At 36.2% G+C, this 60,948-nt stretch overlaps 4 protein-coding genes across 4 annotated transcripts in view; 1 reads left to right on the forward strand and 3 right to left on the reverse strand.

Annotated features, from left to right (window-relative positions):
- LOC133184539 (uncharacterized) overlaps nucleotides 1-13,463 on the reverse strand; it is a 14,414-nt gene extending 951 nt beyond the window's left edge. Inside the window, exons 1-16 of the mRNA XM_061319628.1 lie at nucleotides 13,388-13,463; nucleotides 12,828-13,159; nucleotides 11,976-12,207; nucleotides 11,640-11,879; nucleotides 11,287-11,390; nucleotides 11,059-11,194; nucleotides 10,805-10,913; nucleotides 10,469-10,654; nucleotides 10,195-10,274; nucleotides 3,239-3,621; nucleotides 2,781-3,012; nucleotides 2,348-2,587; nucleotides 1,607-1,710; nucleotides 1,388-1,523; nucleotides 1,070-1,178; nucleotides 163-351 (exon numbers count right to left, since the gene is read on the reverse strand). Of these exons, the coding sequence (XP_061175612.1) occupies nucleotides 163-351; nucleotides 1,070-1,178; nucleotides 1,388-1,523; nucleotides 1,607-1,710; nucleotides 2,348-2,587; nucleotides 2,781-3,012; nucleotides 3,239-3,621; nucleotides 10,195-10,274; nucleotides 10,469-10,654; nucleotides 10,805-10,913; nucleotides 11,059-11,194; nucleotides 11,287-11,390; nucleotides 11,640-11,879; nucleotides 11,976-12,207; nucleotides 12,828-13,159; nucleotides 13,388-13,424 (2,849 nt within the window). The 5' untranslated portion in view covers nucleotides 13,425-13,463. The remainder of the gene's footprint in view (nucleotides 1-162; nucleotides 352-1,069; nucleotides 1,179-1,387; nucleotides 1,524-1,606; nucleotides 1,711-2,347; nucleotides 2,588-2,780; nucleotides 3,013-3,238; nucleotides 3,622-10,194; nucleotides 10,275-10,468; nucleotides 10,655-10,804; nucleotides 10,914-11,058; nucleotides 11,195-11,286; nucleotides 11,391-11,639; nucleotides 11,880-11,975; nucleotides 12,208-12,827; nucleotides 13,160-13,387) is intronic.
- A 14,218-nt stretch (nucleotides 13,464-27,681) lies between these two features.
- On the forward strand, nucleotides 27,682-48,285 carry LOC133184364 (SCO-spondin-like). Its single transcript, XM_061319412.1, has 33 exons — nucleotides 27,682-28,041; nucleotides 31,600-31,738; nucleotides 31,889-32,068; nucleotides 32,206-32,373; nucleotides 32,520-32,678; nucleotides 32,799-32,939; nucleotides 33,484-33,654; nucleotides 34,644-34,808; nucleotides 34,893-35,057; nucleotides 35,149-35,313; nucleotides 35,411-35,575; nucleotides 35,657-35,821; nucleotides 35,906-36,070; nucleotides 36,433-36,597; nucleotides 36,681-36,845; nucleotides 36,936-37,100; nucleotides 37,471-37,635; nucleotides 40,328-40,492; nucleotides 40,575-40,739; nucleotides 40,828-40,992; nucleotides 41,115-41,279; nucleotides 41,367-41,531; nucleotides 41,892-42,056; nucleotides 42,168-42,332; nucleotides 42,512-42,676; nucleotides 42,764-42,928; nucleotides 43,040-43,204; nucleotides 43,679-43,843; nucleotides 44,755-44,919; nucleotides 45,268-45,444; nucleotides 45,706-45,867; nucleotides 46,001-46,426; nucleotides 47,555-48,285. The coding sequence occupies exons 1-33, from the start codon at nucleotides 27,682-27,684 to the stop codon at nucleotides 47,617-47,619; spliced, it is 5,778 nt and encodes a 1,925-aa protein (XP_061175396.1). The 3' UTR covers nucleotides 47,620-48,285.
- A 352-nt stretch (nucleotides 48,286-48,637) lies between these two features.
- Nucleotides 48,638-53,913, reverse strand: LOC133184717 (pancreatic lipase-related protein 2-like). Its single transcript, XM_061319792.1, has 11 exons — nucleotides 53,759-53,913; nucleotides 53,292-53,557; nucleotides 53,050-53,196; nucleotides 52,836-52,944; nucleotides 52,620-52,739; nucleotides 52,426-52,545; nucleotides 52,070-52,185; nucleotides 51,595-51,733; nucleotides 49,405-49,528; nucleotides 49,015-49,215; nucleotides 48,638-48,725 (listed from the first exon to the last, which is right to left on the reverse strand). The coding sequence occupies exons 1-11, from the start codon at nucleotides 53,859-53,861 to the stop codon at nucleotides 48,659-48,661; spliced, it is 1,512 nt and encodes a 503-aa protein (XP_061175776.1). The 5' UTR covers nucleotides 53,862-53,913; the 3' UTR covers nucleotides 48,638-48,658.
- A 499-nt stretch (nucleotides 53,914-54,412) lies between these two features.
- Nucleotides 54,413-58,353, reverse strand: LOC133184718 (uncharacterized). Its single transcript, XM_061319793.1, has 6 exons — nucleotides 57,934-58,353; nucleotides 57,588-57,624; nucleotides 56,171-56,299; nucleotides 55,532-55,618; nucleotides 54,966-55,110; nucleotides 54,413-54,688 (listed from the first exon to the last, which is right to left on the reverse strand). Exons 1-6 carry the CDS (start codon nucleotides 58,219-58,221, stop codon nucleotides 54,604-54,606), a joined length of 771 nt encoding a protein of 256 aa, XP_061175777.1. The 5' UTR covers nucleotides 58,222-58,353; the 3' UTR covers nucleotides 54,413-54,603.
- Nucleotides 58,354-60,948: the final 2,595 nt, after the last annotated feature.

Here is a 60,948-nt window from a genome sequence, read left to right on the forward strand (position 1 = left end):
CCTTTGATGAAGAATTATGGCTTTATAAGTGACTGATCTAGCACATATATTTTTTTTTAAATATTCAGGCTCTGAATTTAAATAAAAAGAAATTAAAGTACTTCCACTAAGAACATATAACCAAAAAAGGTACTATATAGCATTTGAAATAACATATCATACCTGATGCCCAGTTCTCCTGACATAACAGACACGGACAAAACATTAATATCATCAGCGCCAGCTCCCCAACCAAACCAGCCTCCTTTCTTTTTCTTATAGAGTACGTCTACAGACATCACTTCTCCGACCTCGGAAGGCACCGCCACAACTTTTGTGGATACACCATTCGTCTTCAGGTGAGCATCTTTCCTACGGAATAATAAAATGATATTAAATTAAGGGACAACATCATCAACAAGGCAGAAATCTTGTATGAGACTATAGCTCTGCTACTTTATACTTGTAATAGTGGGGGGGGGGGGGATGGACATGGACTTGAATTACTCTTTTTTTTTATAGGTAGTTTAACGTTCACAAGTAATGTAGCCTTGTGTTTTCTAAACTTGTACCAAGTTTTACTGAAATCAAACTAAAACTGTAAGAGGAGTAGAATTTTGAATGATTTTCTCGAATTATTCTTGTAGTTACCATAGCAAAACCGTTTATTGAAATTAAAAAAAGAATCATCTGCCTTGATGTAGTCTACTTGGGTACCAAGTCTTACTACTGTAGGAGGTGTAATGATTTGAATGTTTTTCACAGAAATTTCTTTTTTTAGTAACTTTGCAACACCATTTATTGAAATCAAAACGACGAAAGAAGAATGGGTTATGTGTAGATGTATGCCAAGTTTAATTGAAATTGGACTAAAACTACTCAGTATATAGGAGGATGGTAGTTTTGAAAATTGTCCACAGACAGACAGAGGACGGACACCTTATTATCGCCTTTAGGCTTAAAAGTATCTAACCTTCAACATGTCAAGTAAAATCAAAAAGGACAATAAATAGATAGAGAAATAAAAGTTATTTCGTATGACTGTCCTTGAATTTGAAAAAAAAGTTAAATTAGAAGCTACAGAACCTACTCCGTAAGGGCGATGGAATGACTGCTACCAAATGCCCCGTTCAGTGTGATAGAGAGAGTACCATACGTGTCTGTTGTCCCAAGATCATATTTAATTACATAGTGAAAACCTGGTAAAATTAAGAAAGTAAATTGTAAAGGAAATAAAGGACTAAGACTGGGGCATAATGTGCATATATATCTGGTACATTGATATTATTGTTAAATCAAGCAAAAAATATATTAATGAGCTTTTTTTAATTGTTTTTAATATGCCAAGTTGAAGTTTGAAAAAAAGTATGGCTGAAACACATTTCACAGCCTATTCGTTGTACTTAACCACAGAATGGCCCATGATTTCTATCCACAGTCATGAGGTACATTTTGCCCCTCGCTGAATACTGATCCGCATAATAACCTAACTCCGAGCAGCCCCTGGCCCCGCACGTCATACACTCGCCATGAGTAAAATTTTCCTAAACATCAGATTCATCTTAATCTGCAGGTAAATCATAAAAAAAACTCATAGGAAAGGAGATTGCAAATGGTTGTAACCTACGTAATTGTCACATGGATAAGCTGTAAATGGACAATCCGTCAAAATGGACTCTGTGAAGTACACATGAGAACGACCATGGCTACAAGCAATAGCCTCTCCAATGGCTGAAAAAAGAGAAAGAAAGGAAAAAAGAAATTTAAACTTAGCATTAAAAGTGAAAAATCAATTTTTCCACGGAGAATGATTTAATGATTTAAAAGAAAAAAAAACATAAATAACTCAGACGAGTTGAAATTTTTTTCGCAACTTCGAGTTACATTTCAAAGACCGAAAAACTACAGCTAAGGAACTGGACAATCATTAAGGATTCCGCTAAAAATTCACTGTCTATATAAATGGTTATTCATTTAAAAAAAAAAATAGTTAAGTAAACGTGTACTTTAAAATATAAGAAATACCGGTAATTAATTAAAGTTTCTAACAGAACTCCTAGCATTTCACACCATTTTCCACTGTGATAAATGCAATTTATAGTGTGAAAGTTTTAACAATCGTAGCCCACAACTTCCCGCGAGCTCAGTATAACTCCTGACCACCTAGTCGTACCTCAAAATAAGAAATGAACAAGTTTGTTTTCTGGCCTGTGACAAAAATGATGAATGTAAAATTTGAGGACGATGATTGAAAGCAATATCATCGGAGAAAAAAAGAAATACTTCGTATATATGCACACATGTATGTCGGAAGGGTGGACAGAGCAGTGACTGCGTAGGATTGCCCCGAACTGTTTGAATTATATACCTGAAGTATTAAAGGTAAAAATTGTGCTGAATAGTCCACCAATTTGATTTGGACATCCGGTTTGCTTTTCACCTCCATTAACGAAGAAATCCACATGACCTGAAACTTGCATAAGACCGTAACCAAGCTTGCTGAATGGCGCACCATTTGTATGAATGACGTCAACAAAGTTGGCATCGTTAGGATCCAATCGAATTCCAGCAGAGAGATGTTCAAAGTCGGGTTCTGCAGGATCCATACCTTGTATGAAATCAAGAGGTTTATTTTCCGTGTTGAAACTCGATCCACGGGTTAGTGTCGATTCTATTTCCATAAATAGTTGCAGCCTGGTTGAAGTTAATTTGTAGAAGTAGAATGGACACTAACCTATAGCTTACAAGGATGACTGAATTACACGAAGAGGATATATTTATATACAAAGTTTCTAGATTACCCGTTATCCTGCCCACTCTGCCATGCAGAAGTCGTCCTGTGTAACCTGCTGTATGGGCGCCAAGACTGTGACCAATCAGATGCATGTCGCTCACTTTACCACCTGCTCTTACCAACATGTCAACGATAAGGCGAAGCTGAGTCCCCACCATTCGGGTATTAGACGCAGCCTGGTTGTAGTTAGGTGCTGTGGCTCCTCTTCCCCATGCCACGACAATAACATTAAAATCTCCCTGTCAGAGAAAATTTTGTAAAATATCAAACCTTCCAATGGAAACCTTTGGCAACTTTGAATAATACCTTGAATAAACGTTCTTAACTTTGATTTCAAATAGCTACATTTATCCCTTTTAATCAATCAAAAATATTATGCACTTACACATGTTGTACAATTTTATTCGTTTCATCTCAATTCCATTTCTATTCAATGAAAAACAACAGATAGAAAGAACGGCTCACCTTCTTGAGAAGAGCATCTTTCATTACGTACAGCCATTTTGTCTTGATGGAATTAGTGAATCCGTGAATTATAATTTTTGTTTTGAGGATACCTTTGTAAAATGAGTTTGTTACGGAGGACAGCGATGTGTAATTCAGATGCTGAGAGTTATTCCAGTTTCTTCTCGTGAAGAGTAAAAATTCTGTACCGATTTGTTCAGGAGATCGAGGCAAGTCTAAATCAGTATTATCGAACGGAGGGAAATTGTCAAAGCAACCAACATATGGAAAACATCTAGTTTTATTTGCATACGGGTTTGGCCTGTGAGTTGTTGAGTTTAAAGATGTAGGGGTGGTTGTCATGAGATCATGAGTTGTGTTTTTGCTGAGGGTGACATCTCCCGCTGTAAGTAAATGTAAATGGCATGTTGTTAAATGAGAAAACGTCAGTTAATTTTCTTAATTATATCGTAAAAAATAATGTAGTAATTATGTCCACTGTGTATTTTTTTTATCAGAAAGTATGTATGTGAGATACGGTGCCAGGGGTCATAAACTGGTATAGATATCGAGAAGTGTAACTGTTTCACTAGGTTACATTATCAAAACCTCGAGTTAATGCCTTCGGTCTCAAATAGGTTCTGTGATTTAGTCACATATCACACCTCCTTGTAAGATGGCCCTGGAAATACTTCAGTAACAGAGTGACAGTGGCAGAAGGCGAGTCTTCGGCGCCTCCAAAAAAACCTAACCAATGATTAGGAAAGGAAAGCCTCATCAGAAAACCACCGGTCCCTTGGATTTATGAGGTTATGAACAGGGTCAGTGAGCATCCCTGTCATGTAAAAATAGATACACTACAAAAAAACTTAATTAGAGAACAAGCTGCGGGTAGGAGGATATATGCATTACAGGAGGATGGTTGTCAGTCAAACCCAACAGGAAACTGTTAACTCGATAGCAGACATCCTCCATCCTAAATCAACACATTGAGTGGGCCGTTGGAATTTGCCAATCCACTATCAGAGTGGAAAAATTGTACAGGTGACAGTAACACTTAGCTAATTTGGAGTCAATTTCTCTGGAAATTCAAAAATCGAATGACCCTAAAATCAAAAGAACATTCCAATTAGAAATCTGGAACAGATTTACTTTTCTTATAGAAAATGATGACGTACAGATAGAATATTTGAATGAGGATCTCCTAAAGACAGACAAGAATTTGAACAAGAGGCCCATGGGCCACAACGCTCACCTGAGTAACTTTGGACTTGCTGTTTTTCATTTGATTTCCCCCCTTGTAGTACTTATTGTGGCCCCGCCCTACTCCCAGGGGTCATGATTTAAACAACTAGAATCTACACTACCCAAGGATGCTTCCACTTAAGTTTCAGCTTTTCTAGCCCAGTGGTTCTTGAGAAGAAGATTTTTAAAGATTTTCCTATATATTTTAATGTAAAAATTGGATTACCTATTGTAGCGCCGCCCTACCCCCAGAGGCCATGACTTGAACAATTTAGAATCTACACTACACTGGGATGCTTCCACGTGGTTCTTGAGAAGAAGATTTTTTAATAACCCCACCCCATTTTTGTCTTTCTTGATTATCTCCCCTTGTAAGGGGACTTGACCCTTCATTTTAACAATTTAAACTCCCCTTTACCCAAGGATGCTTTGTACTAAGATTGGTTAAAATTGGCCCAGTGGTTCTTGATAAGAAGTTGAATATGTGAAAAGTTTACAGACGGACGGACAGACAGACAGACGACGGACAACAGGTGATCAGAAAAACTCACTTGAGCTTTCAGCTCAGGTGAGCTAACAAAAAAGGATATAACAGAGGCAAAAGAAATGGAATTTGCATTAAGAAAATCTGATAGACTTAAAAAGAAAATAAAAGAAGAGAACAGACAGACAAAGAAGTCCAGAAATGTGCACGATCAGACAAAAGAGATTACATCGAGAAAAAAAAGCAAAAGAAGCAAAAACAGCCACTGCAAGACAAGATACAATTGGTTGGTGTATGTTGTTTAACGTCCCATTCCAGAATTTTTCACTCATATAGAGACGTCACCGTATGCCAGTGAAGGGCTTCAAATTAGACCTATACTCGGCACTCAGGGTCATTGAGCAGTGAGGGTTCTTTATCGTACCAACGCCTACCGTGACACGGGACCTCGATTTTTAAGGTCTTATCCGAGAGACCCGTGACTTTCATTTCTAGTGCCGGGCGCTTGGCAAAGGAACAGTCACACTACCTATCTTTACGTCTTATGTTTGACGCGGCGCGGCGAGAATCGAACCCGGACCTCCCGATCACGAAGCGAGCGCCCTACCACTAAAGTACCGTGACCGCTCACAAGACAAGATATGAGGACCAACTACAAGAACACTGGCAGGAAAATTTGAAACATAAAGTCTTTCAGTCAAAGACATACAAGCAAACCAAAGATGAGTACATTTGAAGTGCCAAAAGGAACACTTTTAATGAGTTCTCAACATAATGACCCAGAGTTGAAGACAAACGTTATACCAGCAGAAGACATTACCAAACAGCTGGGGACTACAAACACTATATGAAGCCAAAAAGCAATCAGTAACTTCAAAAATCGAAATGCCTCTGGATTGGATCAGATTAACACAGAACTACTTAAGGCAACGCGTTACATCTAACACCGGAGTTACTTACAAAGATATTGGAAAGATTGGACGTAAGAAGAGTGTCCATCATGTTGGCTGACTGAAATTACTGCAAAGCTACAAATAATAGTGATTTAATTGACTGCAACAAATGGAGGAGCATTTTGTAGTAATCTGTCACCAGCAAAGTTATGAGTAGAATATTGAACAGAATCTCGACCATACAAAATCCCATATTAAGGAAAGAGCAAGGGCTTAAAAAATTTAAAAAAAAATTAGGAAAAGCTCTGTTCTGGTCAACTTCTTAGTATTTACTTTAAACAAATCGCAGAGAAGAGCAACTAATGAAACTTCGCATTAATTGATTGATTGATTGTATGTTGTTTTACGTCCCATTCGAGAATTTTTCACTCATATAGAGACATCACCATATACTGGTAAAGGGCTTCAAATTTTGACCTTTACTCGGCACACAGGGCCATTGAGCAGTGAGGGATCTTTAGCGTGCCAACGCCTGCCGTGACATGGGGCCTCGGTTTTTAAGATCTCATCCGAAGGACCCGCAACTTTCACTTCAAAGTGCCGAGCGCATGGCGAAAGAACAGTTGCTAGCCATTTTTTATCGACTTAGGTCAGTCGCGGCCGAGATTCGAACTCACGACCTGCCGATCACGGAGTGAGCGCTCTACCGACTGAGCTACCGTAAACGGTAACTTCGCACTGAATGAAATGTGAAGATAACGAACAGTGATTATTAAAAAAAGTTCATTTAAACAATATGAATTATGAGCACAGCCAACGCGGAGCCTTGGAAACTGAAGTGTGATAGTTGCTATGGAAGACTAAGCATCTTCTCTCGACCGGTCAAACCTGCCGTGTGTTCCTTGTCATGATCGGTTAAAAGGAAAAACCCGACAATTCAGTTTGCAAATATTGGCCTAACAATTTTTATGAAAGACGTCAGTCAACAATCGACTTTACAGATCGTATTTGCAAACAAGGCCATTGTGTCGAACAGAGAATTTGCAGAATTCTGACTTTAAACGAGATTGTTGATATTCTTGTTTCATCAACTTAATTATCTGGCTCGTTTTATAAATTGATCGTACATAAAACATATGCTCTTGCGTAACGAACCAACTCGGAGACATAAAATCCATTTGCAGATGATAATGATTTATAGCTACATAAATAGGGGAATTTAGCGATAGAAAAGTTGAAGTCATCACGTTTATCATAAATTTGTTGTCAGTTTGCCATCAGTGTTTTTCTCTAAAAAACATCCAAATATAAAACAGATGTGTGGTGTCTCTTATTTCGTGTTCAAATGGATACTTGTATAGGGAATCAACGTAGGAATGAATCTGAATATTGTTAATTGATAAAACGTCGTCAATATATCTATATGTTGAATTGAAGGCCACAGCAAGAGAATTCTTCATTTCTGTAGCAGTTTTTGAATGAATTCTGCTTCATATGAATATTAAATAGGTCTGCTACTAGTATTAACAGGGTGCAGTTAGTATCAATTGGAATTTCAACAGATTGTTGGAAGACCTGATCTCTGTGACATTACTCAGGTGTTAGATAGTATCAACCGACCAGCTCTATGGAAGATCCTGAACCACTGTGGAATACCTAACAAGAGTGTCGCTATCATAGGGATGCCTTAAGTGGAATTTTCTGCCCAGGTCGACTGTGATATGTCTTTCAGAATTCTACATTCATATCGGTGTACAAACACAAAATGAGGTGTCAGTTGGACCCTGGTAAATATATTGGGATGCCTAGACTTTGCAAATGACCTTGTACTTGTGTCACATCACTAAAGGAAATAAGAATAAAACAAATGACCTAGTTGAAAAGTAAAGCCAAAGTGAGTTAATCATCAACAATAGAAGGGCCAAAGTCATGAAGATCAATACGAAAGCAGCAGAACCTATAACAATTGTAACACTATACAACATAGATATAGAGGAAGTGCAAGATCGAGTTCATCCTTCTGGAAAGCAAAATCACCGCAGACAAATAGACCTTCTGACCCGCATATAAAAACCGTGGGAGCTTTTGCATCACTGAGGAGCTCCTGGAAATCCTCTTAGGTAATCATCAACAAAATTAAGGATCTTCAAGAACAGCATTCTAGAGGTCCTTCTGTTTATTGTAAAGTCATGGAATAATCAACAGCAGAGATATCCTCCAAAGCAGATGTTTTCGAAGGATATTGCATATCTTATGGCCAAAGGTCTTCCGCAACAAACAACTCATCAATGTAGGAAGACAAACACCAAGCCACTGCCCCTGGAGATCAAGAGGAGGAGATGGGGAGGATAAGACCATGATTTAAGTATGTACCTAGATTTATTCATGGGGTAGTAATAAGGTGGACTCTAGCACGAAAGAGAAATAAAGGAAGATCTAGAGAAACGTGGTGATGATCCACCGAAAAAGAATTGAAAGAGAGAGGATGGACATTAAGACAGATCTTACATTGACCCTCAGTACAGGCAGCAGTGGAAGGCTCTGGTAATGGCTCTTGAACAAACCAGCACACAGAAGATCAAGAAATAAGTACTTTGTGTTGACAGTGCAGAAAACCTTCCTGCCTTCCTGGCAGTTGAAAGTGTTTTGGATTTAAACAAACGAATATCATACTGTTTAGGAGTCCAAAATAGTGACACGAAAAGTAATATTATAAGTAGTATCTATTTGATATGTAGCAAATACATTGAGATGTGAAATCCCTTGATCGTTTGTTAGTCTTCACACCGCTCTCAATCTTTTGTCGTACCGGGCCTCTGATCATCAATTGTATCAACAAAAACGAGGATGAATTCTCAAGATGGGCAATACATATCTCTCTTTTTTTTAAAGAATTATCTACCTAATTCATGATAGTTATTTGGTAAAACTTTATATGGTTTCGAAAAAAAGTTGCCAGCAAAACCATTTTAATGAATTAAGCGTTTTGTATCGTTTAAAGTTTGGTCTGCATTTTGAGTTCAACCCCCTTCTTTATAGTATTAAGAATGACCTTAGCCCTTGTGTTGGTGAGATGTCTTTTCGAACACCTTGTAAATTCAACTTTTCCTACACCTGGCTTGAAGGACTGTTTGTCCACAGCTTGATTGAATCAACGGTTGCAGATTTGTTACTGTACATTGTCTCTGTCTCTAGTACTTGGTATTCATTCATTGTTACTGGTTTTTACTCCGAATTGCGCATAACATCTTGATGTCTCTGTCACATGGGGTCACACATACTTGTTTTAATTGTAGGAAAGAATAATATGAATGGCAAGTCCATATTATCAATATAATTTTAAGTATTTTCCCCAGATGATGGTCGTTTAAATCTGGAGTGATTAGTTACCTACCGCAAATCTTGAAACACAACCCCGTAAGGATTATCCACAACGTGGCCATGCTTAACGCTGTTTGGCGGAGATAAGAAACGCACCAGGTTGCCCCCGGAAAGACAAACCAAAAAAAAAAATTGTTGACCAAAATCGAGGGAAGGCCGAGTCATATTTAGATTCAATTCAGTTCTAAAGTCCTTAGAATGCTATTGCGTCACTGAAGATCACTATGTAACCCAGCTGTTTAGATGAAATATTAAACGTATGTTTTCAGTCATTGTTTGCGAAACGATAAGATGTCTTTGAGATTTTCTTGCCGTTTTTGGTAAAAAAAAAACCAAAACCACAAGTATCGTCTCTTGCAGAACGAATATTTTTGACTGTTTTAATTCACTTCCTTTGGATAATTTACATGTTCAACAAACTATCAAATAGCTTTAGGTACTATCAATTTGATACGATCAAATGATACATTGCAACACTGAATGGCTGAATATATATAAGTACATGTATCTGAGACTTCTGAGACTGTATTTTTAGTCCTAGCCATACAAGGAATACTGTTGAAAAGAATATAATATAAGCTTTTAAACGGGTTTCGTACCTTGTCATAGATATAGTGTCTCAAGAAATAAATTTATTAATTTTTTTCAAATAACTAGCTATACAGTCCAACAAGTGCACTTTCACCCCATTTTTGACATAGCAAATGAAAGTTTTGAAGTAAATAAATGATTTCTCATTTCCAAACCATGTTTAGTCATATTAGATACATATACAATTGGTAAAAAACCAGTATGAGACGATTTTCTAAGTCTACACAATATTACGATATTGTTGTCAAGCACACCCTCGGTTGACAAAGGTTTTTTGGGGTAAAAATTATCAATGTTTCCCTCGACTACATGCAGTACCACAGCTTTTAAAGAAGCAGACCTTTATTGCATTTTTTCAGAGTTTGATCAACATTTTGTCTAACACGTAGACGTAGAGGATAGGTGCATGCTACTGACAGATACCCCGTCTGGTAGGTTAATTCCTCTCATACAGAAAGTGTACCTTTGAAATTAAAAAAAACATAATTCAGTGAATACACAGTACGTTTATATTCATACTTATTGACTAAATTATACTTATAAAACACATACACAATTTGAAATTCTCAAGATATCTCAACATCAATGGCGATATATTACGTTGTGTTCCAGAACTTTTACTATATTCCATGATTAAGTCACAGGGAGGAAACGTACCTATTTCTAGTCTGAATTTCCTCGACAGACACTGACGTTAATGTTATTTGGCTCTTCCCTCCCCTTCCAAACAGGAAGCCGATCTTCTTATGATAGAGTACATCTATCGATGTTATGTCTGTGAATCTACTTGCTAGAACAACAACCTGAGTGTGAGGCATCCCAGCTCTCAAGTGTGCTCCAGGACTATATTGTAACAGCATTAATATCAATTTACATTTTTGCAGTAAATTTGAAATATCACTATTACACTGTATGTGATTAACAGAATTATTCATTCGTTTAGACATTCAGATATAATCATTATAATTTATAAAAATGTCTTGCCCCATTTACTTTGTAATGGCAATTTGTTGTGTGTGTCCAGTTGCATCATGCATCGTGACCATTATCTGACCAATGGAATCCTCTGTTCCATAAACCGTTTTGATAAGATAATGGTAGCCTAAAATTAAAAAAAAAGATTTTATTTGCGTAATTCGTATTAGATAATATATTCTTAGTATATGTATGAAATTTTATGGCGCTTTTACTTAAGAATTTTTTGAAAAATGTTACAGTTTAAAAAGAACATGCAAAAGCAAATATACCACAGAATGGTGCGGTGGTTTTGATTTGAGTGTTGAGATACATTTTCCCGCGCCCTGTATTTTTCTCTGCGCTTAAACCAAGCTGAGAGCATCCACTGGAACCACAAGTCATACATCCGCCAGCAGTAAACTTCTCCTATGTTATACAAGTTCTGTTATTTCTAGTATTTGTTATGCTTCTTTTTCAAATGCATGTACAGCCTTTGTTCAGATATAACTTAAACTTACGTAGCTTTCACATGGGTATGCCGTAAAGGGACAGTTCGTTAATATGGATTCCGTAAAATATTCGTGAGCACGTCCATGACTGCAAGATGCAGCTAGAACAGCACCTACATAACACACAAAAACAGTATGTTCCAAAAATTGAAAAGGGCTCTGTGTATCTTGCCTAACTTTCTGCAACCATAATAAAAATACTAGCACAAAAGAGCAAAATAAAGTCCTTGTAATCTCATTTTCCCATATTTTTAAAAACTGCTGAGTAACACAACGAAGGATACATGTAAAAATAAAACTAGATGTCTCTTCCTTTTTCTAGACGTGACATTTACACTTAGAGAAGGAATCTACCTACTTACCAGAGACATTGTGATTGAAAAGTTGTTGAAAAGCCCCTGCTACCAAGTTTGGACATCCTGGTTGGGATTTTCCTCCATTTACATAGAAATCCACATGCCCTGAAACCTGCATTAACCCAGCCCCACCTCTTCTTATGGGTGCGCCATTTGTGTGAATGATGTCGACGAACTTTGCGTCAGTTGGATCCAGTCTGACACCAGCTGGGTGGTTTTCAAAATCTGGCTCAGCTGGATCAAGCCCTGAGGGTCATTATCAATATCTCATTATTTCATTACATCCTCATCTATCGAAATGTGCATGAAATAGTATCCGTTATGAACACTAAAAAGCCTTACCAGTGATTCTGCCAACTTTGCCGTGCAATTGCCTGCCAGCTGAGCCCGCAGTGTGAGCCCCTAAGCTGTGGCCTATGATGTGAATATCATCTAAACTGCCTCCTGCCTGAACCAGTTTCTTAATGATGAGCCTAGTTTGAGTTCCCACCATTCTGGTATTGGAGACTGCCTGGTTATAATGTGGTGGGACAGCTCCTTTACCCCATGCTACAATGATGATGTTGAAATCCCCCTACAAGTAAAATTGTTTGTGGTGTTTCATGTATTTTCGGCTTGGAAAACCATAGTGTGGGGGAAATATTTTTTCTCTTACTAATTCTACATTACCCACTGATGCATACCTCTAAGAAACAAATTTCCTTTAGGGACCCTCTACACAATGCAAACTAAAGAGTTCCAATCCCATGGTACTTTTTTGCAGTTAGAGTTATCTGCCTTCTAATTTAAAATTGAAATCTACAATGTATTACACGGTTGATAGTCAATTCGAGTATTCTTAACATTGTAATATTAATTGGACTATGATGAAGTTATTGAAGTAGCATTTTCCCCATATAAATAAACAACTGTGATTTCTATTCTTCAGTACTTTCTTGTCTCTGAACATTTTTTTCTTGGGGCAGAATTGCAGGTGCCATAGTTGAAAATAAAATATATCAACTCAATATTTTCATTCGATATAATTTTCTCGAAGTCCAGAAACATGAAATCATACTTGTATAGAGAATCCTTAATGGTTTATATCGTTCAACAACTAACGCTCATCCATGTTTAATGATAAACGTTTTGCCAGAAGTCTTTTCAGAAATCTTTTTTTTTTTTTTAATTTTGAAATCGTTGGGCTGTACTCACCTTTGTAAGAAAAGCATCTTTCATAGCATATAACCATACGGTTTTAACTGAATTAGCAAATCCATGGATTATGAACTTCGTCTTCTGAGTGCTCATGTAATGAGAATTATGCACAGAGGTCTGGGATACATAGTCCAGTGTATCTGCATTGTTTTTATTTCTTCGAGTAAATAGCAAAAACTGTGTCCCTATCTGATTTGGAGATAGTGGCAAGTCAAAGGCAGCGTTGTCAAATGGAGGGAGGTTGTTGAAACAGCCGACATGATCATAGCACACTGTTTTATTCGCAAGTGGATTTACTGTGGTAGTGGTCGTTGTTGACTGGACACCAACTTTAAAGTAAATTTTAGCAACGTTTCAATATCTTAATGAAATCACAGCGTGTTTTTGAAGGCAGATAATCTTTGGTCACAATGTTTTTGCAATTATGTCTACTGTAATTTTGAAATGACTGAAAAAGATGTATTTTCTCCTTATTAAGATAATGAAATGAAATTGTTCGCATAAATTTTATGTGACGTTTTGAACATTTATCGGTATTCAATTAAGGTACCTCTTACCTACAAAAGTCAACGCTATTACTGCCTGTGACAGCATTGTGTCATTTGTGTCTTATCAGTAGGACAGTCACCTTAACCAAACCTTCATGAAATCCAAAAAACCTATGATATTGAGTACTAACTCTGTACACTATTCTTTCTGAACCAATTTCCCCCACGATTGCGTTGTTTCAGTTCCTGCCTTTCTGATTGATTGATTGATTGTATGTTGTTTTACGTCCCATTCGAGAATTTTTCACTCATATAGAGACATCACCATATACCGGTGAAGGGCTTCAAATTATGACCTTTACTCGGCACTCAGGGCCATTGAGCAGTGAGGGATCTTTATCGTGCCAACGCCTGCCGTGACACGGGGCCTCGGTTTTTAAGGTCTCATCCGAAGGACCCGCAACTTTCACTTCAAAGTGCCGAGCGCATGGCGAAAGAACAGTTGCTACCTATTTTTATCGACTTAGGTCTGTCGCGGCCGAGATTCGAACTCACGACCTTCCGATCACGGAGCGAGCGCTTCCTGCCTTTCTGGTGTTTGAGATAGCTTGGTTAAAATCTGGCACGATCGCTCCTTTTCCTCGCCTTTAATGATGACGTTATAGATATTAAAAAAAAGTTAGTATTTTTGTTAGGGATGTCAATTTCATTTGGATACCCTAGTTGAATAGCTGGGGGCTTTAGTCAAATGATAATCAAATACTCGCTAAAATGATTTTTTCTTATGTTTTTTCTTATCTTTTATATGCTCTTAAGACTGCTTCTATACTCAAGACTTAAATCAAACCATTGGCACATACAACCTAATATAGGGGTGTAGCGATACAGCTTTATCGTGATACACTGGAATTGTTTTTGTTATTTTTATGCCCCCGTATCGAAGATTCGGGGGTATATAGTTTTTGCCCTGTCCATCCGTCCGTCTGTCTGTCTGTTTGTCCGCAAAAACTTTAACATTGCTCATAACTTTTGAATGGTTGAAGCTTTGGCTTTCATATTTCACATGTGTATTCCTTGTGACAAGACCTTTCTTTGGGTACCATCATATTTGACCTTTTGACCTTTACCTTGAAGTTTGACCCAGTTTTACAAAATTTTCCCCAACTTTAACCTTGGCCATAACTTTTGAACGGTTGATGCTAGGGCGTTAATACTTCACATGTGTAATTCTTGTGACAAGACCTTCTTTTGGATACCAACAACTTTGACCCTTTGACCTTGACCTTGGAGTTTGACCTACTTTTGAAAAACTTTAACATTGGCTATAACTTTTGAACGGTTGACTCTAGGGCTCTCATATTTCACGTGTGTAATCCTTGTGACAAGACCTTTCTTTGGATACCAACAACTTTGACCCTTTTACAAGTATATTTCTCGGTACAAGACCTTACTTTGGGTACCAACATATTTGATTTGCATTTGAGAAAATTTAACCTGCGCTATAAGTTGCCATACGGGGGCTTCAGTGTTTCACAAACACATCTTGTTTTTTTGGGGGAGGGGGTGTTTTGGTATAGCGACACGGTTCATTTTCTGGTACAGCGACGTTGTACATTTTACTGTAGTAAAAAAGTCCAGAATAGCTGGATTGAGTCCATTTTCCATGTAAAAGGCAGAAATTTCGTCCTTATGTTACTTGGAGATCCTGGCAGCGTTGTCAAAAGGGGGAAGGTTGTTCAAACACTCGACATAGTCGTAATATCCCAGATTATTTCAATACATTTTATGATTGATTGATTAATTGTTTTACGTCCCGTTCGAGAAAATTATCACTCATATAGAGACGTCACCATATACCGGTGAAGGGCTTCAAATTTAGACCTTTACTCGGCCCTCGGGGCCGTTGAGCAGTGAGGGTTCTTTATCGTGCCAACGCCTACCGTGACACCGGGCCTCGGTTTCTAAGGTCCTGCAACTTTCACTTTAAAGTGCCGAGCGCTTGGCGAAGGAACAGTTGCTACCTATTTTTTATCGACTTAGGTCAGTCGCGGCCGTGATTCGAACACACGACCTTCCGATCACGGAGCGAGCGCTCTACCGACTGAGCTACCGTGACATGTATTTTATGTTGAAGTGACTTTTGTTGCAGCTTTGATTGAAATCATTCAGAATACATGTAATTCAGTGAAATTCAAAACGAGTTACATACTCTTAAAGATAGAAGCTATATCAGTTTATTTATAGTTTTAGTTTGCTTTTAATAAGTAAGCAACACTTCAGAAAAAACTCTTGACTGGATCAAAGTAGTACAATCATCTATATTTATCTTTTGGTTAACTCCTTGAAAAGAAACGTTTATAAATACTAGAAGCAACAAAAGGCCCATGAGCCACCTCGCTTACCTGAGGACTTTGGCTAGAGAAAAGCAGAAATCAGTATTGAAAACTTGAAATATATAAGTGTTCTCCCTACCTCCACCTCCCCCGGAGGGGCAGGTAAGGGGGGCAGGTTTTAACAATCTTTAATCTATACTACCTGAGGATGCTTCCATATAAACATGGCTGGTATTGCCGTTCTTGAGAAGATTTTTTTTCTGTGTATTTTTATGTATAACTTTGATCGCCCATTGTGGTCCCACGCTATCTAAGGGGTCATGATTTGAACAAACTTGAATCTTCTCTACCTGAGAATGCTTCCATATAAATATGACTAATCATGGTTTTCCTGTTCTTGAGAAGATTTTTAGACTCTTCCTATACATTCCTATGTAAAACTTTAATTGCACATTGTGGCCCTGCCCTACCCCCAGGGTTCATGACCTGATAAACTTGAATATACACTAGCTGAGGATGCTGCCATATAAATATGACTAATCGTAGCTTTGCTGTTCTTCTTTAGAAAATTTTAAAGATTTTTCCAATATATTTCCACGTAAAACTTTGATCGCCCATTTAGGCCCCTCCCAACCCCCAGGTGTCAGGACTGGCGAAGGAAATATGTACATGTATACTTTCATATATCACTCCATGTCAACACTCTCTGAAGTCCAGTCTTCCATCTAGTTCAATTTCCTTGGCTTTCCATCTTCACTGCCTAGATGAATCTTGCCTTTTCTTCCTGTTGCCGTATGTCCTGCTAGACTAGTTTCCTTCCAATGTCTGGCCAATACTCCTGCCCATCTTGTTCTTCATTCAGGATCTTGTCTCCCTTTACAGATGATTCCCACAATGTCTTTATGGCGAAATCTTAATTCTGCTTCTGACACTGCATCATTTACTTTCTACTGGTGTCCTGATCATATAGGCTCCAGCTTTTACTTTTGTATCATTGGAGTCCATGAGGGTCATTTTGAGATGAGCCTTCTGTTTTGAATTTGTCCACCACTGATGTTAGAGGTAAACGCAACTTGATGGTCATGCTGTGAAATCCAACTGAGTAAAGCTTTGTTGTACTCCTAATATCGGTTCACTTTCCTCTTAGTGTCTGCATTTGTTATGCCGATGTCATAAAGCATGAGTGGCCAAATCAGTCTGGGTCGATCCACACCTTAAATTTCACAAGCAAGCCTGTCTTGTCGATTCACTCATTCCATCTTTCATTCCATCTTTATTTCCTCTTTTCAGAGATTTTACAACACTTATAATTTACATGTTATATCATGTTATGTTAGGAACATGAAATTGTAAATTGACAAAAAAAAAAAAAAAAAAAAAAAAAAAAAAAAGGAAAGATGTACATACAAACGTATTTACAAGAAGATCAGTAGTATACTGAATAAAAAAATGTTCGAGTGGAAGCCCAGCTAAAAAGGCAGAGGCTTCGCAGATAAACTTTGCACAACAACAAATAAATTCTTCTTGATCATATTTGTCTTTCGACGTTAACGTTGGAAGGTCACCTAATGATGATAAATACAAGTCATAATCACACATGTGAGTTAATTCTACACATAAATGAACATCAAATTTGTTCACTAAGCAATCAAAAAATGAGTTTCTGATATGCTCTGTGGCGGAGCATGCTGGAAGGGATCCCTGCATATTTTTTTCACAGGGAGAACCTGTTTGTTGGCATAACTGAGGCGTTACAGTCCATAATTTTGAGACAAATTTTATCAGTCTGATTTCATCAAAAGAAAAGTTGAATTTGTATATCCTTGTTGGAGTTATGCTTCGATGTAAATCTTGAAACAATACGAAGTCTCTGTCCATTTCGGTTCTGGCTGTCCAGGATAAGTTTCGATAGTGATGGATTGATTGGCGCACGATGTTTTTCCAGTCATATTTTTCAGGAAACCTTGCTTCATTTAGAAATATCTGTAGATAAATTAAAAGATTGTATTTCAACAAATTTTGCCAAATGTCTCGCACAAAGCCAGTGACCTGTTTTCCTTTATTTGTTATAAAGTCATATAATCTGAACAAGAAAATATGTTTTGATAATACGTCCAATTTAAGATTACACAGTTATCCAAAAAATAAGAGTTTGAGTTTATCAATTTCTGCAGATATGGGATAGATTCCAAGCATGCTTTCACACATATCAGAACGGGTGTTAGTTCTAGAGTTTTTAATGTCTTTTACAGCAAAGTGTTGAAATTGGTTCAATAGTTGTAGATCTGCTGATTTAAATTGTTCCAAAGTTCACATCCGTATAACAAAGCTGGAAGTACTACTTTTCTTGTAAAGGCTGGCAAGAGTTAGTGGGTTTGAGTTGTTTGACAGATCACTTCGAATAGCAAAATATGATTTTCTACCCTTGTTACAGCTTGCTAATGTCCTCTCTATAGATTTAAATCGAGTTTGTTGAGTAATTCCGAAGTGCTTGTAATTGTCATCCAAGGGAATAATTTCATTTCCTAATAACCAGGCTTTCTGTGCTGTGGAGATCTGTTTACCAAATATGACGATACTGGATTTTTGAGCATTAAAAGCCTTAAATTTCACAAGCAAGCCTGTCTTGTCGATGTTAACCATCCTCTCTGTTGTCTCCTATTCTAGCCGTCTGCGATTGTTGACGTCCTTCAATGTATCGTCCAACAATTTTCCTAGGCATTTGATTTGGTTGTCAATAATCGATGATATCTGTTTATCTTAAAGGGGGAGTTTCGATAAGGCCGTTTTTCGGCCCCTCACGAAAATTTATGAAATTTTGATATTTTGTAGAAAAACTCCTTATCTTCCTAAAAATATGACAATAATTTATGTTACGCATTTTCCGGTCACGTGATAATTGAAAATTCGAGTATACCGCCTTTCGTATATTTTTGGAGTAGACATTTTTATAGGGGGAAAGTGGATTTGTTTAACCGTCAAAATCGTAAATGAAATAGGATTAATATGAATAAAGACAAAAATTAACCAATTTCAACATTTTTTTTTATACGGAAAATGGTAATTCTCTTATGCGAATGTTTTTTAAGGTGCGATATTTTTCTGATGTGTTAAATGTTACTTTTCTTTAAAGGAGGATGAATTTAACATATAAAACGTAAACATATATAGAAAGTTTTAACATCATAATTAATCGACAGTTTATACATAAACTTTATAATCAATATTTAACATTTTCCCATACTAAAAATGCAAATAAAAGATATGTAGACATGAGATAGGTAAATGTAAAAACGTCATATACAGGTATATGCAATACATTTTCATCAATGAGGTTATACAACTACATGTTTTCTGAAAATATACCTTAATATCATAAAATTGAAATTAAATAAAATCTTTTGAAATAGAAAGATTAAACAATGAATGCAACTTTAAACACATACACAAATAAATTTTAATTTATTTAAAAGCATCATATTGCTACGTAAGCTGGTACATTGTAGGTGAAAGGTAAGAAAATATTTTATCTGGCGGCCGCCACATAATTATATGGCAGCCGCTAGAAAAATATATCTGGCGGCTGCCAAATAGTTTTCCTGCGGCCACAACATAAATAACTGGCGGCGACCAGAAACTTATCTGGCGACCGCCACATAAATAACTAGAAGCCGACAAATAAGTTTCTTGTGGTGTAGACATGTAATCTAATAAAAAAAAATAAATTCAAAGTTATGAGGTGAAGACCTTATGAAGTGAATTTTTGTATAAAGTGTAGATTTGATCTTTGCTAATAAGGCTTGAAACTTCCAGATTTGACTAAGTTGTTGATGTCGTTAAAGGCCGAGATTTTAAGCACCGCCTTCAAAAATACTTGGTCTGTGTACCTCTGTCAATCAAGAGCATTAAGGTATATCACTGGGTGCTACAACTTGATTGGCAAAAACACTACAATTTTATCTGGCGGTCGCTAGTTATTTCAATGGCAGGCGCTAGAAACTTATCTGACGACCGTCAGTTAATACATTTTTTTACCTAGCACCTACCGGCTTCAGTATATTGCAATGTATTTGATAATTATGAAATGATTATATAATGATTATGAAACTTAGAAGTATTTGCCCACATAGATCAGCATTATATGTTTTCAGCATAACTGAGAGAATCCCAGCCATGACTAATTTCCTCTCGCTTCCAAATTCTCCATAGATACTTAAGTTGCTTCACATTGATTTAGAGTTTTAGAATTCGTTATTTATGATTTGCTATACCAGAGCGCAGTTCAAAATACATGTGTAAACGCCAAAGATATGTGTTTAATCCTTAATCAGGCAGATCTAGACATATGCGCCTAGACACCCAGACTTAAAACAACCCACGTTCCCTATATCAACCACATGGAAATATATGGGCACTTCTCTAGCATGTTGGAGCGTGGATTTCTATTTACAAGGAAATATATATTTGTTCAGTCAGTCGGAAAATGTAAGAAAGATCCAGCATCTGAACCATGCTTGGTAGTGAGCAATCCTAGATGCATCATCAGTGCAAGTTTGGTCACGATAGGGCTTATAGTTATGTAAGACCGATACCCGCTTCAAAATCTTTAACCTGCTCACTCATTAAGGAAATGTAGGTCATATCCAGCATGAAATATATGGCGATAACGAACAGTATTCAAGCTCAAAAGTCCATTAATCAATACAAAATAGGAGCAGAGCAAACACGGACCTCCAAACATCAGAGGTGGGATCAGGTGCCATGGAGGAGTGAGCATCCCCTGCCGACCGGTCACACCCGCCGTGTGCTCCTTGTCATGATCGGGAAATAATGGAAAAATCCGTCGACAATTCAGTGTGTAAATAATGGCCTAACAATTAGTGTGAAAAACGTCAGTCAGCATTTGACTCAATGATAAATTGTATTTGCTGACAAGGTCACTGTATCGACCATAGAACTTACGAAATGATGACTCTAAACGAGACTGCTGATATTCTTGTTTCATCAACTTATTTGTCAATAATTTACCTCGTTTTAGAAATTGTACATACGTAGAGCATGCTCTTGCGTATCGAATCAACTGAGAGATATATACCCCGTATGCAGGTGATGAAGGTATATTGCTGCATAAGTAAGGGAAGTTGACGATTGAAAAGTTAAAGTCATCACGTTTATCATAAAGCTTGGTTGTAAGATTACCATTAACGTCTTTTTTAAGCAAAATATCCAAATATGAAACAGATGTGTCAGACTCTGTGGTATCTTTTATCTCAAGTTCACAAGGATATATCGTATCGACATAAGAACGGAAATAGCCATTGTTAATTGACAATACGTCGTCGATATATCTAAATGTCGAGTTGAAGGCCACAGCAAGTGTTTTCTTCTTTTCACGTACAAGATTTTGGACAAATTCTGCTTCATATGAATACAAAAAAAGGTCTGCTAATAACGGGGCGCAATTGGTACCCATGGGAATTCCAATAGATTGTTGGAAGACCTGGTCTCCAAAAACCACATAGATATTGTCAATCAGAAACTCAAGCATCTTTTTAATGTCAACTTCAGAGTACTTGTGTGAACAATCAAAATGTTTTTTAACAAAATAATTTTGCAAATGACCAATGACAAGGTAAGTATATTTACGAGTTCCATTTTTATTGAAAAAGCAGCTGTCAATGATATCAAAAAGCCTGGACTTTAATTTATCGTGGGGAATGGTTGTGTACAAAGTTGAAAAGTCGTAAGTTTTTAAGCTGTTGATTTTGGTAAAATCTTGTGATTTCAAATTTTCCAAAAGTTCCTTGCATCTGAAGCAATCTAGTACTGTGCATCCGAAGATGCATCATGAAGCAAGTCTGGTCAACAAGTGCTTACAGATGCTCTCTCCGAAAATTTAAACCTGCTTTTAAAACATTTACCTGGACATTCTTTGGCTGAAAATCCAGCATCTGAAACCTGACTGATGACAAGGAAACACGCTGGATCAGGTGACTCTGATTAATATCTATTAGGGCATACATATATTTGAAAAAAAAATCTTCTTCAAAAACTTTAACCTGGAACACGGATGCCGACGGAATTACAAAAGTTCCCCCAACTTCGAGGAGGTGAGCTAAAAATGTGACGTTAACGTTATACGTTGGAGACAAAAGAGTATCGAAATGAAGATAGGATACGATAATGTTTTCTACTGTTAAATAATCGAGAATCTTCTTTGATTTAAACAAATATGCTACTTCTGGCTTGGTATTTTAATACAGAGTCAGATCAAGAAACCAGGAGGTTCTAATTTTAGATATGCAAATTTTATGCAATTTTCGATTTTTGGATATGAAGTGCACACGCGACACTCATCATATTTCAAGAAATTAGTGTGCAGAGTATATCTAATTACTGAACAAATTTAGGTGAGTGTCCCTCATGCACTTCATATTCTAAACATCGATTTAAAAATGCCACCCTCTTACATTTTCCCATAAGCCTAATGTTAACGGATTTGAGGGTTCATCTAAGTATGTATCAGCTACGGTGTGAATTCATCTCATATTAACTTTTGAAATAATATAACAAAAGTTAACATATTTATCTTGAATTCTAAACTAGTTTTGAAACAAGAGGCCCAAGGGCCTTAACGGTCACCTGAGTACAATACAACAATTTAGAGGATCCATAAACTGAAAAATGAAGCTTTGTTGCCCAGAAGCAAGAAAAATAGTATGATTAGCATTAACAAAATAATTGGTCTAGTATCTATCTGCCTATCTGACTTTCCAAGTCATTAAATCTATGAAAGTACTTTTTCATTATACAGTAAATTATTTTGCATAATTCTCTTATTCTATTAAGCTTTCAAATACATTATTTACATTGATTAATTATCAAAGGTGAATGGCAAAGGGGAATAACTTTGCTCAGCAGAATACAAGTTAATAGAGCCCTGGCCAGGACTAGAACACTTGACTAAATGGTCCAGGTGTTCAAAATTCTGGTAAAAATACCCTTGCATATTAAAACTTTTACTCTGTTTGCCTTGAACATCCCCAGAAGCATAGAAGATTTTCAAAGAAATGCATTTTCACCATATTATTATATATATAAAGCCCCATCCTTACCCAGAACATCTGACCCATTGGCCACGAACTCACAATTCTGAAAGAAGCACCCTTTCTCATTATAACTATACACTTGTTTCTTTACTTTATAACCAGTGGTAGAAAAAATATTTTGAAAGAAATTATGCATTTTCACTATATATAAATCAATAGAGCTCTTCCCCCCTCACCAGAACCCCTGACCCAAAGGCCATGAGGCATTCTTCCTTATCATAACCATGCACTTCCTTTGTTTGAAAAATACCCAGGCGCACAGAAGATTTTGAAAGAATTCATGCCTATTCCCTATATAATCAATAGAGCCCCGCCCTAACACCAGAACCCCTGACCCAGAGGCCATTAAATTCATAATTTCTGAGGCAGCCATGCTCATCATAACTATGTACTTAGTTTATTTAATATCCAGGAGCAGAGAAGATTTTCAAAGAATTAATGCAATTTTACTATATAATCAATGGAGCCCATCCCTAACACCAGAACCCCTGACCCAAGGGCCATGAAACAATTTCTGAAAAGGCAGTCATGCTCACCATAACTATGTTCTTAGTTAGTTTATTTAATACCCAGGAGCAGAGAAAAAGATTTTCAAAGAATTAATGCCTTTTCACTATATAATCAATAGAGCCCCGCCCTAACACCAGAACCCCTGACCCTGGGGCCATGAAATTCATAATTTCAGAAGAGGCACTCTTGCTCATCATAACTATGTACTAACTTAGTTCATTTTAATATCCAGGAGCAGAGAAGAATATTTTCAAAGAATTAATAACATTTTCACTATATAATCAATAGAACCCCTCCCTAACACCAGAACCCCTGATCCTGGGGCCATGAAATTCACAATTTTGGAAGAGGCACTCTTGCTCATCATAACTAAGTACTAAGTTACTTTATTTAATACCCAGGAGCAGAGAAGAAGATTTTCAAAGAATTAATACATTTTCACTATATAATCAATAGAGCCCCGCCCTAACACCAGAATCCCTGACCCTGGGGCCATGAATTTCACAATTTTGAAAGAGGCACTCTTGTTCTTCATAACTATATACTTAGTTAATTTATTTGATACCCAGGAGCAGAGAAGAAGATTTTCAAAGAATTAATGCATTTTCTCTATATAATCAATACAGCCCCGCCCTAACACCAGAACCCCTGACCCTGGGGCCATGAATTTCACAATTTTGAAAGAGGCACTCTTGTTCTTCATAACTATGTACTTAGTTACTTTATTTAATACCCAGGAGCAGAGAAGAAGATTTTCAAAGAAATAATGCACTTTCACTATATGATCTATATAGCCCCACCCTAGCACCAGAACCCCTGACCCTGGGGCCATGAATTTCACAATTTTGGTAGAGGACTCAATGCTTATTACAATGATGCCAACAGTTTGACTGCTTGATGTCCAGGAGTAAAGAAGAAGATTTTTAAAGATTGCATTATTTTTGGTGGTTTTAGCCCCACCCCTCAGGCCCCAGGGGGGCAGGGACTATGGAATTCACAATTTTTGTTCCCCTTCACCCATAGATGCTATATGCCAAATTTGGTTGAAATTGGTTAAGCGGTTTCAGAGAAGAAGCTAAAAATGTTCAAATGTTAACACACGACGCACGACGCACGCCGACGGACGAGAACGGATAGCAATAGGTCACCTGAGTGACTCAGGTGACCTAAAAAGAAATTGAAATTTATTTTTATGAAAAAAAGTGGGCCGCTGAGCGGCCTTATCGAAACTCCCCCTTTTCAATATGAATTTTGGGGTAAGCTGTCATTTCTTTTTAACCATACATCTCAATTTTGCAGGCTTGAGCTTCATTCAGGTTCACGTGGCTGTTTCCTCCTTGGATCTCAGTACCCATCTCACATGTATGTGTGTTGCCGTGGTGATGGTTAAATCGTTCATACTCTTGTCTATCTTCTCTTCCCATCTTCAAGAGATTCATTGACATTGCTAAAAAGACTACATTGTACATGTACATATATAGTACATGATAACTGGTGGAAGGCTATAAACAGATAAATAACTACTTTGATATTCAATTTTGTGCTGAGCTATGTATCCTATCTTTTGCAAAGTTTCAGCTACGGTCCGGAGTCCGCTCTTAGCTCTCTCCTATGGGAGAGGATCGTACATTTTGGCTGTGGTTTGCGACGATGATGCCTACCTTGAAAATGGAAAGCAAAAAGGGCTCCGACTTTCATTGCGTAGAATTTGAACGTCAGTGATTCGTGAGAGAAGTCGCACTGAAAATTGACCTTTTCGTAAGTCATTCAAATTAACACTTGTTTTCTGTTTTACTTTAAAGGCTTTTATAGTATGTAAACTTATTGATGGTTAACGGTACTGAACATTTTGAATAATATCAAATAGAAAGCAAAGACCGTTTTGCCTTCGTAATTCAAAGGGACCATTATTTGATTTAACTATTTAGTGTCCGAAGTAACGTTATGCAAATTTCAAAAACTACAACTAATCACAAATTAAAATATAGTATGTAAGAGTGGTGCAGGGTGGAAGAAAAGGAGAATGTTACATTTACTGTAAAGGGTTTGTTAACTAATGTCCCCTTGGTCAGAATAGAAACAGCAGTCATTGCTCTCTGCTTTATTGCTAGCGCTCTCGAGCGCTAGCAACTACGTTAGTCTATATTTCTGGAATACGCATGCTCGACTTCACGGTCGGGCATTCTGGGAAAACTACTGTAGATAGACTGTGCGATAACAATTTCGTTTTGTCATACAAATATAGATATGATCAGAATTTACACTAGCCTTTCCTGTCTGATATGTGCGATATACATTTCTTACGTTAGAGACAGGCAATACCAGTCTAGATCCGGATTCTGATTTTTTTTTAATTTATTGTCTAACCTACACATAAAAGTACAAGAAAAACTTAGGTCATATAATGCCAAGATTCTAGACATCTAGCTTTCCTCACAGTTATACCACCTTCCTGGATAATTTCGGCAAGCTCGGAAAAAAATCTTTTCAGAGTATGTCGGAAAGACATGTCAGTTTAGTTTTTATCATCTGAAAATACATATGATCTGAAGTTTCGTGTTTTGTTGTCTATCCTGCACGTAAATGAACAAAAAGTAACAATTACTCGGGTCTTATAAAACGAAGACTGTTATTTCTAAAATTGTAATGAATACCTAGCTTTTCTAATCTACCTTCATTGATTTTTCCGGCAAGTTCGGAAAACCGCCACAACCTCGGATATGTTTACCGAGCTTGCCGGAAAGTTCCGAGAAGATGCGATTGCTAAAAAACAGTACCACACTGGAATATTTTAAACTAGTGCTCATTGGTTCTACTGACCTTTTTTTTCACCTCCAAATTGAAATTACAGTAGAATACAGAATGCTTAAAGCACAGTTAGGAGTTATGCCATTGCCGACGTGAAGTCCACTCTTAGATTCACCATTCTGAATTATGACCCCCCGCCCCCCCGACTCAACCCCCCAGTGCTCCAATTAATGTGCCTTTTTATTAATAATTAATCGATTCAGCAAATTTAACAAATGGTTCAGGTATCTTCTGTATTTTATTATGCTACAGCGCTAGCTCACCAATCTTTTTAAAAGATAAGCTTGTATTAGACAAACGTTTAATCACCGTTAGCCATTAAACCTCCTTTAAATTCAGTTTGACTAACCAAAATATAAAATACATGTTTACGTGAGAGAAACTCACTACATAAACGCTGCTAAGTTGGACTCACTTGGGCGTTAAATTTCTGTGAACTGAAATTCGGCCTTTGTGCATGTTTAAATTAAAAATCATATGTAATAATTTTTGAGTTTCTTCTACACATTTAATTAGTACGTATAACATTTTTCTTTCATTTCGAGTTTTGTACCTCATACTATGTAATTAAAAATGTAGGCAACATCAGTATTTAATTGATTTCCCGCTCTCTCTAAGATATTGATCACTGTTCGTTATCTTCGACCTTTACACACACACACACACACACACACACACACACACTTGTCACTGCAAAAAAAAAAAAAAAAAAAAAAAAAAAAAAAAAAAAAAAAAAAATCCAGAGTTTTGGGTAACAAACTCGCCAAACAACAAGTGCTAGTCGGCAAGGATTTTTGGAAACAACAACTGCAATGTTGTTCAAAGTTAATGATAATGTTGACAGAAACTGTGATGTGAGAATTATATTTGCTGCGTTTTCACCATATACTAGGAACTGTCATTCGGTTTATGCAAATGATAACTCAACAGAGTTCACGACTACTAATGATTGCAAAATAAAAAAAATCAAGGCTGTTTAAGATCCAAATTTTAATGGTTACCTTATATCCTTTTTTATAACATTTGCTTAATAAATTATATATTACTGCCGTAAATGTTCAACAAAAAGTGATTTGGATTAACATATCTACAAGTTAAAATTATTACTTATAGTCAAGATGTTTGTGTTTGGGGTGTATTCTTTTTGATGTTTAAAAAAAATCGTTTTTTCTCGGTTCTTTTTTTCAAGATTAATGATTTTTCTTTTCTTATTCGTGTCTATGAAAATCAAGAAAATGAAACAATCTACTTCCGCTGACAAAATTATCGAATTTCAATTAAATCAGACGGTAAATAAACCCAAGGTATTGTCTGCATGTGTCTTCTTTCTTTTTTTCTGCTATTAACAGCCAGGTATCCCATCAAATATGCATGAAATTGGCCCAGGTATGAGAACACAACAGGTAGTCGAAGTCATTATTGAGCGCCACAGAACCAAATTTAATTAACCCATTCGATTTTTACAATTATTTATACCTACCCTTTATTTCTTGCTTTACCACTAATTAAATAAATAATTAAAGATGATACGTCATCAGTGATGGAAAAATCTTCCGATATATCTTAGAACGGTGTCTTTGATGAACTAAAGCAACGCCAAAAGATGAGCACTGCACCTGGGATATTATTATTTTTGTTACTTTTTACACATGCTTGTAGTCAAATCACAGAAATTCAAAGACATTCTAAAATCGTTGCTTTTAATGTGAATTCAAACCTTTCGTACAGTGGACATGAGCTTCGAAACCATCAACTTTCTAATTTCTCGACAAAGTTCCAAGCCACTCAGTGCGCCATGGAATGCCACAGAACGCCTCGATGTCAGTCGTTTAACTTTGCGTCAAAGACTCGTCAGTGTCAACTAAACGACGCTACGCATGTCGAATTTCCTCAGGATCTGACCAATGACTCTAGTACGACTGGAATTGTATATTACACGAAAGACGCAATCACAATAAGTCTGGTAAGTAATGTCACATACCGTAGTTAAAATATTTAAATAACGAATGCGACGTTTTACATAATAATATCATTTATAAATTATGGAGAATCTTCAAACGGACTTGAAAATAATGATATATTGCTACTTATAATACAAGTATATGTCCTTTTAAGATTGATATCTATTTATAGTACAGATGATAACAAAACAGTATACATTTAATATATAATTATAAGTTGATATATCTTCTGTAAAGTCTTAAAATGCATTGAGGTAATTTTCGAGAAATAAGTGAGTAGCTTTCAATAAAGAGGCTCGATGAAGGACGACTGGAAAAGAAGTCTCTCGAAGCAAACAATGTCAGGTTAATAACTGATAAATTAATAAAATACGAGCTTGAAGTGGGGGTGTCTGAAATTGAGTTAGGTACCTTGTGGAAAGAGAAAGGAGGGGTGCCTCCTTGATATATCCCCCCTCTTTTTTATTTTTATTCATTTTCTGTAATAATTTTGCATTGTAAATGTACCTCTATACAGTTTGTTTAAAATGTATATATATTATTAATGTACCGTGTGTACCAGTGTTTTAGTTTGGGTGAATAAATTGAACTTTAACTTGAAACAATATCAGATAGAAGAATTTACGCATTATATACTAAGAATTCAGGTATATAGTGTCTTCAGGGGAAAAAAACTTAGAAAATGGGGAGGTGTATGTACACTATCCATAGGTGCATGTATAATAAGAAGTTGTTTTCGAATCCTTATCGCTCTCGAGAGCTACCGATCTATTTATGGTTGTGTTAGAATTGCTCATGGAGAAATGGGACGGTTTTGGGGGGGGGGGGGGGGGGTCGGGGGGTCGATTGAATAATTCCTAATTGATAACATACATAAAAGTTATGAATAAAAGATTTTAAAATTTGCTTAATGCTTCCGTTGAAAGATTGTTATTACGTTTCAATTTGTTTTCATTTCTCATCAGATATTTATTATCATTATTTTTTATTCTATAAAAAAATGTTGCATGAACCACTCCCTACCATTGGAGCGTATGGTCGGCGGAAAGGGTAAAAAAAAAAGGACGATGCAAAAGGAACAATTAATTTTTCAAAAATGATATTGAAACACAAAACAAACAGCTTAAAATAAAATGAGCAGACTATACTGCAAAATCAGCAGACTATACGGCAAAATCAGCAGAATCCAGTTGCAAAACGTTTTGCACAGAATAATTAAAAGAATCAAGTTATCATAGAACAATTTTCAGATTACGAATTTTTAATCTATAAATTAAGCTTCATATGTGTATATTTAAGAAATTACAAAATTGAACCCTTTGACTTTCCATATTTTACAGACTCACGTGTCATCTAGCGTGAATTCAGATTATTACTGCTCTTTTTTTGCACGCCATTTAGCGTCAATTTAGTTAAATGACTGTTGGTTTTGTATCATTTTGCAAGTCTGTTGATTTTGCAATAGAGTCTGTTGATTTTATCTTAAGCTATTTGTTTTGAATTTAAGTATTTTTTTTTTTTTTTTTTTTTTTTTGCAAATTAATCATTCGTTTTGCATAAACGTCTTTTTTACCCTTCCGCCGCCCATAGGGGTACCTTATTAAGATATAAACACCAAACATAATGAGTTTCCGGATATTAATTACAGTACCAAAAATGATTAATAAAGATTGAAAAAAGTTTAAGAAGAATTAAATTTTATTTTGCATATACTACCGTTGCAAATGACAAAATGGTATTTTTTCTGCACTTAACTTTTATTATGAAACATGATTATCCAGGGTATGTGAAAAGTTTATATATGCACATCCTTTTTTGTCAGAAACCATTGACTCAATGAGACATTCATAATTAATTAATTTTAATTATTGCTTTACATTTGTCTTCTTTATCTTGAACAAAATTATTAGATGATGATAAAATTTTTTACATTCCATTATCTTCAATTTAATCCATGAATTAAATTATTTTTATTAATATTTAACAATTCACTGAAAATTAAAGAATTTAAAAATTGTACAGAAAAGTATATAAGCTTTTTTTGCAATAGATATGTATCATATACTTTGTTAGTAAGTCACTGTTTATCCTTTTATCTTAGTGAGATTTAAAAAATCATGGATATATGACAGAAGTCATAGAACACAAGTTTTGAAAGTTTATTTAATCCCTAATTATTGATTATAACAGTACCTTGCAAGAAACCTTGTTAAAATACCTAAACTTATTTTGTTTAGGAAACTAAAAGACAAGTTGCAGCAAAAACAAACTTTATCTTATGGTACTTTTACTTCGCTAGCGAAGGTATTCAGTATTGCTAATGAGCTGCTATCGTGCGCTTCGTTCCTCAGATCACGGAAAACATATCTCTGTTGCAGATAATGCATACGTTTGGAGCGATTCAGCTGCTATGAAATTACAATTTACCAAAGGCTTTTGTATGGGTGTAAAACTTTTTAAAACGTCACATTTCTTTAAGATTTTTTATATGTTTGGTTAAAAAAATTTTAATTTAAAAAAAAAGAAAAAAAAGTGATATTGCTTTTTGTAATTTTAAAATTTTAGTCCAGGAAAAAAAAATTAAATTCCAAACGTTGCATTTTTAAACCTTTACTTGATAAGTAAAATTAGGTTAACTATCTGAAATGAAATTAAATATTTTTTTTTCGGATTTATCCTAAACTTCAAAATTTTAACTTTTGAAGTGTTAAATTTTTTTTAGGTTAAGAAATTTGACTAAAAGACTAAGTAGTATTAATTGTTTAAAAGAACTATGAGTTCAACCCGTCATTCAATTCTATTTCTATTTCAAATATGTAAACATTTTTTACAAACATGAAAAGAATATGAAAAATTGGCATGTGCTCGTAAAAGTGGCTACATACTAAAAGTAGGCAAAGGGGTCGTGAATATTTTTGTCTATACGATGTGGGATGGATTTTTTTTTCTTTGTCAGTCTGGGTCCCCTTTTGAAAAAGGAAATAATATATTTGGTCAAAATTGTTGATCGTGTCCCATCGATCTTCTAAGAATTTCAAATAAAAATATTAGCGTTCTAAACTTTGCAACATTTCTTAATTTTGAAATTGATAAGTGTTACACAGACCCATTAGATTAGAAATAATCGTTTTGTCAAAGATCAGAAGAGCTTATGCAATGGTAAGGTGTCAGCCGTCCATCCGTTCTGTTTGTTTGTCTGAAGACATTTTGTTTAACCGTTACTCTTCCTACAGTTTTTGGTCTCTTGTAGATTACACCAAGATACACAATACTATGCCTCGGTTTTTTGGATTTTGATTTCGGTAAAAGATATTTCCATGGTTACTAAAAACAGAAAAATTCTCTGAAATTGTTTGCAACAAGTATTTCCCCTACCTTTCTGTTCTAATTTTAATAAAACAATTTCATGTAACGGTTTTAAGTATTAATAAACAATCTTGCAAAGATGAATAAAAATAATGTTGCATGGAATTCTACCAAAATGCTACTGCTTATTTTAATATCAGCTTGGAAAACTTAGATCTACATTGAATGGAATGTGTATGAAAAATTTGCTGTAGGATGCCATTGGGCCTTGTGGAAATCACCCGTGTAAGAACAATGGGCGTTGCTTGGATACGGTATCCGCTGTAACCGGAAACAGAACCTACTTCTGCCTGTGTCAGAATGGATGGAAAGGAGATGTCTGTGATATTGAAGGTAAAAAAGAACCTTCCATTTCTATGAAAATTTACCAAGGAAAACCGACAAAACCTGTTGCTTAGGGAAGATTCATTTTAAGTTAATTGTATATACACGCGCGATTTCTTACCCAAAGCATCGTATACTCATCATTTCTTGCTATTTTAGAGGATAGTTTGGGCTGGGCGTCATGGGCTGAGTGGTCTCAGTGCTCTACCTCTTGTGGCAACGGTTACCATGTCCGTCAGAGGAAGTGTAAAAACCTAGATAATGGAGCAGATCTGTCCTCATCTCAGTGCTATGGACGTGATATCGAATACAAAGCATGTCAATTTAGAAAGTGTCCAAGTAAGATGTTAAAAATACTTTATGAAAGCTCTAAAATGTATTTCTAAACATCTTTATATAATGGGCGTCTTTGCAATCACTTCTGTATCTTTTATTGAAATTTTGTTTTTGGAATGAATATGATCTGTATCTTTTAGTGTGGGAAGACTGGGGAACGTGGGGAGAGTGCTCTACCCTGCACACCTGTGGAATAGGCTCTCGCTCTCGCACACGGTCTTGTGGAAATGGTGGAAAACCCGGCATTGACCGTTATTGTCTTGGTCCTGTAAACGAAACAATGGCATGCGATGGAGTTCCATGCAATGGTACTGATCTTATCACTTTAACTGCCTGCATTTTATCTAAGCAGTTTAAAATAATTTAACATTAGACTTATCAAATAAGGGTTCAGAGTAAAACCAGGGAAAATTAATTCAATGTCATTAATTGATCACATTTTACTGTCCACTAGGAATGGTACGTTTGAAGAACGGTGTAAAGTTCGGAGAAGGACGTGTAGATATATTCAATAGCCATACCAAGAAATGGTTACAAGTATGTGGAGAGAAGTGGAATCAAAAGGCAGCAGACATCGCGTGCAAACAACGAGGTTTCCTTGGAGCCCATATCGGTAAAAAAGTATTTTCCATACTATTTGTTATAGAATATCTTGTTTACTCTATTTCTGTGTACTAAACGTATAATGTCCACAAAATAAAGAGTGTCTTCTTGATCTTCTGATTATTTTAAGCACTGACCAATGGAACGTATGGCAAAGCTGAGGACTTGGATATTGTGACACTGGAATGCTCAGGAGACGAATCTTTTCTTCATCAATGTCGCCGAGTGGAATCTGACCAGTGTTCTGTTATCGCTGGAGTTCAGTGCATGGGTAAACAGATGGCTTCGATTGTTTGTTTGTTTATTGTTTAACGTCCCTCTCGAGAATTTTTCACTCATATGGAGACGCCCAGATGGTTTCGTAAAAAGATACACAATTTTTTTTTTGCGATAAAGATATTGAAAAAAATGTTTGTGTGATTAAGGACATCCTATCTAAATATGATTCAATTTGCCTTGAAGTCTTAGAAACTTTTTAAGTATAAAAAAAAAACATGCATTTTTCTTAGAATGCCTGGATACCTATAGTTTTTTTTTATTCCAAGATATAACTGTTGATCAATTTTAATAAGAAAATCCATACCTGGTACTTTTATTTGCGTTTCCTGAAAAAATATTTGAGATTTGATAATTTCCCTATATAATATGATTAACTGTAATGATGAACTTTTAAAAAATACAATTGGGTAAATACTAAATACTTTGTGAAATCAGAGATATTCTTGTGAGCATTTTTATTACTTAACTGCTGATTTTCAAAACCTGAGGAATGGACAACCTTAAGTAGATAATTGTGAGGTAAATTTCTTTTGCAGTGCGTGGGGCATGGAGTTTATGGTCTTCCTGGGGAGAATGTTCCGTCACCTGTGAAAACGGAACTCGCACGCGCACTCGTGTCTGTAACCACCCTCCTCCAAATTTTGGCGGTCGTAAGTGCCCTGGTGATGACCTTGAGTTTAAACCATGCACGATGAAAATGTGTCCAGGTGTGTTGAAAATATATATTTTTTTCTCTTTACTGTTAAAGCAAATATTTCGTCATTAAAATTAACACAATTAAAACAAAGAAAATAAAAGCACAAGACAAATATTTCTTTGTATACCAGTATATTTCGTACACTATTATATCTTTCACAAAATTGTAATACACACAAGTCTATTGTACTTTATTTATTGATTTATAACATACTACGTATTATATGTGTTTTTTCACTGTTTCACTATGATATTTCATCACTTTTCTGAGCTTTCTGGAGTTCACATTTTCACAATTACGTCTTCATGTGTGAGACAAACTGTATCAATATTCTTTCATACTAGTACTATACACATGCATTAAATTTCATTACCACAACACTTTATTAAAACTCTTTCACATATTGCAAAATTTTGCTTTGAAATTTACAATACCTGTTTGATCACAGCAATTTCAAATTTTGCTTATAAGAAGGTTTGGCAGTGTTTTCAAAGGGAAACAAAAATCTTTTTCTTCTCCATTTTTCTACGTTATATAATTTTTGCATTTTCAAAGAAAACGTCCTCAGTCACTCTTTGCTCGAAAGTAAGAGATTGACTAAATGTGACGTGATTTCTGTAGGAAATGGCGTTTGGTTAACATGGGAAGCTTGGTCAGCTTGTACTGCTTCATGTGATGGCGGGACAACTTCCCGCCAAAGACAATGCGACACGTCTCGGGGGTCCTGCTTAGGCAGTGCTTATCAAAACGAGACTTGCAATAACGTCTCTTGCTATGGTAAAATAAATGTGCATATCCCTTTTCCAGCTTCAGTATTTCCCGCAAATTCTCAACCACAACTATCAAACTTCTTTACAAATCAAAAGCCTGCTACTGCTATGTCCAAACACACGGTACCTAGCATGTTATTAGCATGTTTCCTGTGCTCGGAACCCCTATATGTGTACTAACTGTCAATAACATTAACTCATAAGCTGCATGTAATATTCAATGTGACAGTGGATGGTGTTTGGGAGGACTGGTCGACTTGGTCAGATTGTTCCGTATCCTGTGCCAATGGGACCAAATATAGAACCCGTTCTTGCATTGGGCCATACCATTACGGTCAAAACTGTACAGGCGACTACAAAGAAACAACATCTTGCTTTCCAAAAGAGTGTCCAGGCAAGTTAATCTGTAATTACCGATTTAATGTTTAACTTCAAAGATTTGATGGCTTTATATTAACATTTTATTACGTTCCTTTAGTTGATGGGGTTTGGGAGAAATGGGCTCAATGGACCGATTGTACAGTTACTTGTGGTTACGGCACAAGGAATCGTTCTCGCACATGCAAAGGACCATTCTATGAAGGAAAAGAATGCGTTGGACCAGAAGATGAAATTGAGGCATGCAATGCATTCTCCTGTCCAGGTAAACATTGTCATGCAATGTAAATGCTTTTCCAGTATTGGAAAAATAATTTATCCAAAGGGTATATGCTATGTGTGATGTATTTACTTAGTGGATGGTTCGTGGAAAATGTGGAGTGAGTGGGATACTTGTTCAGTAACTTGCGGAGGTGGAATACAGAATCGGACACGAGAATGTAACATGCCAAAACATGGTGGAGATGGATGTATAGGACATTCTGAGGAATCAAGACGGTGCAACGAAGATCCTTGTCCAGGTGAATGTTAAAAGAAAACTTTTTACATTTTGGTACCTATGCATTGATGAAATATGAAGATTGATATAAAATATTGCCCAATTGTTTTTTTTTGTAGTGGATGGTGTGTGGACTGATTGGACGATTTGGTCGGATTGTTCTGTGACTTGTGCCAACGGTACACAGTGGCGAAACAGAACTTGTGTGGGTCCTTTGCACGGTGGTAGTGACTGCACGGGAAACAATACTGAAGAAAGAGTCTGCGTCACTACTTCATGTCCAGGTATAAATTGCAAAAATCCATTAGGTAAAGTGATCTGTTCTTTACAAACGAAATAACTCTCTAAAAGAATTTTTCTTTCAGTTGATGGTTTTTGGAAACCGTGGACTGAATGGGACCACTGTAATGTAACTTGTGGTGGAGGAGAAAAGGCTAGAAGGAGAGCGTGTAATGAACCACTTTTTAACGGAGATCCCTGTGAAGGTCCCGATGAGGAACGTCAAACATGCAACAACTTCGAGTGTCCAAGTAAGGACAATTCATAGTATTTTTTTCAAAAGAAGGCTTAATAATACCAATTGCTTTCACTTTCTTTGTTGGTCTGTTTATTAGTTGACGGCGTTTGGGAAACTTGGAGTACGTGGACAGATTGTAGTCGTCGTTGTGGCACCGGAGAACAGACAAGATCACGGAATTGTACGGGTCCTTTCTATAATGGCACCGACTGTCAGGGAGATTGGAACCAAACAAAATTATGCAACACTCATTCTTGTGCAGGTAATGGCACAGAATTTTTATGTTTTCATGTAAATACTCTACGGGTAAGTTACACACAATAGTTTTTTTTCGAATTGCAGTGCAGTGAAGTGGCTTTTTTCGTATAACCAACATTTTGAACTTTAAGGTTATGAACAATTTCAGATATTCACGAATATATATTTAAGAAATGAGATGTAAGTCCATCTAGAATATTAGTATGACAAAAAGAAAAAAGGAATTGAATTGAATATTTAGTTAATAAACACTCTAAATAAAAGTTAACCCAAGTGACTTCTGAAATGTTCCATAACTGTATCTGTTTTTCCTGTGTGCTTTGTGTGCTGTGCTGTGTCGTGTATTTGCTGTGTGCTGTTTCACAGTCGATGGTTTCTGGCATGAATGGTCCAACTGGACCTCCTGTAATGTCTCTTGCGGAGGAGGATCTGTTTGGCGCAGACGCCGTTGCGAACAACCTTTGTTCGGAGGCAACAACTGCTCTGGGCCGTCTTTAGAGATGCAAGATTGCAACACATTCCCCTGTCCAGGTAATGTGTTGTTTAATATTTCTTTGCATAAGCTTTGATTCTTTTTTGGACACTCTTTAAATGTCCATGACTTCGTCTTTCAGTTGATGGTGTTTTTAAAACTTGGTCAAATTGGTCCGAATGTACCTTGACTTGTGGGAATGGCACACATTTTAGAAATAGGTCATGTGAGGGTCCTTATTTCGGAGGGCAAAATTGCACCGGTGAATGGGCCCAAGTGAAAGATTGTAATACATTCCCCTGTCCAGGTAAAGACACTCATTATAACTTATTGCTTATAAATATCGAAATGAACAATGTTGGCTTTTTTCTTAAATTTCACATTTATTTCTTTATAGTGGATGGGTTTTGGCAAAGCTGGTCAAATTGGTCAGATTGTTCCCATTCTTGTGGACGAGGTTTCATGGTTCGTACGCGAATCTGTGAAGAGCCTCAACACGGCGGTGCAGAGTGCATTGGTTCATCCAGCGAAACAACGTCGTGTAATCCTTCCAGTTGTCCTGGTATGTTAATACTACTCAGGGTGTGTATCGTCTGCTTTTGTATGCTATGGTGTAAGCTTTCAATGGTTTATCTGCTTTGATGATTTTTTGCTCATGAAAACTAAAAATTTATAAATTTTGAATACTTCCTTCTGTCCATGATCTATACACAGCTTATCCTCTAAAAGTGTATGAACTTCATATAAATTATGTCACTGTTGTACTCATTGTAGTCACTTGCTTTTGTTGCTGTATTTTCCTCCTTCTGTAGCAAAGACGCTTTACCCTTCCTTCCTATTAAATACTATTAAGAAGGAAGAAGGATCTCCGTCAATGCTACATTGGAGTAAACAGTCTTTCGTAAGTAGTGGTAGATAAGTGTTTTCTATAGTGGATGGTATATGGAATACATGGCAAGAATGGTCACAATGTGACGTATCTTGCGGGTTGGGTACACAGTCCAGGAACCGTACTTGTGACGGACCGTACAATGGCGGGAAGAATTGCACAGGAACAGATGAAGAAAGTCAAGAATGCTTTCCTAAGGAATGCCCAGGTATCTTGGCATTTTGATTACCACAAGATATACATTCAGCCTTACTAACACTGTATGCTTCGAACACATTTTTAGGTCACCTGAGTCACTCAGGTGACCTATTGCTATCCGTTTTTGTCCGTCGGCGTTCGTCGTTCGTCGTGCGTTAACATTTGAACATTTTTAGCTTCTTCTCTGAAACCACTCAACCAATTTCAACCAATTTTGGCATATAGCACCTATGGGTGAAGGGGAACAAAAATTGTGAATTTCATGGTCCCTGCCCCCCTGGGGCCTGAGGGGTGGGACTAAAACCACCAAAATTAAAGCAATCTTTAAAAATCTTCTTCTTTACTCCTGGACATCAAGCAGTCAAACTGTTGGCATGATTGTAATAAGCAATGAGCCCTCTACCAAAATTGTGAAATTCATGGCCCCTGGGTCAGGGGTTTGGGTGTTAGGGCGGGGCTATATACATCATATAGTGAAAGTGCATTATTTCTTTGAAAATCTTCTTCTCTGCTCCTGGGTATTAAATAAACTAACTAAGTACATAGTTATGATGAGCATGGCTGCCTCTTCATAAATTGTGAATTTCATGGTCCCTGGGTCAGGGGTTCTGGTGTTAGGGGGTGGGGGGCTCTATTGATTATATAGTGAAAATGCATTAAATCTTTGAAAATCTTCTTCTCTGCTCCTGGGTATGAAATATACTAACTGAGTACATAGTTATGATGAGCATGGCTGCTTCTTCCAAAATTGTGAATTTCATGGCCCCTGGGTCAGGGGTTCTGGTGTTAGGAGGGGGGTGCTATTGATTATATAGTGAAAATGCATTAAATCTTTGAAAATCTTCTTCTCTGCTCCTGGGTATGAAATATACTAACTGAGTACATAGTTATGATGAGCATGGCTGCCTCTTCCAAAATTGTGAATTTCATGGCCCCTGGGTCAGGGGTTTGGGTGTTAGGGCGGGGCTCTATTGATTATATAGTGAAAATGCATTATTTCTTTGAAAAACTTCTTCTCTGCTCCTGGGTATCAAATAAACTAACTAAGTACATAGTTATGATGAGCATGGCTGCCTCTTCATAAATTGTGAATTTCATGGTCCCTGGGTCAGGGGTTCTGGTGTTAGGGGGTGGGGGGCTCTATTGATTATATAGTGAAAATGCATTAAATCTTTGAAAATCTTCTTCTCTGCTCCTGGGTATGAAATATACTAACTGAGTACATAGTTATGATGAGCATGGCTGCTTCTTCCAAAATTGTGAATTTCATGGCCCCTGGGTCAGGGGTTCTGGTGTTAGGAGGGGGGTGCTATTGATTATATAGTGAAAATGCATTAAATCTTTGAAAATCTTCTTCTCTGCTCCTGGGTATGAAATATACTAACTGAGTACATAGTTATGATGAGCATGGCTGCCTCTTCCAAAATTGTGAATTTCATGGCCCCTGGGTCAGGGGTTTGGGTGTTAGGGTGGGGCTCTATTGATTATATAGTGAAAATGCATTATTTCTTTGAAAATCTTCTTCTCTGCTCCTGGGTATCAAATAAACTAACTAAGTACATAGTTATGATGAGCATGGCTGCCTCTTCATAAATTGTGAATTTCATGGTCCCTGGGTCAGGGGTTCTGGTGTTAGGGGGTGGGGGGCTCTATTGATTATATAGTGAAAATGCATTAAATCTTTGAAAATCTTCTTCTCTGCTCCTTGGTATGAAATATACTAACTGAGTACATAGTTATGATGAGCATGGCTGCCTCTTTGAAAATTGTGAATTTCATGGCCCCTGGGTCAGGGGTTCTGGTGAAGGGGGGGGGGGGGGACTCTATTGATTATATAGTGAAAATTCATAATTTCTTTCAAAATATGTTTTTTTAACTCCTGGTTATAAAGCAAAGAAACAAGTGTATAGTTATGATGAGCAAGGATGCTTTTACAAAATTTTTAAAACTTGTGGTCCCAGGGGTTCTGTTGTTTCTCGGGGGGGGGGGGGAGGGGGGGTTTGATTATATAGTGAAAATGTGTGAATTCTTTGAAAATCTTCAACTAATTGCATAGTTATGATGATGAGGGTATACCTCTTCCAAATTTGTAAATTTTCATGACCCTAGGTCATGGGTTCTGGTGTTAGGGTAGGGCTGTGTTAAATAGTGAAAATGCATTATTTCTTTGAAAATCTCCTCTGCTCCTGGGCATATTAGAAGCAAACAGAGTAAAAGTTTTAATATGCAAGGTATTTTTACCAGAATTTTGAACATCTGGACCATTTAGTCAAGTGTTCTGGTCCTTGCCAGGGCTCTATTAATTTGTATTCTACTGAGTGAAGTTATTCACCTTTGCCATTCACCTTTGATAATTAATCACTATAGATAATGTATTTGAAAGATTAATAGAATAAGAAAATAATGCAAGAACATTTATTGTATAATGCAAAAAGTACTTTCATAGTTTTAATAATCAGGTAGACTTGAGAATAATAGATGAATAAAAATGAAACAAAAATAACATCTTTTTAAATGTTCTTCAAAGGCCAAGTGAGGCCAATGTGAGAGGTAATAATACAGACATCTATTATGATCTTAATCGTACTATTTTCCTTGCTATTGGGCAACAAAGCTTCGTTTATCAGTTTATGGATCCTCTAAATTGTTGTACTCAGGTGACCGTTAAGGCCCTTGGGCCTCTTGTTAATATATATTTTTAGTTGATGGACTATTCACTGAATGGACAACCTGGACAAACTGCCCCGTTTCATGCGGTGGGTCTATGCGAAACAGGAGTCGAAGCTGCATAGGTCCATTCTTTGGTGGCAAGGATTGTATTGGACCGCGGAATAATAGCGAGACTTGTGGAGACTTTCCTTGTCCAGGTAAATTCCAGCAATATTCAATATTATCAATAGAATAGTAAAATGTATTTTAAACTTTCATTAAAGCACATCATTTATGTAGTTGATGGAGAGTGGAGTCTATGGTCTTCATGGGGCATCTGTTCAGTATCATGTGGGAAAGGACAATCTCAAAGATACCGTTACTGTACGGAGAATAAATTTGGTGGACAAAATTGTACAGGAGAGTCTATACAACTAAAAGATTGTAACGATTTTCCATGTCCTGGTAAGAAAGTAGAAGATTGTAATGTACCTTTTTAACACGTTACAATTGTCATTGTACAATTCAAATATTTCTATATATCTATTTATAGTTGACGGTGTTTTCAATCCATGGTCCAAGTGGACAGAATGTAGCATGACATGTGGTACGGGGACACAATTAAGAAACCGAACGTGTGATGGCCCGTATCACAATGGACAGGATTGTGTGGGAAATGTCAGTGAGATTCGAGAATGTAACACACATAACTGTCCAGGTACTACATTTGTTTGAGCATCGGTCTGAATATTCATATTTTTAGAATCAAATTTGTGCATAAATGTATATGCATGTATTTATTAAGAACCACAATAAAAAATCTATACTTTCTTTTATTAGTGGACGGCGTATTTATGGAGTGGTCAGCGTGGACAGACTGTTCTTTATCCTGTGGATCAGGGGAGCAAAGCCGATCACGTTCCTGTGTTGGACCTTTTTATGGAGGAAGTGATTGCATGGGAAATTTTCACGAGAACAGAACATGCAATGATCATAATTGCCCAGGTACAGTGAAACTTGATGTAATTGAACTCTATGTGTAATGGAAAGTCAGTCAAAAACTTACTTTTCTTTATCTATGCTTTATTTTAGTTGATGGAGTTTGGAATTCTTGGGGTACTTGGGAAGGTTGCGACGTCACTTGTGGAGGAGGGAATCAATCACGTGAGCGCACGTGTCTAGGACCATTTTTTGGTGGTGCTTCTTGTAACGGTTCTTGGATTGATTATCAGGAATGTAACACTTTCCCATGTCCAGGTAAATAAACAAAACAAATTACTATGAATCACCCTCTGTTCATCTGTCATTTTCATTTCATAACATCATCGCACGGTTTGTTTCAGATCTCTTGTGACATGGTTGAAATTCTGCAATTCCGACAAGTCAGTATCGTTCGTCAGCGTCGCTTAGTAAATACTGCCACGCTGTAGAAAGTTACTACACTACATATGACTGTTGTTCTGTCCGTGTCGTAGTCTGCAGTAGTTGCTTTATATGTAAAATAAAAGATCGTTTTGCAGGCACCCTATTTAGTATTGGTGTTTATAGAGAGCGTAATAGTTTCGTAGAACTGTTTAATTTTGTGTGGAATGATAAAATACTACGTGATTGTTACAGTGGATGGCCTTTGGCTTCCCTGGGGTGATTGGGGTTCATGTAATGCCACTTGTGGAGGTGGAACACGCTTACGTAATCGAACATGTGATGGACCTTTCTTCGATGGTAAACCATGCGAGGGTGAGGAGGACGACTCAAGCAGTTGCAACACTTTTCCCTGTCCAAGTATGACAATCTTCTTTGTATGAAATAACGTCATAATTATTATTGTATTATTAACTATCTTTAATAATTTTGTAATTACACCAGTGTGCTAATGGAAAATAATAATTTAAGTCGATGGCATTTGGAATACCTGGTCAGTATGGGATAACTGTAGCGAAATTTGTGGTGGAGGAAATCAGTCGAGATATCGCACATGTGATGGCCCCTACCACGGCGGATTGAATTGTTCCGGAAATAGTACTGACACCAGGGACTGCAATACACATCACTGTCCAGGTGATGGAACTTTGTCATTATTTTACATTAAATTTTATGTGTTTTTTTGTTTACATACATGTATGTGCTTAAAATTACGAGAGCAAGATCAAATCAGCATTTACTTTTATTTATTAATATTTTCTTTTGAACTGCCCACAGAAAATTTGGAGAAATGTGAAATTGCTTTTGCCTTCTAGTGGATGGATTGTTTGGCAACTGGTCGGAGTGGTATGAATGTAGTCTGACGTGTGGAGGTGGAGTTCAGTGGAGAAACAGATCCTGCATCGGACCTTTCTACGGAGGAGACAACTGCTCAGGGGCTTTTGAAGAATCGACCAGTTGTAATGAACATCCATGTCCAAGTAGGAAGCATTTACACCCAAATCCTATTTAGAGTTATGTTAAAATATGAATCCAGTGTACTAGTTCTCTTTATCTCTTTTTTTCAGTTGATGGAGAGTGGATGTCTTGGGGTTACTGGGAATCATGCAATGTCACTTGTGGAGGAGGAACACAAAGGAGGAATAGGACCTGTGATGGGCCGTATCATGGCGGAGCAAATTGTACAGGTCCAATAGATGACTACCAGGAATGTAATACACACCCGTGCCCAGGTGTGTAAAAGAATTAGATTTTAGAGAATCTTTTAAGTTTTTTTCAATGAGTTTGTATTCATATTTACAAATTAACATCTGTTTAAAACCAGTATTTTTTTTCAATTTCAGTGGATGGCGTTTGGAAAAACTGGAATGACTGGGAAGTGTGTAGTTTGTCTTGTGGTACTGGGATACAGATCCGCTCTAGGGATTGTCTTGGTCCATTTTATGGAGGATCGAACTGCACTGGACCAAGTGAAGAGTCTCAAGAATGCAATCCACAACCGTGTCCTGGTCAGAGGCCAAGAAGAATATTTCTTTTACAGATGACGAAATCTATGATGTTTTTTCGCGTTTCAATGTTTTGGTGTTTTAGATATAGTTTTTCACATCTTGTCAAATTCTTATAAATTCGTGTCAAATGACACGAGTTTGCAGGAATTTACTGCAATTCACTGTGTGTTTCTTGCTTTCAGCACTCCAGGGAAATATAACATTTTGGATATTAAGATTGTGACAAACAATCTGATCATTTATGTCAAAAAAAATCTAAAAATGGAAAAGTGGAAAAATCATATAAATTGATAAACAAGAAAAGTACTTGCTTTCTGATGAATGTGTCATGGTTAAGAATATAAGTTATTTAGTTAAATATTTTGAAATAATTTATCTTGAATCTTGTTTGTACTAAATACATTACACATATTTGGTATATCCATAAATGATATTTTTTTTCACTTTGTCATATTAATGCTGACAATGTTACAGTGGACGGCGTGTTTAAGGAGTGGTCGGTTTGGGGGACTTGTGATGTTACTTGTGGGGGCGGATCTCAGCAGCGTAGTCGTACATGTGATGGTCCCCTTCATGGGGGTAAGAATTGCTCTGGGGCATGGTCAGAAACCCAGGATTGTAATACACAAAACTGTCCAGGTAGGTAAATTCATTTTCAATGATTTTTAAATGGACAAAAATTGCGCCCTTTCTACATAAGTTCCTTGTTGATGGAAATAATTTTAGAATTAAAACTACTTTTAGACAAATGACGAATGACTTACTAAGTCGCATAGACAAGTAGTATTGGATATGGATTCACTCGTATTTACAATTCATTGCGAATAAACAGTACCTGGTGACGACAAATTCTTTCTTCAGACATAGCTACGGGTTGGAGTTCATGGTTTCCTTGGTACGCATGTAGTGTTCCTTGTGGCGGAGGAATGCGACTGCGTAGTAGGGTCTGTCTTGGTGGTGTTTGCGTTGGTGGTCAATATTCAATTCAAGGTTGCAATACCCATCCCTGTCAGTCCGCAAGCTCTTATATAAAGCGTCTGATTGGTCGTCCAGGTATCACATGATACTGGTGAAGGAAATTTGTTGTGATAAATTTCTCGGTGATGGTCTCCTGAGTATGCTTTGTTAATTTGGATATCATTAAAAACTCTCAGTAGTGCACTCACATTTATTCTTCTTAAAAATGGGATTGAAAGATTAAAACAAATTCAAATCAAATACTAATGCACTCTCTAGTTTAGATATGAATAGTTGGTGACATTATTGTTTGATTTGGAATGGTGGCGGATGTTAACAGATGAAATTGATGAAAAGTTCAACAAATCAACAAATTCGGTGGTTTTAAAGCAAGACCATTTCACCCTTTCTTACAAATAAATGTAAAATATTACAGACATTGTGTAGCACATGTATGTTTGTTGCTGATGTGACCACGTATGCAACTCAGTTTGCAATATTCTCGTATACAAAAATTGCTCAGTAGAACTTCATATTTATTTTTTTAATCCTGATATAGTTTAAATTGTGGTTACTTATTTGATTTATCACAGAGGACGGCGTGTGGATGACTTGGTCCGTATGGGGAGATTGTTCGGTGACCTGCGGTGGGGGTTTACAATATAGAAACAGGACTTGTGATGGACCACGATACGGAGGCGCGGACTGCGAAGGGGCGGATCAGGAACAACAAGAATGTGGATTAAATCCTTGTCCGAGTATGACTAAGATTATGTTATTTATAATACCAATTTGTAACAAATAATGAAAAGAATAATTGTAGTAAAATTTTACAAGTAAATGATTTTAAAAAAAAAGATATTCATAATATCACTTTTATTTTTTTTTTTCATATAGGTCATTTGAAAATTTGCATAGGCTTGAGTGTTATCTGTTTAACGTTGTGCGCTTTCACCGCAAACCTACCACCCCTTTCTCTGCATTTTTCCCATTTATTCTTGTATTTATCATTATACATTGCTGTACTTTTGTATAACATCATTTTCGATTGCAAACCAAATTAAACATTGGGTGGAAAAGAATTTTTTTATGAATGCTTTTCTCAGTTCCTGGAGACTGGATGACATGGTCGGGTTGGTCGAGATGCAGCGCCACCTGTGGAACAGGAATAAGATGGCGAACTCGAGAATGCAATACGACTTCATATGGTGATCTCACTGCACCATGCGAAGGAACAAGCAATGGCACTGAGGACTGCAATACCTTCCCGTGCAGGCCTTTTGGTAAACTAAACACTATATCTTTTCTTTGGTTTCTTTGTCATCATCAATATATATGTATTTTCGATGGTGGTTATCGGAGTGAAACAACTGCGATAGTGAGAGACTTTTAAATCTTTTTTTTTCTCATCTGAATTTACGTAAAATTTACGTCAAATATTTATAAATTGCATCTTAGGAAAGCTGGCTAGAAATCCTCAAAATTGTTCGAACTTTTTCTCTAGTATGCGATACGAACCAGTGACTTCTGTTTGTTACTTGCAGCTTCCACGTGCAGTGAGCTACGCGAATGGGGAATGATAGAAAGTGGCATGGTTCAACTAAAACCCGAACGAAAAGACAAATGGTCTGGGAAACCTGAACTACAACCAGTATGGCTGCATTGTGATATGGAAGCAGAAGGTGGAGTGGGTTTGACTGTGATAGGTAAGATATGGAAATGATATGGTGCTCAAAATGTGTTGATTCTTGTAAATGACAAAGAAAGTTCCCTGATTCGTCAAGGCAATGAATTGTGGGAATAGCATATGCTAGTATGTGTAATCATAATTTCTTTTAGGTCATAACCGAGAATCACGTACCAGAGTATTTGGATTCGAAGGTGCAGGAGAGTACATAGCAAAATTGAACTATAGTGTTTCCATTGACCACGTGATTGCAATTATTGATGCTTCAAAATACTGCAAACAATATCTAAGATGGGAATGCAAGGGCTCTGTTATACACAATCCTCATCAAATGGATTCTTGGACAACATTTTGGACAAATCGTAGTAGCGAGTTCAGTAACTACGAAATACCGTCTTCTTACTTTGCTGGAGCCAAGCCAGGTAGTGGAAATTGCGCATGTGGTGACACTGGCACATGCGCAAATGCATCTCTGCCCTGTAATTGTGACAGTAACGACTTCAAATGGCGATCAGACGAGGGATACATAACGTACAAGGATGACTTACCTATACTGGCTTTCCGCGCAGGAGATACCGGTGAGTTTTAACTCTCTAAATATTCCATACGTATATTTCTATGTCTAAGGTATCCAATTTAATGTAAATTCTTTAACACTTTTTTTCTACTCATTGACACTATTAAGGTAGCATTCACTTAGATTTTTTCTCTTTTTTCTAAAATGGGGTTTACAAGTGCACATTGTTCCATGAATCTTGTTTAACATATCATTGTAAAGACATGTACTAGTATTAATCATCCTTATCCATACTAGTATATCCTTTAATTAAATCAAAATATTTGCATGATGTTCTTAAGAAGTCATAATTTAGATTTTCATTTTGACATAATATGTTTATATTAAAAGGACATACAGATAAAATGTTCACATGCATTATAGCTCTCAAAAATATTCACATAAAAAATATATTACATTTTTTAAGCCAGCAATGTCCCACACATTGAAAAAAGAAGTGCATATTGTTGCTTTGTGTAGATTAAGCAATATTTGTTTTTGTCATGTTTAAAACACTGCAACCGGGCTTTCAAATATTTGCATGCGAGCCAGAAATATTTCGAATGTTGAACATATAATAGTGTGGTACTAAAACTATTTCGTAAAATTATATGCTTAATAAATGAAAGAATAATGTAATTTCTTTATGCAAACACAATTAATATAAGGAAAACAATTAACATTTATTTTCCATTGCAATAAATTATTCATATTTTGTTTCCAGCAAAGAGGTAAAATTCGCCTTAGTATCTACATAACAAATCGTAAAATTTATGACAAGAAATTGCAGTAGAAAATTTAACTCAGACTAGGAGTAGGGCTCTTTATTAAATCCGATGACCTTATTTCTAAAGGTAGCGCATCTGAGGATGGATACGTCACTATTGGACCAGTGTTGGCGTATGGAACCTTGGAATAACGTTTGCTTGCTAAAGAAATGGTCGAATCGACAACCGGAAACTGGAACTACGCCTTTATCTGGATATCACCGCACATGCCCCATTCATTACTCACGATTTACAACAGTCGCCTGTCTTAGGGCAAACAATGTGTAATGATTGGGGCATGGTGCATGATATTCAAAGAAAGAGGACAATTTTCTTTCGTTTTTTGTGCTTGTTTTTTATTTGTGTTTATATTGTCTTTGTAGGGAATGAACCTATGGAGCAGGGAGCGCATACAATAGGGCGTGTTCGTTGTCAGGGCGTGGCGTAGGGAATAGCGGCTGTAACAGCTTTTTGCGCGCATTTCCTTCTGTCTTTTAACTTTTCATTTATCATCAATACACACTCATAAGAAATGGTATCTATTTATTGAATTTCAATTTTTGACGACGATTATCTGTTTGCTAATACAGGTCATCAAGAGACAGAGCAGGGCTATCACACAATCGGCGCACTTCAATGTTTTGGGGTGTGAATGTAAGGTGTTTCGTCTTGTACGCCTTTGGCTTTCAGATAGACAAAGTAGCGATGCTTCTGCTTATGTCTCATGTTTTTATGTTCGTCAGTGACGTCTTTTATATTGTGTATCAATTTGACCAATCACTGAGTCCGTTATACTACATGCACCAACAAAATTAACAGAAGCGCAGATAATTGGTCTCCATTTTTGTAAATCTACCCTAGGGGACAGTTCGACTGCGCTTAAAAATAGAATAGTAAACATTTGTAAATAAGGTAGAATTAATGAAACTTGACGTTTATTACAAACATGTTACAACTTATGAATCATGGAAAATTTAAACAAAATTCAGTGATGACGTCAAGATCATTACAGAACGGACTAAGAATAGCTTGTAATGTATATAACTTCTTTGTCATCATAGTTTTGTTAACTGTTGTTATATTTTGTTGCCAATAAATGTTGCAAAGCAGTATCTCTAGATTTGATTTATTTATGATCAGACAAGGGCGTAACCATATGGCGTCTGTGAGAAAGAATATACACATGTACCAGTACCCCCCTCCCCTTCACACACACACACACACACAAGAGAGAGAGAGAGAATGTGGGATCTGTTTCGATGTAGTGGAACAATTATGCAATTAATGCTAAAAGTGAGAATTCCTCAGCAATCCAGCAATACTAAGTTATGTTTCAAAAGCATGTTTTCTCTCGGAATAGTTCTTGAATGCAAATTCTTAAAAATCGATAATTTGGAGATAAAATAACAAATCAAAGGTAAGTACAAAAGAAACTAACAGCTGTTTTTATAGTTTTATATCAGTAATAAATATATAAAATTTTTTAGTTAGCATTTCGTGTTGATGATTCTCTGAGTTCCGCTTTCTGTCCCTACGGTGCTACAGAAGGCAACTCTAAAACAAAAGTTTGTTTTAGATTAAATATTTATACTTGAAAAGCTGAATTAACACACAAATGTTCTAACAGTAGCGGGGTGTTTCTTTTTTTTAATCCTATGGAAGATACCTTACGATATTTCCGAGAAAAAAAAGCACATTCTTGCTCAAATTCACAAATCAAAATTATTTTGATGATTTTAAGCAAATTAGATAATTCTTTCGCCTAAATTGAGTAGGTACTTAAAATATGAAAGCATAATATATGAAATAAAAATGACAACTGTAAAATTATTTAAGCACTCACTTTTGATGAGTGCCACCTGAAACCACCTCTACTCTTTCGAAATAAAGCTTTGGATGGCGAAGGTTGAATAGATTCCACTGGAACGGGTTCACGCTCAACCCGTGGTGAGCCCATTGAAGCGAGACGTCTTTGATGTCACCAATGCTATGAGGTATTGCGATGACGTAAGAATAACTCTTGCCAGGTTGGAAATAAACATAACTGTAGGTTAAAAAAATATATAAATGGGTATGAATAATAGTTGGGTGCTATGAGGGAAAAAGTGAGTTCTAATTCCTGAACAGACATATCTGCTATGTTCCAGCTGGGGCATAACGCATTAAAGAAAGAGTCTCTATAAAGGTGAAGTGTCGTATAGACATTGAAAATATACATGTAGATTATACATACTCTTCGGTTACAGTTCTTTGACCAAGTTGTCCGTTTGTGCCATGGATATTGGCCTTAAGTTCCCCACGCCATTCATGGGATCCAGAAGGATGACCCAAGGTAACACGGATTACGTAGTGGTACTCTGTACACAGATTATACAGCAAACTGAAGTATATTTGTTTCGTTGGTCGAATCGTTCAATATTACAATTTATATCAATATTCAATGAACACGACGAATTTAATAATTCCTTAAAGTGAATTGAGACACAATTTTGGGGGGCAATAGGCAATAAAACAAATATGAAACGGATGAGAAAGACTCTGTGGTGTCTTTTATTTTGAGTTGACTGGTATATATCGAGTTGAATGGAGTAACTATTGTTAATTGATAAAACGTTGTCGATATATCAAGGCCACTGCAATTGTTTTCTCATGTAGAAGTTTTTGGACAAAAATTCTGCTTCGTAGGAATATAGAAACAGGTTGGCTTATAAAGGAGCACAATAAGTGCCTATCAGAATTGCAACAGATGGTTGGAAGCCCTAGTCTCCAAAGACTACATATACGTTGTCATTGAGGAACTCCAGCATACTTTTATACCAACCTCAGAGAACTTATGTGTAGAATCAGACTGATTTTTTACTATGGTAAGTTGTAGATGTACAATCACATATGAACATTTCCAAATTCCATTTTTATTGAAGAAGCGATTGTCTATGATTCAAAAAGCCTAGTTTTTAATTTATTATGAAGAAAGGTTGTTTAGAGTGTCGAAATGTCATATGTTTTGATATTACTGACTTTTGAGAAATTCCGTGATATTAATTTTCTAAAAAGTTCTTTGGAGTTTGTTTAGAATCCACATTTGATTTACACACTTCTAGAATATATGCTGCAGCACAGTATATCTGAAGTTCCTCCTTTACAACAGTTAACATTTTTGTGAGGAGTAGATATGGGGGCTTTGGAGAGCAATTGCTGGACCCGGCAATGTATCTTTGTTAAATATTTTTTATGACTTTTAGGAATCCAGTATAGGTAGGGCAGAACAAAATCACTTTTGTTGACTGGAATGTTAAAAGTTTAATAAACTGATATGTGATTTTGAAGAATTTCATTCTTAGAAAGTGAACTATGAGTATTAGTTGGATTTCCAGTTGTAGTACTGAAACCAACTTCTTCAAAATTACAGTTGTAATAATGAACCTTACAAAGACGACATTGTTACAAGTGTTGTTTGCTGGAACCATAACAAATTGTTCACGTAGTCTTTCTAATTCTTTTACCACTTCCGATTCAGAGTAAACGGAAGAATATATGGTTCACATATTATCTTTTAATTTTCTGACACGTTTCTTTAATATATTTCTTAAAGACTTAATCCAGTCTGACAAAGTGTCCAGGTCTTCCCCTTTATATTTGCCCATTATCTGCCATAATCCTCGACAGAATTCATAATAAAAACGAAGTTTTGTCTCCAATTGAAAGAGCAGAACTCCCTTGTATTTATAACCTTTTAAAATGGTCTTTTTCAACTGTAACAGTTTTTGGAACATTTATGTAAGCATTCAAAGAAATAGAGTTTGGTGCAGAACATATTTTGATGAGAAATATTTGGAAAAAAAACGTACACTTAGAAACTCTTTTACAAATGCAATCTTGTTATTCGCTGTCCAGCCTAGTGGTAGGGCGTTTGCTTCGTGATCGGGAGGTTCGATTCTCTTTCCCCGCGCCGCGTTAGTAACTCTTCCTTCGCCAAAATTGCATCATTTTTTTTAAATTAAGAGATGTGTTAATGCCTATTGAAAACAACATATTTTTATTCAAATTAAACCCAACTCATTAGAACATTGAACAGCCTTAGGTTTGATTAATTGATTGTTGCCGTTTAACGTCCTTTGAAGGATTATTTCACTCATATGAGACGTCACTGGATGCCGGTGAAGTGCTTAAAATTTAGACTTTTACTAGACACCCGAGAGCTTGGCGAAGAAACAGTTGCTACCTGTTTTTTTTTTTATCGACCTGGGGTTGTCGCAACTGGGGCGCGAACTCACGACCTTCCGATCAAGGAGCGAGCGCTCTACTGACTGGTTTGCCACAAGTTTGTTTCCAATGTGTTTTTATAGTAAAATTATACTTTCAAATTATAAGTATATAACTCCACTGCTTCCTGGTGCATCTGAAAAAGTTTGAAAATACTTACCACAATATGGATCACGTGTTGTTGTTTTTAAGAAGTACTTTTTACCGACTGCGCTTTTCACTGATTTTAACTCGCCAGCGTGGTATCCCATCTTTCCACAATTACCAGCAACGGAACAATCCAAGTGACACGTTCCATCCTGTTCATAGATGAGTGTGGAATCAACAATGTTCGTTGGGACCAATGTTCGTGGATTTTATGGGTCGCCCTTACCAGTGAATTTACATTCGAAACGAACAAAGATTATCGAGGTACTTACGGTATTCATTGAATTTTTTGCATATATACGAGTTACCCATATTACAAAATAAAGTCCCCGTGAAGCAGTAAAATTTTGGTTGCCCATGAACATTGACACCTCCGCCGATTTAAACTAATTCTACAGTACTTGTTTACATGTACCAAAACGAAATCATAAAATCGGATCAACATTTACATTTCCATTACAAAGACTGATAATGATACGAAGTCGTACCTTAAAATGATCATAAGAATCACAACTATAAGCTTCAAATGGACAGACACTGTTGATGGATTCTGTGAAATACTCGTAAGCTCTGAGGTGGTTGCAAGCGATAAACTGTTTGGTACCTGAATCCAAGGTTCTTTGGTTAGAATGATTTAAACTGTCTAGGAGATCATCAATGAGAATTTGTATCTGAATGTTGTGAATTTCTGCTGTTTTAATTTATTTTTTCAGTGATTAAACAACCTTGCCTTCTAGTGCATCCGATGTACACCATAGAATTGAGGTCTGTAATACCGTATGCGTATTTCTTGATTTCAAAATCAATATTGCTTTCTTAAGAGAATTGAAAAAATGGGGTTTACCATCGTAGATTCCTCCCTGTATTTGTATGTGTGTCAAAGGATCAGTATTACATCCGGGTTGGTCTTTACCTCCATTTGGGTAAAAGTCCACGTGACCTACAGGTTCCATCATTCCGAATCCTGCTCAAAAAATACAAAAATAAAGAATAGCTGCGATTCAGTTAACTTAAAATTTAGTATTTGTGTGCACTTACCAATGTTTGGAACCAAACTCTCGGCGTCTGTATGGAGAGCGTCAACAAAAATGGCGTCAGTGGGATCCAAGCGAACGACCTTGTCAGTGTTCTCGAAGTAGGGACCCGCAGGATCAAGACCTGGAAAAGACGTAAAAAGTTGTAATCCCAAAAGTCATTATTCTCCAAAAAAATATTTCCCATAAGATTTCGATGTTAATCACATAGACAATGAACCTGTAATTCTCCCGAGGTTTGGTGTCCTCTCTCCGGCGTAACCTGCAATGTGAGCTCCCAAGCTGTGTCCAATAATATGAATCTTTGTTGGATCCGCATTGGAAATTTTCTGAGTAAAATGTTTATATTATCATTATTGTATTTCTATCTGAAGTATAATGGCCTTCACAAATCAAAATAATATTGCAACAAAAAAGGGAAAAAAACCTATTACCTTTAAGACGGAGATTAGCTTGGCTATTTCTGCCCCGACAACTTGCGTATTTGCTGTGGCCTGTGTGTAAGGGAAAGCAGATCCACCGCCCCAGTCAACCAAAATAACGTTTAAATCTTCCGACTTCAAAAACTCGTCTTTCATATTCTGTGAATAGTTTCGGAGTTTGGACTTTAGTTCAGTGTACTAAGTCTTTTCAAAAAATCAATATAATATTTTTTTTACTTTTATTGTTACCATACCCTCATCCAGGCTACGAAACCATTTTCCAGAAAACCGTGAGATATAATTTTAGTGTCCTTGCTCCGATCAAAGTGGGAATTAGTAATGCTGCTGTAGTGGTTGGCGATGAGCTGAGAGTAATGGGCCTTGTTAGATCTTGTGTATAGAAAGAATCTCGTGTTGATCTTCTGTGGAGTTTGAGGAAGAAAATTTATAGGCCTGTGGATACTCCAGAAAGGACTTCCGGTACTGTAGCACCCAAGATCGTCATAGCAAACACTAAAACCTATACAATCCTTTTTTTATGAATTACCATGGTGATTTTCGAAAAAATGAAATTTGTACATAATGCATAATCAACCCCTCTTTTCTTAAAAATTATTAATTAAACTTTATGTTAATGAACAACGATCAAATGCCTTTCTCTTGCCACATCATACAGTTCAGTTTCTGAGGCCAGGAAACAAAATGAATCAAATGTACTCACGTTTATGGACGGTATGAAGGGTTTCAGCTTGGTCCTTGCTAAGCACCCTAGCATCAACCCGCCAAAGTGTCCCCAAAAGACCTAAAGCAACTACCCACAACATTGTAACAGGCGTCCTGCTTTGGACTACGAATTTCTTATCTAGCCAGTTGACCTTATCTGCGTACGATTTCTTGATATGCACATGATCCTGTCTCGTATCGAGGGATAAATTTTATTTAATTCCTTGAACTTATTTTTCTGATTTGGAAGAAAAATACAAAATTTTAATATACAGGAAAAAAGATTAAGTTTTAAAAATGTTATTAGTCTCATTACATGTATATGTTAGATCATATGTACCATTTTGATAGGAGTGGTGTAAATTTATAATAAACAGAAATTTCTGAAATACTTTATTTCTTTTAGTCAGTATAATATTATTTAAAATTCAAAAATGGAACTCTAATTCTACTGAACAAAATGTTCTGAAAATACAGCAGCGCAATTGCGACAAACATGTACGTTAACATTTTGTATACATATCGATTATTAAATGTACTATATAAAATATTTCCAACAACAATAGACAAATGGCAGTCATCTGATTTCAATTATTTGAAATATTCAAGGCAGACTTCTTCAGCTATTGTCAAAAACTAATAAAGAAAGTCATTCTAAACTCTTTGACAAGCCTTCACTCAACACATGTTATCTGATCCATTTCCTTGTCTCACAATGTCCTCCAAGAAATCAAGATAATAGATACTGTGTTATATTACATATCATAGTCTCTCAATAATTGGTATTTTTCTGGTGGTTGACCTATTAGAGGTGAACGTCAGGACAAAGTGAGGTAATGGCCGTCATATCCTCTGAGTGACCAGTACTTCACACAATACTAAGGACCGGGGACTTTGGCCATCTGATTCTCTTCGAATTATCACATATCTAAAGAGATGGGGAAAATTGTATTGGGACAAAATAGTATGCAGCAACAAGACATTTCCATGTGGATTGAAATGAATCCTACGGAAAAAATGCATGTCATTACGAATCAAGTTTACTTTTAAACTTGATATTTCTCAATGAAGAAAAAAAAAATGAAATCCTTTCTAAATAAAAATCTTGATATTATAATTCCCCAAACATGATAATGATATTTAATTATTGATAAATGTTTACAAATATTCAATTCTATTATGATTAGGATAAGCGAAATTCAAACCTGCCGTCCGTATTCTGTCCACATGTTGTTACGATAGAAGTGGATACCTTTTCTTTCTGATTAAAACAGGGATCTGTGTTGCTCGTTTTTGAATCAGAAAAATTAGGCTCAGTGTTCTGAATTGTTATACTTATATTTCGAAGACCTGAAAAAGGAAGCGTACTCCAATTTAATTTTAAAAGATTATAGTTAGGTTGGTAGGACATGAAAACAAAAGAAGCGCAAAGCTATCAAGTAATGCAAATAGACCTTCCGAGTCCATCGTCAGAAACCCACGGTTGATTAAGCTTAGTTCCTCTCTCCTTTGTCAGAAACCCATGGTTGATTTCGCTTCGTTCCTCTCTCCATGAGAGAATAAACCAGGGTTTCTGACGATGGTCCGAGAATAAGAATGTTGTTACCATCACAATTCTAGTCCAGCATTCAGTCTAAACCGTATGTCGTGAAGTTATAAATTTTATATTTCAATTCTGTGGGTCATTAGTTACATGTTCGATTTTATTTGCGAAAGGTTAAATATTTCAAGCAAAAACAATCAATATTTGAAGAATTTCGTATTATGATACCTTGATCGTGGCTTCCTTTAATAATGACGGCCTCAATCGGTCTAATGGATTTAAGATCTACCCACCAACATGGCCATATTTCCTCATCTATAATTAATTAAGGAATGTTAGAAATAAGGAATCAATATAAGCTTATTTTACATTCAATTCCAAAGAACATAGAAATATTGAAAGTGTTGAGATGTTCAGAAAAGTCAAGCCATTTTTAATTTATCATTCTGCCGGTCGAAACTGAACATTAACCCTTTATATTTACTGTGATGTCTTTCTATATGTTACTTAACTGTTTAATGTTGGGGTGTTTTAAGGTCAGACGATACGTTCCTCAAATATCTGTTTTGTATATCTTCGTAATGTATGAAAAATATTCAAAATTTTAATTACCTTCTGATTTCTAAACCAGTTTCTAAACGTCTTTAAAAAAATTCAAACACTTAAATATTTGATATTGGTAAAAAAAAATTTTCCAAAAGGATTATATAAAAAAAAAACCTACACTCTGGTATCTGGCACAAATGCCTGGGAAGTTACCTAATTTTTTGTGAGCAAACATGTTAAAGTAGCAATAGTTCAATGAAAAAATTATATATTATTGAGGAACGCTTTGCCTGTCCTTAATCGCCATTTTCTTAGCTTTACCTGTTTGGGAGCACGTTGTACTATCGCCATCCACGGCAAGCTCCGAGTAACCTCTGGTTCCGAGCACGTGGTCGGAACTTTGTTTTGTTGGCTTCTCAAGGGCAAAGTTATTCGTGGCGACGAAGTGATCTGCATTCAGAAAATCATCTTGCTATACATGATAGTACGTGAACGGAAATTGCAATAGTATGAAAATAACATTGGCTGCATAGGCAAATCATTGTGTGCTCAAATTATTATATAATTTATCATTATATAATCCCTCTAATTGGAAGGTTAAATGTTATTCCTTAATTATCATGTGTAAGGATTTTTTTCAATAAATAAATAAGATGTTCAACTTTCTTAATGCAAGGAATTTGTCGAATGGTAAAATGCTTGGATCTCGTACATGTACCTTTAAAATAGAGTCAAAATCGTCATTAGCCTGAGAGTTTGGAAGAAAAAATCCCAAATCAAAGGACAAACGTTTAACACTTTGATAAAATGCTCTTCAATCTGAAGTGCAAAAAAATACTCAGTTTAAAAAGTCTGTATATAAATAAACCATATGATAATGCAGAGTAATTCATAAAGGTCCTAAGTATTCTTGACAATGCTTTTTTTTTTTAGATTTGTTCAAGGGAGCAATTATTAATTCACATTGAGTCTTATAAACCTACTTGATTTAGCAGAAATTATATTTTATGGCCTTTCGCGCTGCTTTTTGTCCGCTTATTCAAATTTATAAACGCTAATATAATACACAACGATATTTTCTTCTACATTTCGCATTTATTGTGTTGTCTATTACAGTGCCGTGTAGCATAGTCTGCAGATATCATCGGCATCACTACGTGACAAAGATACAGGGTAGTAGCGATGGAAAATTTTATCCTTTTTGTCGTCTAAGGATCTGATTATAAAATACTTCTTCATTTGAATGATAATACATTCTTATCATTTATTAATGATTTTCATATCGATGAATGAATTTATTTCGATTCTAAACAAATGCACAAATATATCAGTTGTACGTGTCATTTCTGTTTATCTTGCAACTTGTTTTGTTTTTGTTGGTGTTTTATTTGAAAATATTGTGCTTTCCTTGGACTTTTTCTTCTGCTGATTCGATGCTTTGAATCAATCTTAACTCGTTATTAATACAAACGCATATACAGGCTCGACTCCACATGCGCTAAACTCAGTACCGGTATTAGATTTCGCTAATCAGCTGTTGAGGAAGGTGTGTACGTTTATGAAACATGATATGGTGACACCAACTTAACATTGAACAGGTGATATCACTTATTGAATTGGTGATATCACTAAATGGCAATAACTTAAACAGCGCCTCATATATCACAGACAATAATCTACCTTCGGGACTTGGCAATTATTCGCCAGTAGAAGCGGAAGGTGTTCATTTATAACTTACCAACATTTTCCTCGATGAAGCGCTCACTCCAAGCCATCTGAAATCAATAAACATAAAAAATATACTGTCATCAAATGCCAAGAACTTCAATATTGTGAAAATTATCTTTCTTTTGCCAAAGTAAATGTTTATCATAATATGTCTGTGCAATGTATGCCAACAATGCTATAATGTGTGTTTTTGTTGTTCTGAAATCCTTCACGAAATACAAAATGTGTCGCTTTAAACATTTTTTTATTTGCTGAAGACATTAAAAAATCGTTGATTATAATGGAATTCCACGTCTTCCACTTTACTGATCATTGATGATCGTCAATCAATTTATTAAAGCATTTGATAATCTTACCTCGCCTTCCTTGTTACACTGGTGGACTCTGATGGTTCCAGCCACCATTAATATCAGAGACACGACAAACAGGAGACAACCAAAAACGAGGTACACAATTCGTAATCTTCCTGTAAAACATGGCTTCTTTGGCCTGGTCAGCACAGGAACGTACTTTCTTGTGATTTTTACGGACTCTTTGTCCACAGGCGTCAGTAAGTGATTGTCGTCTGCTGGCAATGGAGAGCCTTCTTGTGAAAGCCCCTCATCTTTGTTAGGCGAAGATGAGGCATGAGGAACGTCACTCATATTTTTCGGCAAAAAACTACTCACATTTGCCACTGCGGATTTCTTACATAATGCAAGTGGTGAAAGGCTGCTGAGGAAATTTCCCAGAAATCAATAGATCACCTAGGCATTGTGCTCTGCGAGATTAATGTTGATCACTGCTCTCCTATCTCAATATTCAATTTGTACCTGCAGAAAGAAAGTATCGAATGTCATAATAACAGATACGTTGACAATATTCATTGGCATCAATCAATCCCCCTGCATTACCACTTTAACAGAAAACAATGCTGGGCTTAAAACTATTTGGTTCATCAAAGACCCAACAACAACATTCAATCAAACCTTTATTGAGAGATATATAAAAGGAAACTCAAAATATCAACATACTCCAATATACTTTTAATTAAAAAGTAAAGATAACGACCAAGTGAGTAATCTCGCAAACCCTATAACAATACCTGCATGGACAGGACAAAAACATGGACCCCCTGACAGAAAGGTATTTGTATGAATTTGTTTTTGTTTTTCTATATTCAGTAAAAGTTGAAACGCATTAAATGTGTGACAGGATATCCCTATACGAGGGTTGTCCGTATAGTCCGTGAACAACTCTATTTTTTTCAGTAGCAAACTCTTCATGAATCACTTTGTATGATACCTGGAACAGACGTATGATAATTTGATATTTTAACTTTTTTAACGTTTACATGAATTACTTCGTATGTAAATTACGTTTTCCCTTACTTATAATGACATTCAGTTAATATATTCATTTTCATAACAACCCCACCGTTTGGTTTAGACGCAAGTTGTATTTTATGTAATTCATTAACTTAGAGTTTTAATTAGTGCATAAATATTCAGTGCAAACTTTTTTTTCAAAGATGTATTAGTTTATTTATCCGAGTCGACAGTAACGGTTCTATTACGAATAGAACTGAGGAACTTTGTTGGAACTTTGCAAGGAAAATTGTGTTAACATTTGAGTTTTTTATAGAACTTAGAGGTTTTGTATTGTACTTGAATAAAAAAAAAACAGAAGTCTCTGGCGAGACTGTAGTTCTACTGGTTTGTACTTATAACAAAGGAAGATAAAAGTAGCACTTGGACTTGAAACTTTGTAACAGCAATAAATAGAATAATGATCCTTGGTTTAGTCTTTTTTGTGGCAAGATTTATTGCAATCAGACGAAAATTGTGGGAGGAGTAGCATGCAATCAGACTAAAACTGTAGGAGGAATAGCCTTTTAAAAGAATTTTACAGAAATTTCGATTTTAGTAACCATGACAACATCATTCAACAAAATCAAAAAACAATAAAAAGAATTATGTATCTTAGTGTAGTCTACTTGTGTGCCAAGTTACACTGAAATCAGACCAAAACTGTAGGAGGAGTAGGGTTTTGAAAGTATTACACAGAAATTTCTATTTTTAGTAAACCATGGCAACACTGTTCATCGAAATTAAAAACCGATAAACAGAATTATGTATCTTAGTTGAACAACTTGTGTGCCAAGTTTTAATGAAATCAGACCAACATTGTAGGAGGAATAGCGTTTTGAAAGTATGTCCCAGAAATATCTATTTTTAGTAACCATGGCAACACCGTCATCGAAATTAAACACCGATAAATAGAATTATGTATCTCACAGTAGTCTAGTTATGTGCCAAATTATATTGAAATCAGACCAAACTTGTAGAAGGAGTAGCGTTTTGGAAAATTAGCGTTTACAGACGGACGGACAGACAGACAGACAGACAAACGGATGACAGACACCTTACTATCACATAAGCTTTTCTGATCTCTGACCAGTAGAGCTAAAAACAACAGTTGAAAACAGAATATTTCCAAATTCTTCTCAAAAACGATTCTATAACTCACGGTCCCTCGTACATAAACGTTTGTGATGTGTAACTGAGAGGAGTCAAAAAATACTAAAAAAATATTTAAAGATATTGTCCCCGCTTTCACTGAAAGTGGGGGATATTTTGGGTCTGTCTGTCCGTCCATCCGTCTGTATTTCTGTCTGTCCGTAACACTTTCGTTTCCGCGTGATATCTCGAGAACCCTTTGAGCTTTCGCAATGAAATTTTGAAGACAAAATTATCAGACACTGATATGGATATATGCGAAACATCCCGAAAAAAATTGGAGTGTCGAGTGAAGTTAAATAAATATATAACTGTCCTACAATACATTGCATTGTAATGCTTGATGTATTGTCTAATTAAAACATGCTCGGTCAATTTTTATTCTTAGGCAAAACAGTGAAAAAAAAGAAAAGCTTTCCTGTTTGACTGATGAGTGAATATTTTGAGCCTCAAACAAAGCGCCGATGATTTTGTAGAATAATCAAAGACGCTTTTCAATACTGCTTAGCAGTACTTGTTTAGTGAGATAAGCTCACACTAAGTCCTTTACACGCGACATTACCCGTAACCGTTATTTACTCTGACTTTAACAAATGGTCATGTGTGAATGTCTCTCTAACGTCTTATATATAGTATACAAGCCTGTTGCTCGTTAGCATTGCTTAAACATTTACATAATATGAAGCCGAAATCAATGATCGCTTTGTCTACGTTGTTCAAAGGGACATAATTTGAGTTATCGAACTTTGAAACAAAACTTACATTATTTTGAAGTTTCCAAAGAAACATTCAATCACAGGGACAAATTGTATATAAAAGCTGTCTTTGGAGGGTGGATGGTGGGGAATATTTCTCATACATTGACAAGTAAAA

Source organism: Saccostrea echinata, unplaced genomic scaffold (genome assembly GCF_033153115.1).
Source record: "Saccostrea echinata isolate AGI-Se365-2 ecotype Australia unplaced genomic scaffold, CSIRO_AGI_Sech_v1 ptg000010l, whole genome shotgun sequence".
In the NCBI taxonomy this organism is placed as follows: Eukaryota; Metazoa; Mollusca; class Bivalvia; order Ostreida; family Ostreidae; genus Saccostrea; species Saccostrea echinata.

What these genes read in the sequence shown, in the direction of transcription:
- LOC133184364 (XM_061319412.1), top strand. Translation starts at nt 27,682, where the DNA reads ATGAGCACTGCACCTGGGATATTATTATTTTTGTTACTTTTTACACAT. An exon ending in CAACAACTTCGAGTGTCCAA is followed by an intron (nt 35,822 to 35,905) that starts GTAAGGACAATT and finishes TCTGTTTATTAG; the next exon opens with TTGACGGCGTTTGGGAAACT. An exon ending in CAATCCACAACCGTGTCCTG is followed by an intron (nt 43,205 to 43,678) that starts GTCAGAGGCCAA and finishes ACAATGTTACAG; the next exon opens with TGGACGGCGTGTTTAAGGAG.
- LOC133184717 (XM_061319792.1), bottom strand. Translation starts at nt 53,861, where the DNA reads ATGTTGTGGGTAGTTGCTTTAGGTCTTTTGGGGACACTTTGGCGGGTT. An exon ending in AGCTAATCTCCGTCTTAAAG is followed by an intron (nt 52,945 to 53,049) that starts GTAATAGGTTTT and finishes CATTTTACTCAG; the next exon opens with AAAATTTCCAATGCGGATCC. An exon ending in TCAGGTGGCACTCATCAAAA is followed by an intron (nt 48,726 to 49,014) that starts GTGAGTGCTTAA and finishes CTTTTGTTTTAG; the next exon opens with AGTTGCCTTCTGTAGCACCG.
- LOC133184718 (XM_061319793.1), bottom strand. Translation starts at nt 58,221, where the DNA reads ATGAGTGACGTTCCTCATGCCTCATCTTCGCCTAACAAAGATGAGGGG. An exon ending in AGTGTAACAAGGAAGGCGAG is followed by an intron (nt 57,625 to 57,933) that starts GTAAGATTATCA and finishes TATTGATTTCAG; the next exon opens with ATGGCTTGGAGTGAGCGCTT. An exon ending in TAAAGGAAGCCACGATCAAG is followed by an intron (nt 55,111 to 55,531) that starts GTATCATAATAC and finishes TTCCTTTTTCAG; the next exon opens with GTCTTCGAAATATAAGTATA.